Here is a 72,089-nt window from a genome sequence, read left to right on the forward strand (position 1 = left end):
ATTGTTAGTCTGTAGTTATCAAACGGTTGACCTCACCGTTAGTTGAACTCAGTATTGGGTTCTTGGTCAACGGCTAATTTGAGTCAGATAAATGGTCATCCAACCGTGATATGCTAGACTGACCACAAAATCAGATAATAATGATGAGATTCCACGTCGGATTGGAAGTTTGGAATATCAAATTACCATAGCTGAGGCAATTATATCAACGTGTTCTTCTGTTGTCTTATCGATTAGACCGCCGTGTTTATATTATGTACCTTTTTTTTATTTTATAATGTTGATATATGTTTTCCATTTGAAAATTGTATGTATTATTTTAAATGATGAAATGATAGATTGAAGTTTATTACAACTATTTATTGATTATGTTTAGACATTTATCATATATTACATTATGAAAACCTGCATTATTTAACTGTAAAGATGCTTACTCGTGTATGTATAACTCATTGTTAGAACAACATTCATCCTGCTGAGTAACATTCCCCTGTTACTCACCATATCGTCCACCCTTTCAGATTATTCAACTTTGAGGAGCCATTTTTTGAAGAGTCATTTGAGGAGGTCCCTGAGGTGGATCAAGTCAATGCCTTGCCACCGCCATCGATTTGAGGATTGTTAGAGGATTTTGACAGTTATGTGATTATAGACAAGAAACATATTAGTTTAAGAATTTTGTAATCTAATGTATTATAACATTGAGTTGTTTTACATCTGTGTTTGATGACAGCTTCCGCATACTCTAGATATGTTTAAATGTTAGTTATTTTATTATTCTGCTGCATATATTTTCTTGTTATGTGTATTATTGTCTTTGATTGATCTATCAGGTTGTGTAGGTGTTTTTCTTATACCTCGAAATTCTAACTAATGAATCATCAGGATTTGTGTTGAGATTTCGGATCGTGACAAGTGTTGTGTCTACGACGTATATGTCATGACTTCCCATTATAAACAAAATTTTATGCTTAGGCGATACCTGCTTGGTAATGACAATGTACACAAATTATAGGCGTAGGTTTTTCTCATAATGAAATATCCTCTAAGAAATGACGAAACCATTCTACTTCTTCACTTACTTTATCTCAAAGAATAAATTCAAATTTCCTTATGGAATGTGCTACACACGTTTGTTTCGAGGATGTCCATGGAACGGCTACACCACCAAGTGTAAATACATAACCACTAGTGGATTTTGATCCTTCAGAGTTTGATATCCAATTGGCATCATTGTGTCCCTCAAGTATAGTCGGATATCTATTATAGTGCAACCCATATTCTAGGGTGTTCCTCAAATATCTTAAAATTCTAATTAATGCTTCCCAATGAGTAACTCTAGGATTACTCGTATATCTACTCAATTTTCCAACAGAGTAAGCAATTTCTGGTCTTGTGCAATTCATGATATACATTAGACTACTTATTATCTGAGAATATTCTAGTTGGGATATATATGTTAGGACCAATATTTTTCTTTAGCATATTACTAGGATCAAAAGGTGTTTTAGCAAGACTAATATCAAATTTATTGAATTTCTTCAATATATTCTCAATATAGTATGATTAAGACAAACTTAGTCCATCTGAAGTTCTTATACTTTTAATTCCAAGAACAGTACCTTCTATGCCCAAATCCTTCATATCGAAGTTATTGGTCAACATTCATTTAGTGGATCTAATGATATTTTTATTAGTCCTCATAATTGGCATATCATCCACATAAAGATAAAGAATGACAGATACATTATGATTCAATACGCAAACAATAGAAGGTGATAGGGAAGTTGAGTTGGAAAGAAGGAAAAAAGATATATGCCCATCATCCTCATGATCGAGATTTGAAGGTGGGGTATTTGTTGGTGTTGTGTTAAAGGAGGTGGAAGAGAAATAAGTAAAACGAGATGGTAAAACTACTGTGGAAGAGGACAACTCTATTGGTGGGAGGAAATAGAAAATGATATGATGTGCAACAAAATAGGTTCCAATAGCAACTCAAGAGCATGAGAATATCAATTCATTATGTGCCAACTATCAAATAGCTAAAGAAAGAAGAATGATAACATTATAGAGAAGGAAGGTGAGCAATTGGAAAGAAAAGAAAACGATAGCGAGATGAAATATCACATATAACAAAATTCAATTTCTTTATCTAATAAACAGAAACATAGACATATAGGAAGAGTTGCAACTCAAGCAAGAAACATGGTAGAAACACGAAAGAACACCAAATTTGCGAAACAAAAAGAAAATTATTAAAAAAGAAACAAATCAAAATTGGAAAACGTATTGAAACAAATCCAATAAACAATAATATAATGATTAGTATAAACCAGAACAATTCTGAAAATAAAAATAAACATAAAAGAACAAATTGAAGAAGAACAACTAAAAGAACACATTAAGAACATCTCAATCAAATCAAATCTAGATAAAAAAATATGAAAAAAATAGAGAAGATATCAGATCGAGAAATATATCGGAACACAAAATCAAATCTCAAAGAAAACACCATTTTTCCCCTCTTATAGCTCGAATCTCATAAACTCAAATTTTCGACTCTAATTTCATTCATTGATCATAATTGCTTGGGGTGTTTCTCAAATCCAAAATGAATGGAGAAATATTAATGAGTTCTTGGTCAGTCTCATCCCCACCGCATAAATAAGGTCAAGAACCCAACTTCACAATACGGCAAGGTGATCGACTCCAATTTACTATCTAAAATCTGATTTTTAGGTGTTCTTGATGGATCTAAATTGATTGAAGAAAAGAAATTAAATAGAAGAAAAATTAAAGAAACAAAAGACATTGAAAAAAGAACATGAAATTGGAGGAAGATTTGTAATTAAATTGGAAATTTCAATAGAGAGCAAAGAAATTTACACATTTTTTGAAGCTTCATTAATGGAGGCTCTTCTCTTCTTCATCTTCTCCATCTTCTAGATCTAAATCTACTTTCTCTCTCCTTTAAATCTTTTAAATCTACTTTCTCTCTCCTCTTTATTATTCTCTCTAAATCTTTTTATTTGTATCTAATTATTTCTACAAATAAATTATCTCCATAAATTATGCCTATTTTCTATGACCTCTTCTCTATTTATAGAAAAAGAATCTAGAAGTTATAACTAAATCCCTCACTTTCAATTTATAATTATTAAAAAGAACTCCCTCTCTTACTTACAACTTTCACTTATTACAGAGTACGACTTGTATTTCTTTCTCTACAATTATTACAAAATAGTCCCTCTCTCTTAATTATAATTATTTATGAAATAAATCCTTTCACTTGCAATTATAATTATACCATAAATAGAAGAAAAATTACACAATTGATCATTTTCATTTACAAATAATTCCCAAAATAATTAAAAATATATATAAAATCACCCTAATTACATATCAAATATGCATGTACCAATTTTACCCTATTGTATAAAGCCCCCTCGATGTTGGTCCCCAAAGTGAAACTCAAAGGTTAGCACCGAAGCAATCATTATCACATAATCATCCTTTTAACAAAATCCCACTGTAACATCCCCAACTTAGATCAACCTTCTCTGTGTCTTCTTAGACAGACTAACAAATGCTATTGAGTGTCATTTCAACCCTATAACAGGGAGGGACAATGTGCTAGCACCTTCCTTGTCCCTCAATCAAATCTCATTACCTAGCTTTTTAGGTTGACCTTTATCCTTACAATTTAAAGTAGGTCACTGCATGCCCAAAAAGAACTTTTCAAAATCATTTTAGTAGTGTTCATTCACACCGAAACTCTTTGAATGATGGCGACTCCAAAACCTTAAAAGTTTTGAACCTCACGTATCTACAACTACTACTTGAATAAAATCATCCTTAATAATTTCCCAAGTCTTGACATAAAAAATACCTGAGAAACCATTCGGACTTGCGGTTCCATGAACGTTCATTGAACTGATGGCCTCAAATATATCAGTTTTCTCTTGGGATGGCATATAAGCTTTGATTTTGATCTAAAGAAACTACTTGGGATAACTCGTCAAGGAAATTACTCGATATATTTACATAATCTGACGAATCAAGAGCTTGGAACTCCTCCACAACTGCTTATCCAATATCAACTTGATTTTCCAAGACCACGCCATTTGAAGACTTTATTTTGACAATCAAGTTTTTGGCAGACCAAAATCTAGTAGACATGTAAAAAAATCTTGTATTATTAACCCCATCTTTCAGCCAGGCTACCCTCATTTTTTATCTCCATAAGGACTCCTCAAATTTTGACTTAAGTACCATAATCATTTTTTTGCCTTCTCACCAAGTTCATAAACCTCTTCATTCCAATCCTCACAAGGAAGTTTTGTTTCACAATCCTGAATAAGAGACGATGTTTCTTTCAACTTTACCCCTATGTTACCCACCACATTTTTATTCCAATTTATCAAGACCCTTTTCAAATGTTTTAGTTTCTAGAAAAGTTGAGACAGAGGGTGTCTCAAAGTATGGATAGCCCACGAATCTCTAATAAAGGCTCAAAAGTCTTCACGCTCCGTCCAAAAATCCGGAAAATGAAATTGCCTCAGACCCAAAAAACTCTTAGGGTATGTTTGATTGCATGGAAAGTGACTTTCCATGGAATTTGAAATCTATGGAAAAATAATGGTGGAAAATAGGTAGGGTTGGAAAATCAAATTCCATTGTTTGATTTTACTTGGATAAAATCATAAAAAAAAATATGAGAAAAAAGAAGAATAAAAGATGAGGAGGAAGAGGAAGGGGGGAGGATGTGGCGGGGGTGACAGCGACGGAGATAGTGATGGTGGCGGCGGTGGCAACGACGACAACGATGGCGGCAATGGTGGTAGTGGAGGTAAGTGAGGAAGAAGAATGGAGAACGTGATGGTGGTAGCGGCAGAGGTAAGTGAGGAAGAAGATGATGAGGAAGATGGGGGGAAAACGTGGTGGTGGTGATGGCGGAGGAGGTGAGGGATGGAGAAGAAGAGAGAGAGAGAAAAAAGGTTGCTGAAGATGGTGATAATAGAGACGGCGACGGCGACAGTGATGACGATGACAACGAGGTTAGAATGGTGGTGGTGGTGGTGGTGGTGGTAGTGGTAGGAAAGAAGAAGATATGAGTGGGGAAGAATTAGGGATGGAAAATATGGGTGGATTTCACTTTCCCACCCATATGGGTGGGAAAGTGAAATCCATATTTTGGTGGACTTTTTGATTGGAGTAGAAAATGAATTTCCATTTCCATGTGCAATCAAACACTTGAAAAATGACATTTTCCATGGAAATTGATTTTCCACCCTATTTTCCATGTGCAATCAAACATACCCTTAGAGAAATTCAAAAGGAGCAGATAGTGATCTGACGCTAGTCTAGGAAGGTGCTTTATCGAAGTAATATCCAACTCCAAAACTAAAGAAGGGGATAATAGGGTTTTGTCTAGCTTACCCCAAATACACTCATCCTTGTTCTTATTATTACACCAAGTAAATAGATTTCTAGTGAAACCCACATCCACCAAACCCAAGCAATTTACGAAAGACCCAAACTCATCCATGAATTCTCCCTAAGGGTGACCAACCTCCCTATTAATATTTATCATTATTTTAATAAAATAAATATTTATTAGAATCAATAAAAAATAATAAGTTTATTTAATTTAAAGTTTTTGGGTTAAATTGATTATTTTGTATGTTGAAGGGTATTTTTATATTTTGTATTCTAGAGACAGTGTGGAACTTAGGATTTTATTTCCTAAAGTAGAATAGACCCAGATTAGAAAAATAAAATACTCTCCTTAAGGTTATATGAGATTTCTCAAATAACTAATTTAGTTATGTATTTTAGAGATTACACTTCGTTGCTAAGCGGTGGCTCGCCACAGTGTTTGCGCATGAGCACATGCGTCATGTAAAAGGACGATTGGGCGTTTACGGTGCATTAGAAGCGTACTTTGGGCGTACGCATTGTCGCGAGGAGCTTGAGGAGAATTTTCTATTTGTTAGATCAATCAAACACCTTGATTTGATCTCGGTCGTTGGATGATCATAATGGGTGTAGGACTTTGTTTGGTGAACCGGATGGGCTAAACCAACATCATGGGGGTTGGTCAAAAGGGTTTTACCACGAAAATGTCTATTGGATCATTGGTTGGAATTTGACCACGGGTCAAACAACTTGACAGTTAGTCAAACACTTTTGACCACGTTCCAATGGGTGTTTTCTTGGTTCATGAAAAGTCACCACTCTTCAAGAACTCAGAAAAGGATGTGTCTTTCCACCCTATGACCATTAGATCGGATCTAGAGAGATCCAAGCCATCCAATCATGACTCTTGAGACAAACACTCACGATGACTATTTGAAAAGTCACATTATTTTTATATAAAGATATATGTAGACACAGATCAAAACATACAAATTTTTAATCTTTCTCCAGAATACAGAATTCTTAATTCCTTATTCCTACTTTAGTTTTCTAGTATTTATTCGATTGATTTATCAAATCAATTCTCTGTCTTTGCAAGACGACGGATTGTGATCAAGAGATTGGGCTCTTTGTATCTTGGAAACAGCTCACTAGAAATCTTTTTGCAAACTTAAGTTTTACTTGAGTTGGGAACGAATAACGTTTTAAATAAAATGATCTCATGCCTCGAGTTCAACGTCTCTTGTTTTGTTTTATTTTACTGTTATTATCAGATTCAAGAACTTTCATTTAAGTAATTTTCCAATAATTTTAAAACGTTATTATCCTCCATTGAAATGGCCTCAAATATGAAAAACATGGGTCAAGACTTTATCAAATTGAAATGCTTCGATGGCAACAACTTTTGAAGATGGCAACAGAAAATGCACTTCCTCTTGACAACTCTTGGAGTTGCTTATGTTTTAAATTCTCCAAGGCTTGAAGAGACAGAAGATGATACACTTGCTAATGCTCGTTTTCATCAGAAATTGGAACAGTCTAACTACATCTGCAAAAACAACATTCTGAGCACATTAGTGGACTTGTTGTTCGATGTGTACCAAAACACACCTTTTGCAAAAGAACTCTAGGAGACTTTGGAAACCAAATTTCAGACTGAAGATGCAAGCACCAAAAATTTCTTAGTAAGTCATTTTTTTTTTTTAAAGTGACTGATAATAAAGCGATTCTCGATCAAGTTCACGTGTTTCAATATATTATCGATCAATTGATTCAAGAAGGTATAAAAATGGATACCATTTTTAATAACCATTCTATTATCCACAAGTTACCTCCTTCTTGGAATGACTATCGCAAAGACCTCAAACATAAAAGGGAAGAACTCACTTTCAAGGAATTGTACCACCATCTTCGAGTCGAAGAACAATTGCATCTTCGAGACAAGAAGGATGAGCATTCTGAATTAACTTCAAAGGTTTATATAGTAGAGGCAAGAACGCCTAAACCAAATGGAAAAAAGAAAAAGGGGTAAGGGAAATTTTAAGTTCGATAAGACTAAGTTCTCAAGAAAACAAGGCTAGAAAAATAAAGGTGATTCCTATTACTACGGCAAACCCGGTTACTATAAAAAAGATTGCAGAAAATTCAAGAAAGATAAAGAAAAAGGATCTCAAGTTAATGTGATCAAAGAAAAATTTATCACCATGATTTTTGAAATCAACTCTGTAGAGAGCAACAAAGATTGGTGGATCAATTTTGGTGCCACTAGGCATGTTTTGAATAACAAGTCAATGTTTTCTAACTACAAGGAGGTGACGGATGGCCAAGAGCTTTTCATGGGAATGCAGCCACTGCAAAAATCATAGAATTTAGGTCAATAAATTTGAAGCTTTCTTCTAATAAGATCTTAAACTTACATGATGTTTTGTACGTTCCAGAGATTTGAAAGAATCTGATTTCAGCCAGTTCATTAAATAAACATGGTTTCAAACTAGTCTTTGAATCAAACAAAATTGTATTGTAATAGGATGTTCAAAATTAATTTAATGAATGAAATGTCTTTTAGTATTTATATTATTGACTCTTTTTCTTTATGGCATGATAGGTTATGACATGTTAACATTGGTAGAATGAATTATATGGCTAAATTAGATTTAATCCCTAGACTTGAAAATAATGTTTTCGATAAATGTTGAATTTGTATACATGAAAAAATTACTAGAAAATCTTTTTAAAATGTTGAAAGAAATTCTAAGATTCTAGATCTTATACATTTTGATATTTGTGATATGAATAATATTTTAACTAGAGGTAGGAAAAGGTATTTTATAACTTTTATAGATGATTATTCAAAATACTCATGCAAATGATGTTAGACACCAAGCAACAAAACAACTATTCAGTTGGACTATACTACGACAATGAGAACGTAATTTGATTGGCAGAAAATCCAATGTTTCATGCTCGTACGAAACACATTGAAGTGCATCATCATTTCATTAGAAAGAATGTACTAAAAGGAGATATCACTCTTCTCTCAATTAATTCAAAAGAACAGATGATGGGTATTTTCACAAAGGGTGTGTCTTTTTCAAAATTCCCTAAATTTCGATAACAGCTTGGTGTCATGAATAAAGAGTCAACGTTGAGGTGGAGTGTTTAAAGTCATCACTGACTCAAATTATTTAGGATAAGTGGTTTAATCCTATTTAGATTAGGATTTTATCCCAAGTTAGAGACTAAGTTAGATTGGGATTTATTTAGTAATTTAGTTTTAGTTAAATTTATTTTACAACTTAGATTAGGATTCTATCCTTTTGTTTTAGAATATTGGTTTTATTAGGATTTTATTTATTTATTTATTTATAAATAGCACTCAACGTGAATCATTATTAGTAGACAAAGTTTAATAATATTGTATTATTTCAAAGCAAGAATGCTCTTTCTAATTTCCTTCTTTCCCTTTTGGCCATGTGTAGGATTGTATTCCCTTGTTCTTTTCTATTGTTGACACTAAGCATGTGTTCTTAATTAGAAGATCACAAGAGAATTGCGACTTACTTGACGCTGAAAGTTTAACACTAAGGGTATTACTTCTTGTATCACAATATTCTTGTTGAAAGCTTAGTTGAAACTTTTTAAATGCAAAGAAAAAAGAAAAAGAAGACCGAATAACATTCGCTATGGGATGGTGGGTGAAAGCAGTAAAACTAAAATTACTACTTCTACCCACATTTTAAGTTGGTGAAAGCATTAAAGTGGGTGCAAATTGCGCACCCCTTTATTTTCACTTTTATTTTTAATGGACCATGAAGGCATGAACTAAGCCATGGTAACATGCCTCAACTTATATAAAACAATCCCACAAAGAAATATTGCCTTGAATGTCTTAATTAAATGGAAGAAAGGGGTTGTTGAGAACATGATCGATAGGTTTGTGATCCTAATTGGGTATTTGGGCTTTTAAATTTTTAAGCCCAGTCTTAGAAAAAAAGGGGTTGGGAACTGAGGAAGGAATCTAATAGTGTATAGAGCCACTATCTTTCTTTCTTTCTTTCTTTTCTTCAAATTTTTTTTTTAAACAGGAATCTAATAGGTCAAGGGTATCACCACCAAAAGGCTTTATCAACTAGGTGGCACCTGACTCAAAGTCCAAACCAGTTGCATTCAAGATTAATTCCATTTCCAACTCTTCATTCCTAAACTGAACAACTCGCTCTAACCTCCATGTGTACCCATTCGAACTCTCTTGAATTTGAGATATCCGCAACTTGCCTACTTCATGGAAACACATGCACTGAGTTTTGGGTTGTTAATAATAAAATCTTTCTTTCTTAATGCCTCTCATCTAGGTAAGACAACAAACTCAAATCATCACGATTGATGATTCAAATCGTTGAGATCAGCCCTTGGCCTTGATGGTTGCAAATTGTTGACATTGTAACAAGGTCAATCTCAACAATTTGAATGTTGATCTTGATAATTCATGTGTAACTGTCAAAAAACAAATCAGCCCTTGGCCTTGATGATTGCAAAATGTTGATGATTGGGACAAAGGAAGATCTCAATGATTTAAATTGTCTATCTAAACAATTTGAATCATCTACCTTTTTCCTATTGAAAGGGAGTCGGGCCGGGGGGTCATTAACAAAGAAAAAGTTTATTTAATGGACTATGAAGTCACAGCAGAAAATTTAGTGGGGATTTAGAAAGAAGTTGCTCCCTCTTAAAAATACCATGTCTGAGTCTGACTGCAGGCAATAAGGTTTAGAAGTCTGGAGTCAAATGTATTAGTCAGGAGGAGAAAATCCAAGACTCTCAAGAAATATTGAAACAAGCCAAGACATACAATACTTAATTACGGCCAAGACCCTTTACTTGATTTCATCATTTGGTATAATAATAAAAGGTTAGTGTGGGGTATGCTCTCAAATTTCAAGGGAGGTTCAGCCATTCTTTCATGGCCAAAATGATCATAATGGTGCATTCTGAAAGAGAGATTCACAATATTTTTATTTTTATTTTTATATATATGCAGGAAGATGGGGACGCAATATATTACTGTTTTACACCTAAAAATGCAAAATAAAAACAAATTGGTGGTGGAATCCAACATGATACATGTTTGGCTGCTGGGACAAGGAAAGAATTTTCCTGGAGTGTCTCATCCTATAAACAAAGAAACCTCCCCCTTCTATCAGACACATTTGCAACTTGTCATTACATTATGCACCAAAAGAGCCCTTTTCCAAGAATAGTGTACCTCTTGAAGCCATGCAGAGAGCTAAGCACTAAATCCTATAGGATAAGGAACCATCAGCTAAACTAATCATATGCACTCTTAATTGAAAAAGAAAATTTAAAGGCATTGATACATATCTTTACCCACTATCTTCTGTCTCATTTGTCCAACTTTTTCCTTGGCAAGTGTCAGTTATTGGTATTAGCATTTCAGTATGATCAGCAAACCTCACCCTTGGCCTCTGCAAGCACTGATTGGAAACAAAATCGAGAATCAGCTATGTGAAGATTTTATTCTGAAAATGCTAAAAAAAAAAAAAATCCTACCGTGGTTCTGCAGTGAATATTTAGTTCTTGGTTCATTTGCTTTAGGCGGTTTTTTGCCAATTCTTCTGCTTTGGATGCTTTCCTGCAAGCTCCTTTCACCTGCAATTAGATAAACTCAAATTTTAGACATGGGTGGTTTTAGATCATTTATATTTTCTTTTGTTAGTAATTGATCCTACATTGCTTTTTTTTTTCTTTTTGGTGTGTATGTGTGTCTCTGAAAGATGAATTTCAGAAGAAAAAATTCTAATTCAGAGAGAAATTTTGCCTAGTTTTTTGGGAACTGGATTGCTAATTCAGATTAATTTCTTATATTGCTCTGAACTCAAGGCTTCAGGTTGCTTTGGCATTTTCAAATGCCTAGATGTGTAAAAAATAGAAGTCAACTTAGAATGCATCAATGTCTTTGATCAAGGATAGAACCAACATCATCTCTGTCAAAAGTCATTGACTGAACCCAAGTCTTTAACTAACAATCTGCAATCAAAACAGTGAAAATTATGCTAAACATCACCCATATAAGCGACACAAAGTTTATGTTGTTAACAACATCTCATTGTTCAAAACCTAATATGATCTTCCATTCAAGTCTAAGCAGCAAACACAACATCCAGAGTATGAGTTTTGGAAACTTTAACTATTATCTTCTTGTAGACTTTTGCCCTGCTTTAAACACTTACCTACTTCGAAAAAAAAAATTGTTCTATGGAACTGTTCGGTGATGAGAAATTTCCTTGACAGGTACTTCGACATCAAGCGGTTCCACGAGTTACTTGTTTCTCTTGTTTAGTCTGAATTGAAAAACTAAGCTTCAAGTTATGGCAGTGCAAGGAGAACCACCTAGTATTATGTCTTCCCACTATCATCTTGTTATTGTTCATTCTTTCATCACCATTTCCTAAAGGAGTGCAGATTTATATCTATTCACACTAGAGGAAAAGAAAATGAAAATTGAGCTTCACCATCATTAATATAAATAGGCAAAGGGTAAATTGTTGAAGTTTCACTATAGATCTACATTCATGAAAAGCCAAACCATAACAAATCTCAATTTTATGGTTCTAAAAGAATCTTATTTGTTTGGGGATCCTTTAAGCTTACATTATAAATAACTGCAAGGCATGAGAATTTGAAATTTACCTGGGTCATCTGTTGAACTGTTACTAGTACTCAACAGAAAAGAAATGATGACCCGGATGGAAAAGGTAAGTATGAAAGAAATCTAGCAGTGTTTGGCTATCCATATGCTTCCTAAATTTGGTGCTAGCTACTTAACAAAATATATCCAATCTATAGGGTGAAGGAGGCATTAGAGGACAAATAAAGATGGAGCTTCAAGATAATAGATGAGGCTTAGTAGGTAGTAAACTGCTCTATAATCATCAAACCAAATATTGGTGTTGAATGTGTATTTTCCTTCACTCTTGGGTGTGTAATATACCCGTTAATCCCCGTGACCCTCTCTTATATTCATAGTTCTCCATCCAACAGATCGGTCTTTTGGAATAGTTGGTCGGTTAACATGGTATGAGAGCACTAGGTCCATATAGGTCATGGGTTCGATTCTTTCCACCCTTAAAGGGTGAGGGTGAGGGGGAGTGTTGGGTGTATATTTTCCTCCACTCTCGGATGTGTAATACCCCTGTTAAGCCCCGTGTCCCCCCTATATTCATAGTTTTCCCCCCTCTCATACAGATCAGTCTTTTGGAGTAGGTTGGTTAACAATTGGAAAATCAACTATTTGACCAGAATGCCTAATGTCTGAGCATACTGAACATTGTACACAAACTGCAGCACATGGCCAATGCTGTCCCAATTTATGTGGTTTAGCTATATTCTTAAAAGAACTCAAATGATGATAAAAAGATCAGATTGGCAAAACATTTAATCCTTAAACAGAACAAGTCCTCTCTTTTCACACAGCTCTTCCTAACTTATTATGTAGCATGATAACCAATTGTTCTGCAATTACCGAGTACCATAACAAAAAAGAGAACAAATCCTAATATTACGGTTCACAAAATTTCCGAGGGCAGTCCAAAAATCTACCACACAAATGGAACTCTAATAAATCAAGTGCAACATATTCAGAGAATTCTATCGAGGACCCATACTATATTTTACCTGATTGGATGGAATTGCATGAGACTCGGCACCATCAACAGATTTCTCCAATAGATTCCGCAGGTACGACAATTCCTTCATCAGCCCCACAGTGACTTCTTCAGCATCTTGCATCTGACTTTTTGAGAACTCAAATGCCCTTTCAGCATGGAGAATAAATGAAGCACAATTAAGACAATTGCAAAGTCCTCTGCATCCTCGTGGATATCTCTTCAGAATCCCCTTTGTCGCACCACGAAATGGCTTTTCGAAAGAAGAAAGAGCATTAATGTAGGGTGAATCTTGATGCAAGTTCAGTTCTTCAAGGGGCTTTGCATCTGTCTCCAATTGTGGTACCAGTGTTGCACGATCTTCAGCTTCCGCAGACAAATGAGAATTTCCTTCCAAAGAACCCTCTTTTATAGACAATGCCTTGACTGGTAAATTTGTTTCATGAACAGTACCTTTCACATCATGATCAGGACCCAACTTGCTAGATTTTTCTAATGTATCCAGTTGAACTCGTGATTTACTTTCAGCATATGAATCAGGAGGCATCATGATCGTGGAATCATAGGATGGAGAAATAGAGGTTTCAGGATGATTTTGAATGGCAGATTCAGTAATGGGTAGTTCTGAAGTTGGGCAGTAAATATTAGATGGGACTATAAGTGGAGTCATTTCTATTGACTTTGGAGTTGGGGAAGCACCTGGATCCTCAAAAGGATGTCCAACGGGCAAAACTTCCATGTTAGCTCCATCTGTGGGAATGTGCTGAGCAGTTGAAGCGGGAAGCAATGAGCGAGTCCTATCCTCCACAATCTTCTCAACTTTTTGGCATGGACTAATTCCCAAAACATCTGTGAGGAATTCATTTTGTGAGATAACCAAGATTCTTTTAACTATAAAAACTGATAACATCTGCAAGGAATTTGTTGTCAAAACTGCCAAACAAAATCAAGAATATATACATATGGGTTGGGATACGTTGATTCCCAAGAATGACACATGATCCCAACCCTTTAAACACAAAATTGAATGGTTGAGATTTATGAGTATCTTGATAACACAAATCTCTTTTGCTTTTAAAGGGTTGGGATCATGTGTTTTTTTCATGAGTCATTCTTAGGAGTCCAGGGATCCTGAACCTATATATATATATATATAGGTGTCGTTCGGCAGCCAACGTTAGGGAGCCAATTTTGTCCTATATGGCTTAAAAGTTTATGATTGAGCTGATTTTTTGTGAGGATGATCTCTAGGGTGAGGAATCATCCTCACAAAAAAACAGCCTAATTTGAAACTTCTAAATCCATCAAAAGTGGTTTACAAATTATCGGTAAAAAATTGACGGTCCACAATTCTAATCACTTTGATGGGATTGGAAGGTTTAGATTGGGCTGATTTTTTGTGAGGATGTTCTCCTCGTCATAGAGATCATCCTCGCAAAAAACCAGCTCAATCTGAAACTTTTAATCCATTTAGAACAAATCATTGGTTCCCTAATGTTGGCTGCCGAATCTGACCCTATATGTATATATATGGACAGTGTACGGTAGCAAAAGTTGTAGACAATTTTGTCCTATATGGCTAAAAAGTTTCAGAATGGGCTGATTTTTTGTCAAAATGATCTCTAATGTGAGATCATCATCAAAAAAAAATTCAGCCCATTCCAAAACTTCTAACCCCATGAAAAGTGGTTTACAAACTAATAGTAAAAATAGACAGTCCACGATTCTTCAAGTTGTAAACTGGGGTTAGAAATTTCGAGATCATCTTCACAAAAAATCAGCCCATTCAGAAAATTTTAGATCATATACATATATATAATATAATGCTAATGTCCAAGACCTCATGGGGACGTGGACATTAGCATTGTCTACCAAATTCACTTTCCAATAATACCCCTCCCCATTTTTTTAGTAAAACAGACAAGGGTATGTTGGTCGTTTACATAATAAATGTTAAGGGCATATTAGTCTTTTGATTTAAATGTTCTTTTATAGTAAATGCTTAGGTAATCAATGCCAAGATAATAAATGCATTTATTAAGGGCATAATAAATGTATTTATTATGTAAAAGACTAATATACCCTTGTCTTTTTCACTAAAAGACAAAATGGAAAAGGGTATTATTGGAAAAAAAAATGTGGTGCACAATGCTAACGTCCCCATGAGGTCTTCGACATTAGCAATCCTCATATATATATGGGAAGCGTTCGGAGGCCCCAAAGACAACCAAACATTTTTCAAACTATGGTTAGAAGTTTCAGAATGGGCTGATTTTTTTGTGAGGATGGTGAAGAGATCATCCTAAAAAAATAAGCCCATTTTGAAACTTCTAACCGTAGTTTACAAGTTGAAGAAACTTGGACAGTCAATTATTTCCAAACCACTGTTGATGGGGATAGAAGTTGCAGAATGGGCTGGTTTTTTGTGAGGATGATCCCCTCACGATAGAGATTATCCTCACAGAAAATCAGCCCATTCCGAAAGTTCTAACCCATATTTTGAAAAAATGTTTGGCACAATGTTTGGTTCTCTTTAGGGCCTCTGAAGGATCCCCTATATATATGATGGATTAGAGAGGACAACTTTCAGATTTCAGTATGGTCTTTTCTTAATGCCTCCCACAATACTCTTATTTTGTAATCTTTCACTAATTCAAGTTTACAACTTCGACTATATGTACCAACTTAGCTAAGTTGGTAAAGGCTTGAGGAGTGTTGATCCAATGACCTAGGTTCAAATCCCACCTAGCAAAAAAAATAATGTTTACAACTTTGACTTGGGATTTAATAAGAAAAGTAGGGTTTGTATTTTTAAAAGTGAAAATTCAATAAGCATAAAATGTTAGAAGGTATAAGAAATTACTAGAATTATCCTTTTCTCTGGCCAAAAGAAATGGCAGCAATCTTCTGTAGCTGAAAGAACCCGGGGTTTTGAATAGCTTCATCCGTGAACAAGGAATATTCATTCCCTGCAAAATACCAGTGTTTAAGAAGAGATCAAAACAGAGATCTGAGGATGCAACTTCTAGATAAATATACGGCTGTATCTTAAGCAGATGTAATGAAGAACATTCAAACACAATGTCAGTTATCTGTGTTGCTCCACAAAAAATCTAGGCATAAGAAATGTCATGTAGGAGTAACTTATGTACTAAAAGAGTAGATATGAGTTTGCGATCAAATAAATGAGATTAACAAAGCATGCCTACCATTATTGATCAATAGAATCGCTATTGAAGAACTGAAAAGTAGTTATCGGCTTACCGATCTAGTCTTGGGGCTGGATTGATGATGTTTTTCACCTTCACTGACGCAGCTACCATTGCTGAAAACCCTTTCACTTGATATGTTTCCAAGAACAAGATCAGTTTTCGGTTTTGATTTACAAAAGATATCACTGTCTGGAGGTGTTGTCTGAAACCATTCACCACCACATGAATTCGAATTCTCAGTGTTTCCACTGGTTTTCTTATCCTCTAGACATGGCTCCACTTTGAGTTGTAGGTTCGTATCTTCAATCTCAGCTCCTCTAACATGAACAGAACCTATCACATCATGAGCTGGCTCCATCTTACTAGATTTATCTGAAATTTCTTGTTGAACTTGTGATGCACTTTCAGTGTATGAATTGGGTGTTTTTATGATAATGGAGTCATGGACTGGAGAGAAAGAAGTTTTAGGAGACTTTTGAATGGCAGGTTCACGAATGGGTTGTTCGGGAGATTCCAAATTCGGGCAGTAAAAATTAGATGAAACAATATGTGGAAATATTTCTGTCAACATGGAGGTTTGGCGAGCTTCCAAATCCCCTGAAAGGCATCCCACGGGTAAAAGTTTTGTATCAGCTCTATCTATGGGAATCTGTTGAGCAGGAGAAGTAGATAGCGATGGAAGAGGCTTTTCCTCTACGGATTTCTCAACTTTTTGGCATGGACTATTTCCCAAAACATCTGTGAAGAATTCATTTTATTAGATAATAATGAATATTATTATAGTCGATATAAAACTGAGAATCTATTTGATCATCTAAGTCAGATTCTTAATGTCTAGCAGGATCAATTATATATCGAATTCTACGATAGATAATTATTGCAGTGTTTGGTTTGAGAGGGAAATTATCAACAGTCCAAGCTCTTTTCTCAATGCCTCCCAAAATTTTACTTTTTGTTTTCTTTCACCAGTTCAACATATTTGAATGTCATAAATCAATAAACATGAAAGGTATAAGGCAAAAGAAGTTACTAGAAGTATCTTTCTCTATCTCCATAAGAAATGGTAGCAATCTTCTGTAGCTGAAAGAATTCGGGGCTTTGAATAGCTTCATGCGCGAACAAGGAAAAAGTACTCCCTGCAAAATACCACATTGATGAATGAAATTTCAAGCAGAAGAATTTTATACTTTCTGTTAAAAAGAGTTAAGAAAAAAACATTCAAAACATAAACAATGTCACTATGGTAAAGTCTATGGGCAATGATACCATAGACCTGGGTTCAATTCCCACCATAACCGAGTTACTGACCTCACTAAAACAAGCTTACCCGATGAATAAAGAATAAGGATTGTATACAGAAAGACTTGATGTAAATTACCTATCAAATAACTGAAATTAATTAAAGCAGAGGAATTTTATTTTATACTTCTAAAAGAACATTTGAAACCCATAAACAATGTCACTATTAGTGAATCAGTTTGTAATTCCACAAAAAAAAAAAAAAACAGAATAAGAAATGTCACAGTGGAATAAACTATATACATCAAATAATAGAAATTAACTAATAATGCCTATCAATGTTGATCAATAGAATTTCTGAGAGCTGAAGAAATGGTTATCGGGCTTACCGATCTAGTCGTGGTGTTGGATTGATTGTGCTTGTCACCTTCATCAACTCGGCTACCATTGCCAGAAACCCCTTCGCTGGACGTGTTCTCAAGAACAAGATCCGTTTTCTGCTGCAATTTACAAAAGACATCGTCGTCTGGAGGAGTTGTCTGAAGCAATTCAGCACCACATGAGATCGAATTCTCAGTGTTTCCACTGTTTTTCTGAACCTCGAGACACAACTCCACCTTGAATTGGAGGTTTGTATCTTGAATCTCAGCTCCTCCATCACGAGATGAACCTATCACTTCATGAGTTGGCTCCATCGCGCTAAATCTATCTGAAATATACTGTTGATCTTGTGATGCACTTTCAGTATATGAATCAGGTGGTTTCATGATCATGGGATCATAGAGTGGAGAGAAAGAGTTTTCAGGAGGCTTTTGAATGGCAGATTCAGTAATAGACTGTTCAGGAGATTCCGAATTCCGGCAATTAAGAAGATGAGTCAATTCACTTGTCCTGGAAGTCGGGAGAGATTCTGAACCCCAACAAAGGCGTCCAACGGGCAAAAGTTCTGTATTCTCTCCATCTATGGGAATGTGCCGAGCAGAGGCAGACAGTGATGGGAGAAGCCTTTCCTCCTCAGACTTCTCAACTTTTTGGCAAGGACTAATTCCCAAAACATCTGTGAAGAATTCATTTTGCGAGATAAATAATATTATTATTGTCTATGAAAACTGATATCATTTGTAAGGATTCTATTTGGTCAGATATGTCAGATTCTTACCATCTCTAAGTTTCAGAATCGATAATCTTTCGAATTCAACGATAGACAATTTTTTTTTTAGATAAGTCAAAGATCTGTATTGAACAAACACAGTTGAGATGACCATGAACGAGGTACAAAAAACTGGAAAAGAAAAAAAAAGCAGACCCAAATTACACCTCAATGCTACACACCCAACCCCATTTTGCTACAAAATCTTCAAAGAAGACCCCATTTGATTCTTGGAAGACCTTTCTCCAAAGAAAAATAAACCCCAAAATTGAGAACAAAATTCCTTGAAAAGAGGTCTCCTTCGCCTCGAAAATCCTAAGGTTTCTCTCTTTCCAAATCTCCCAACAGATCATGAAGGGCATAAAGCTCCGAAGTTTTCTCTTGAAGGCCGAGAAACCCACTCCAATGATTAACCACCCAACTACTAAATCACGAGAAGTCTTTGGAACACATCAAGCAACACCAAAAAGACCCAAGAAGTGCGACCAAATCTTTGAAGCCACCTTCCAATGAAGAAGGATATGGTCCACAGACTCGCCATTCTCCTTACATAAGCCACAAAAATTTACCCAATAATAGGTAATTAATATAGTGTTGGGTTTGAGAGGGAAATTCTCAAATTTCAGTGCAAAATTTTTCTCAATGCTTACCAAAATATTCATTTTTTTTCTCCTTTCACTAGTTCAACTTTGCAACTTCGACTTGGGATTTTAGAAGAAAATTAGTGCTATGTATATTGTTTTTTTTTTTTGATAGGTAGTGTTTTGTATATTTGAATGTCATAAATCAAAAAGCATGATATGTAGAAGGCATAAGAAGTTACCATAATTATCTTTTTCTATTTCCATAAGAAATGGCAGCAATCTTCTATAGCCGAGGGAATTCGGGGCTTTGAATAGCTTCTTCCGCAAACAAGGAATAAGTACTCCCTGCAAATTACCAATTTTAAGCAGCAGAATTTTATACTTTCCTCATAAAAGAATTACAAAGAACATTCAAAACACATAAAAAATGTCACTATCAGTCCTCGTCACAATATTCAATGATTGTTTTTTTCAAAAAATTATTAAAATTCATTGAGTAAAGGACCAGGCTATTAAATTGGCAGTGAATCAATGAATTAATCGGTGATTTATTGATTGGGCCACTATCCAGTGTCTCATAAAGAATGAGGCACAAAAAAAACACAGTATACATATAAATCTCAACCACTGGGTTTCGTGTTTACATAGTCAGGATCATGTATTCTCTCATGAGTCATTCTTCTATTGATTAGTAGGGTAATATTTTTACCTTACAACCTCAAAATTTTATTTTCTTCAACCTTCAAATTTCAAGAACAACAAAGGGGTTTTAAGGAGGTTATAGTTTTGGGAAGAAACCTAAAATATAAATCATTTGTATAATCCTGAAACTTTCTCTATTCTTTTTTTATGAAACTTTTTCGAACTTATCCAAATTAACTGAACTGAATTCCCGACCCCGAATCCAAACTTGGTTACTATGCTATTGCAGAATCAGTTTGTCATTCCACAAAAACCCAAGAATAAGAAATGTCAGAGGAATAAATTATACAAGAAAGACTAGAAATAAATTTACAATCAAATAGCTGGAACTGCTTAGAACTGAAAAATTGTTATCGAGCTTACCGATCTACCATTGCTGGAACCCCTTTCTCTGGAAGTGTTCTCAAGAGAAAGATTGGTTTTCTGCTTCGATTTACAAAACGCATCACCATCACCAACACCAACAATACATGAGATCGAATTCTCAGTAGTGTTTCCACTGTTTTTCTGATCTTCAGAACACAACTCCATATCGAATTGGAGTTTTGGGTCTTCAACCACAGATCCTCCTCCAACATTGCCCTTCTCATTGGAAAACGAAGCGGGAGAGAAAACTCTTCTTGCTCGAAGATCCTTCATGGATGTTCGAGAAATGGGTTCGCCATTGTTGAAAGCTTCCTCGATCAAGTTCTTAGGGTTTCTCAGAGACAAATCTGGATCGATGGATGAGGAGCTCTGTTTTCTCTTCTTTGTTCTCAACTCTGTTTCCATGACGTCTGCTGCTGCGTCTGTTAGAGAGAGAGAGAGAGAGAGGGCACTTTAGTGGGCTTTGGTGGCGGGAAATCTTGGAAGATGGAGGGAAGAGATTTTTGGCGGCAAAACGATAAATTTTAGGGTGATTTAGAGATACCCCCGTGAATTTTTGTTCATATCTTGGATACCCTTGGTTTAATATTCATTCTGCCATGAGATTCGAACTAAAATGACCTAAAAGCTCTCATTTGGCAAAAGTTGGATTTTTTACCCAAAAATCTGTCATCTTCAACCGTTGGGTATTGGTTTTTTTTATTTTCTTTCATTTGTTTTCTCCTCGGGATTCTATCTACTAGAACCTTGAAATCTCACCAATAGAATTTTCAAAAAAAGTTGAAGATTAGAGGATGAGTTGAAGATGACATGGAACATGTTCAATGGATCTCAATGAAACCCTCTCAAAAGCTCTTGCTTCAAGGTATTGTATCTTTGAATCCTTCATGGGTTCTTTGATCTTGATTCCATTATTATGGATTTTGGATTTTGATTTGTTTAGTTGCTCTTTTGTGGGGTTTGATCTATTTGGAGACATTCAGATTCGATTTTAAAATTGAGCTAGTTTTTTATGAGCGTTGATGGGTTTTCAGTGTTGATTGTAGCTACGTAACAATGGGTTATTTCTTGTTGGTTTATTCGAAATTCAAATACTCTATTGGGATACTGTAGAAATCAATAATCAAAGAAGCAGAAAATTTACCTTATTTTGTAGAATTCATCTGAGAGAATGAACTTTGAAAACGCTTTCTCCTATTCGTCCGCCCAATTTATGAAGAAAGCTCAATCTAATTTATGAAGAAATGTCAATTGACGTAAATATTTCTGTAGTTATTTGCTCCAGAAAAATTCACAGAGATTTTGTTGAGATTTTAACAAAATTTAATGATAGTTTACAGTGGGACCCATTTATTAAATAACAACCAAGCAAACAAATTATGCAAAGTTTGGAAAACATTTCTGTTTACGACTGTTTGCGGTGCAAACAAGTAGGGCCAATATCTCAAAAATACCCTCTTGTTAAATGACAATATGAGGTTTACCTCCTTGCAAAATGGAATATTAGATTTACTCCCTTCTCATAAGTCAAGGTCGAGTAGTCTTGATGATTAAACGGTGAAATACTTCAATTACTAAATCAAAATTTGGGAAAAAGAAAATCAATTTCACAGTTAAAGTTATGGGTGCAACTTGGTCCTGTTCAAACCAATTGGAGAGCTTTGGATTGTTTTGGTTTAGTTTATAATGAACTTCAGTTCGATTCTATGTTAACAAATTAGAAAATCGATCAATATGGTTTGGTTCTTGTATCAAGCCTTGTATAAAACCGAACCGAATCCTTACATTAATAGAATTGTAAATAAATATTATTTATTTAATAAACTATACCCATTTTTATGGATAAATTGATGACCTTTTTTTGGATATAATGATATTTTTTGGATGAATGGATTAATGTCTTTAATTAATAGAAAAATTAATGACTTTTTTGTTTCTATTGATGGATAGATTAACTTATTATGTGAAACGTCATATTTATTTAATTTTATTAAATATATGTTTCTTCAAACATGTTTTTAGGATATTGGCAACCCATAGAACTGAACCAAACCGGCCTTAACTTGGTTCGATTCTATGGCACTTTGGTTTGCCTCTAGTTTTCATTTAATGGAACTAACCATAGGTCGATTCAATTCCAATTTGACTCCAAACTAAACAAAGTTGCACCCATGGTTAAATCATCAAGAAAAAAACAACATTGACTTTGGGTTAAGTGGACAATTTTACAATGGTGTATTTCTAAAATACCTAGCAATTAAAGGACTTGAAGACAATGGAATTTTGCAGTGTTTAAAAATGAATAATGTTGAACTGACCTCAGTCTAGAACCTCATATCGCACTTCTTAATGTGAATGTGAATGGGAACCATAGATGCTTTTCATCGAGATGTGGTTCCTATCCACTTTCATGTCAAGAAGTGCGATATGAGGTTCCAGCTTGAGGTCACTCCAGCACAACTCTTTAAAATTTTGAGCCAACCTAATGGTCCAACCAGATTTTGTAATAAAATTGGTGTGGACACAGGATTTCGAGTATTCTTCAAACATCCCTCCACTTGGAGTGTTTTGGAGTCGCCACCATTCAAATTGGTAAAGGGGTGTGAATGGTCACCCGGATTGGTGTTTTTGAAAAATCATGTCATTTTGACATCCTTTTGATGACTCTCGTAGAATAAGGTGCATGGTCCAACCTTTGACTCAAAGGTAAGGGGGTCCATTTATGGAGTAGGGAAGGTGTTAGGCACCCTACTCCATCCGCGTAATGTGGTAACCTCGGATTCGGTTTTTTTGGAAATAAAAAGAAAATGAAAATGAAAAAGAAAGGAAATCGATGTGTGCCCTCAAACATGAGGGACTTTCAATGTTGGATTCAATCATTAAGGGCACCCTTATATAGAAGGGGCCCTATTGTGATTTAACCCATGGTGGTGTGTGCAAATGTGTGGGAAAGGGGAAAATAGAAGAGGGGATGTGGAGGGGGTGTTCCTTTTGTTGAACCCACCTTGTCCTCGAGTTGATCTTCAAATGTGCTTCCCTTGAGTTGACTTGGACTTGCTTGAAGTTGTGGAAGATTGAGTGGAGTTGAGAGTGAGGTGTTGAGAGTAGAGTGTTGAGATGAGATGAGAGAGGGTTGAGTGTAGTGAAGAGAGTAAAGTAGAAAGTTGTAGTGTTTTAAGGATTCTTTTTTTTTTAAATTCTCATTAGGTGTTGTATGGGGAGAATGGAAGGGTTTTTATAGAGGTTGAGAGGTTTCTTAAGGGTATAATGGGGTGAAGGATGAGAGTAGTGGTTAATGGCATGGGTTTGAGAGGAAAAGGGTATGAAATTTGAGATGAAAATGAGGGTATTTTTGTAATGATGGAAATGGGTTGTGTTTTAACCCAAATGGTTTGGATCTTGCCCAAATCCATTTGGGTAGAGTGTTTGGTGGGGTGAGATGAGTGATGGTTGATGGGAGGAGTGGTGGTGTAAGGGAGTTGTTTGGAGAATGAGTGTTGAGATGGTTGAAGAAGTATGGTGTTTGATTTGGAGAGATGAGTGGTGATTGGTTTGATTTTGAGAGGATTGAAGGGATGGTGACATGTGGCAAATGGAGAGATGGAGAGATTGGTTGATTGGTGATGGTGGTTAGATGATTAAAGAGAAGAGTATGGGAGGTATGGGTTGAGGTGATTTTATGGGAGTGTTTTAAGGGAAAGTGATGGATAGATATGGGTTGTGATGTGGGTGGTTGATAGTGTTAGAGAATGGGGAATAGGTTAGGGTATGTAGGGTATGGGTAGTGGTATTGGTGGTTGATGATGAGAGGATGGGGAATAGGTTAGGTTAGGGTAGGGTTATGGGTTGAGTTGATTAGATGAGGGAGGTGGAAGAAGATGATGGCATGTGTCATCTCTTGGTGATTGGTTTGATGTGATGATGATAGGTTGGATTGGATTTGGGTAGTGAAGTGGGCTTTGGGCTTTAGTGGTAGATTGGGTAGGGTTTTGGGCTTAGGTGATGGATTTGGGTTGGGTTGTAGAATAGTGTTGAGTTGGGTTTATGTTGGATTGGGCTTAAGTTGGATTGGGTTTAGGTTGAGTGGATTTTGGGATGGATTGGATTTATGAGGGATTGGGTTTTGGGATGGATAGTATTGGGTTGATTTTAAGGATGTAGGAGAGTGGTGAGGTGTGCGGGTCCATGGGCCACGTAAATTGCCTCGAACATTTATTAATGGAAAATGTGATGGGTTTTGTGTTTGGGCTTCAGGGCCCATTCCAATTTTCAATTTTTGGGGGCGTCTTACGTCGAGGGCCCGCTCAAATTCGGGTGTCTACAATTGATTTGGCAAATAAAACATTAATTTTTTAGAGTATCATTTTAAAAATATTAACAATGGTAATCTAGGATAAATGTATACTTATTTTTAAGAAAAATATAAATCGGCCCAATCAAAATGAACCAGGGTCCAATCGCGATCCAACCAGTATGTCAAATTCTCGGCTTGGTCATCGATTTGGTTTTTAAAACACTGGTTTTTGGAGAAATATTTAAGGGTTCTTTGGATAGGTGAAGACTGAGCATTTAGGTCATTTTCTCTAAGTGTGCACATGGTTCTGTTTAATTCGGGTTGGGGGCAAAATTGAAATCGAACCGAACATGATCAGTTCTACAAATTTGAAATCAAATCAATTATCCCATAGAACCAAACCAACCCAAACTGACCTTAGTTTGGCTGAATTCTCAATTCTCCTATTTATTAATTTCAATAGTAAAATAGCTAAGACTAAAGGGTTTTTCAATAGGTATTCAACCATGTACTTGTAGATAGAACTTGGTGTCTAGCTCTTGAAATTAAAGAAAGTGAAACCAAATTTTTTCATAGGGGAATCAAGAAATTAAAACCCGGATAAGGAAACAAAAAGGCAAATTTTTGTAGGTGATGATGAGAGAAAAAAGAGAGCATCAAAGGGGTTTCCTCTTAAGGGATTCAAGCTGATATTGTTATATTGATTGGGAGACAGACATGCACATGCATTTTAAAATTAAAAAGGTTTCCTCTCAAGGAAACCATGGCTACAAAAATGGCCAGTCAGAAACCCACTTATGTGTGTATGTATGTGTGAGAGAAAGAGAGGGGATACCTCTTCAAATTTTCAACAACGACGACAATCAAATCCTTGGTCTACAGCTAGGGTTTCACTTCACTAAAGGGTTTTGTTTTTCAAAGGATAGGAAAAGTGGGATCGAATGCGTTGGAAAGAAAGAAAAGAAATAAAGAAAAATTGTTCTATTTTATTTTATTTCTAAAATAAATTTATAAATATTATATATATATATATATATAAGGAGATAACCGTGCAATTATCTTTACTGTACACATGTCCAGACCGGTTGAGTGGTTCTATGCGTAAATTAGCATACAAGGTGCTACCCAGCAACAGGGCATGTCAAAATAGAGAGCACCTAATCTAGCTAGAAGGGCAGCACAACACTGAATAAGACCTAGTCTGCTAAGTAGGGCAAACCTAGTCAAAGATTACCAATAATTCTGATATGCGTATGTCAAGCCTAGAAATCTCAGAGGAGATCTCTTTAATATAGTATATCCAATCAAGAAGATCCACATTCCGTTTAGGGTCCAAAGAATCAGGGGATTCCCCAAGATCAGCCCCCGTGAGAAGGGAAAACCTTAACATTGAGGGAAAGATCTTTTGGCAGATTGGAGGTCTAACTAGTTTACTAGATTGTTCATCTGCTTCTATAACTTGAGCATTGGAGAGTTTTTGGAAGGTACATTGTTGGTACTAGCGATGGAGGTGACATGAGTGACTTCAGATCCATGAGGCAAAGTCCATCAGCACAATCAACCAGAATTTGACCCCATAAATCTGGCATTTTCTGTGGGAATCCAATAGCATATTGATTTCAATCGAAACAATAGGAAGATCCACTATAACCACCGAAGTCAATGCACCCCCACTCGTGGTACCAGTCGTAGATGCTCAACTCTTGGCAATATTAGAAGTCATGAGAAATCAACAGGAAGATATGCAAACGAAGATGGATGACTTGGCCAAACAGAATTGGAACCTGAGTCAACGTGTTGAGAACCAACAACTAGCAAGACAAGATCTCCCACCGAGAGATCATTAGCCTCCTGTGTGGGGACAATTGCACTTCAAATGCAGAAGGAAGTTCTCAACCATTGATCCCAACAAGAGAGTGATAGATAGAAGTTACCACTACAACTATTCGAGCAGAGCCCGCCATGGGTTTGACTTGAGAGGAGATTAGAGAGATGATCCAAAAGAAGAAAAAGATGTTGAAGAGTGTAAATATTGGCACAATAACAGTGTAAGCTGTCAGGGGAATTCAAAAGTTTCCCTTTACAATGGAGATCTTGGCGGGAGAAATTCCAAAGAAGTATATGCTACCACATTTCACCCCTTATTTAGGGATGAAAGACCCGGTGGAGCATCTATTCCACTTCTAACAGATGCTTGCTCTGTGGGAAAAGAATAAGGGTTTGATGGGTAGGCTGTTCCCTTCTAGTCTGTAGGAAAACTTATTAAATTGGTTCCACAAGTCGCCATGTGGATCAGTAGCTTCTTTTGAGGAGCTTTGTACTGTCTTTGTAACATGGTACATTGGTAACAGAAAGAATGACGAAGACGTGGATGATCTACTTAGCATGAAAATGCAGTTTGAGGAAAGTCTCAAAGAGTTTATAAGGAGATTTAAAGAAGAGGTGATGTCTTTGGAAAGTTATGATGAGATAACGATAGTAGTGGTGTTTAAGAACTCTTTGTCATTTGGCCCAGGGTTGTAAAAATTTCTTGTGAAGAAGAGACGAGAAACGTTAAGTGAGCTGTTCGAAAGAGCAAAACAATACATTAGATAGGAAGATGATCCCTAGAATTCAGTCGAGAAGAGCAAAGTAATACACACTGTGGTGAAGTCTAACAAGCAACTTCAACCACATCAGCAGAGTAGGAAGAGACCACTCGAGCAGGATAGGGAGCTGAGAAAAGAGGGGACATATTTCTCTATGCCCCCTAGTAAAATCTTACCACTCATCGTGAACGAGTCTTACTTTGAGTGGCCAGTACCACTTCTTCTAGATCAGATAAATCAAGATGAGCGATACTGTGAGTATCACAAGATATGAGCACACACCACTAACAGGTGCCAGGCCTTAAGAAGGTTTTTACAGAGGTTAGCAGAGTATGGTAAACTAAGAGACCTGCCTAAAAGATAGAGGGAGAATCCACCTTGAGATAGGAATCAGAAGCCTGATCAACCACCTGTTGAAGGGCAGGATGGAAGGGCAACAGTTATACATGTTATCCTTAAGCAAGAGAGTAGAAGGTTAAGCTTGAGTAGGATTGACGAAAGAATCAAGAGTCGGTAAGTAGAGCACTCAGCTCACGTCTACACAACAAGAAGTGGACCTACAAAGTAGACAGAGCTCTGCGGAGAGAAGACTATGGCTTTCATCGATAAGAATCTAGAAGGGGTAGTGAGGCCCCATTACGATACACTAATGGTAACCCTCCAGGTAAGAACCTTCACTCACAAGAAGGTATTGATCGACAAGGGCAGTTCAGTCAATATTTCGTACGTTTCGACCTTTCTGAAGATGGGTCTTAATAAAAATGTACTCAACCAAACAGGGGTCCTAGTAATTGGGTTTGATGGGAGAACAAACCAATCGTGGGGAGAGTAGTATTGCCCGTGCAGGCAGGACCAACAACCTTAATGACTAGGTTTATGGTCATCGAAGCGAGTTCCCCCTACAATGCCATCCTAGACAGGTGGTGGACCCATGAGATTAGGGTCGTTCCTTCAACATACTACTAGGTTCTGAGATTCCCAACGTTGCAAGAGATGTGAGATATATAAGGAGATTAGGTGGCCGTCTAGGTATGTACACTGGATAATGAGGAGCTCTCTAAAGAAAACATTCAGTAATAGTAGTTATAGTAGGGGAAACCAAGCTTGGAGAACCCCCATGCCTAGAGAATATCTCGATGGTGGATGTTGGAGAGGTAGGTAGATCGAAGAAGGAGAAGAATTGGCGTTAGAAGAGTTGAAAAAGCTAACAAACTGCTTGAGGAGGAAGGGGTGATGTCTTTGCCTAGTCCTTAGAAGAAATGTTGGGGACCAACCCTGAAGTGATTTGCCACAATTTGAACATGGAATCAACTATTAGGCCAGTGAAACAGAAGCCAAAAGGTTAACTCATCAATTTAGAAAAGTTGTAAACGAAAAGGTGAGGAAGTTGAACAGAACAGGATTTATCAAGGAAGTGCAGTACCCTGATTGGATAACAAATATTGTGGCAGTGCCAAAGAAGAATGGTAAAATTAGAGTTTTTATTAACTTTACAAATCTAAATAAAGCCTACCCTAATGATAGCTTTCTTATGTTGAAGATAAACCAGTTAGTAGATGCAATTTTAGGGCACGAGACTATCCTTCATGGATGGCTATTTATGCTACAATCAGATACAACTTAACCCGATAGATCAAGAGAAGACAACCTTCATCACTGAGCAAGGGCTTTACTGCTGCAAAGTTATACCCTTCAGGTTGAAGAACGCAAGAGCGACTCATCAGAGGTTGGTAACAGAGCTCTTCAAATATCTGTTGGGGAAGACCGCAAAAGTTTACATCGATGACTTGCTGGAGAAGAGCAAAAGAAGGAAAATCATATTGTTGATCTGGAAGAGATTTTTTCATGAATAAAGAAGGTTGGGATGAAGCTCAACCCGAAGAAGTACACTTTTGCATTAACATAAGGGAAATTATTGAGCAGCCTATTTACGAAGAGGGGTATAGAAGCCAACTCATACCAAATCAGAGTGCTACTAGAAATGCCCTCCCCAAAAACATAAAAATAAGTCTAGAAGTTGGTAGGAAGGGTAGTAGTCCTTAACAGATTCATATCTAGGTCTTCGAATAAATGTAGGCCTCTGTACCAACCATTGTAGAAAAACACCAAGTTCGAGTAGACAAAGGAATGTGAACGAGCTTTCACAAAATTGAAGAAGTACCTGGGCTAGCCACCTATATACTCTTCAAACCTGAACTTGAAAAGGAACTTGGACTGTACTTAGCGATTTCTGAGTGTGCACTCAATTCAGTCCTGATCAAGGTTGGCATAATAGCAGAGCAACCCATTTACTTCTTGAGCAAGACCTCATTTATGCAAAAACACACTACTCCAGAATTGAGAAGATGGGATTAGCTTTGATTACATAGCTTTACGTTTGAGACCGTATTTCTAGGAGCATCGAGTATAGGTTATCATAGAGTACCCTTTGAAGTTTGTCTTAGGAAAGATGGAGGGATCGGGGAGAATGACAAAATGGGTGGTACAACTAGCAAAGTTTGGACTTGAATATAAGGCTAAAGTTTCGTTAAAAGGCCAAGTAGTGGCAGATTTTCCAGTGGAAGAAAATACATATCTGTTGGTAGAAGAGTTGGAACATATTGAAGAAGAAAAAGAAGCGAACAACCATCCAAGAAGGAAAATCTATGTAGATGGATCTTCAAACCTGGAAGGATCAAGAATAGGAGTAGTACTAATCACTCCTGACAGTTCTAGGATAGAGAAAATAATCAGATTGGGATTCAAAGCATCGAACAATGAAGTGAAATATGAGGCAATGTTACTCGATCTCAATTCATTGACGAGGCTGGGGGTAACTAAGGCTATGGTCTATAGTGACTCATAACTAGTTGTTAACAATATCAATAAGAAATTTGAAGCACGAGATCCTAGGATGCTGTTTTATTTGAACAAAATCAGATCTACCATACTTCGAGCTGGTGAAATCAAGATAGAGCACATACCAATAACAGACAACATACACGCAGATGCCTAGCCTTCATAGCCTCAATGGTGGCATAACAAGATAAGAGAGAACTGCCATTAGCCTACTAAGAAATACCTACGATAGATGAGTCGAAATTGGTCAGTATGATAGCTATAGTAAGATATCAGGGATAGATGAACCCGATTTTTGCTTACCTAAAATTAGGAGTGTTGTCCGACTATCCAAATGAAACAAGACGCGTGAAGAGTATGATGGGTGTGGACACGTGATTTATTCATTTTTGAATATATCATCCACTTTGGGGGATTTTGGAGTCGCCGCCATTCATATTTGAATTGGGTGTGAATAATTACCCGGATTGTATTTTTTGAAAAATCATATTTTTTTTTACATTTAATGACTCTCGTACGGATAAAGTACATTTGGTCCAACCTTTGATTCTAGGTAAGGGGGTCCATTTTATAGAGTAGGGAAGGTGTTAGGCACCCTACTCCATCTACTGTTGGTGGCAACCTCAGATTCGATCAACTTTTGAAAATAAAAATAGAATGAGAGGAATCGAAAAATCTGATATGTGCCCTCAAGTATGAAGGACTTTAATATTGATTCAAACCATTGAGGGCATCTTTATTGAAAAATGGACCCTTTGATGGTTCAAGTCATTGGTGATTTGTATGTAGGTGTAGAGAGGGGGAGAAGTAAAAGAGGAAAGTGGGGAGGAGAGAAGGGGGTGATCCTTGTCCAAACCCACTTTGAACTTGATTTGATATTCTTTATCCTCCCAAAATATGAATCTTCTTTTCTTGATTTTGATATGATAAGGAGTTAGACTTTTGATGGTTGAGGGTTGAGTTGATAAGTTGGGAGAATTGAGGGTTGAGTATGATAGTGAGAGAGAGTGATTTTTCTTATGAGACTTGGGATTGATTTTTTTAGGAGATGAGGGGGGTATTTGTAGGGGTTTAAAGGATATTTTAGGGATATAATGGGGTAAAATGTTAGGAAAGTAGAGAATGACATGAGTTTCGAAGATGGAGGGGTATGAAATTTAGAGTTAAGCTGATGGTGGTTGTGTAATGAACATAAATAGGTGATTTTTGACCCAAATGGTTTGGATCCTACCCAACCCATTTGGGTGAAGTGTTTGGTGAGGGAGATGATGGGTGTTTAAGAAGGTGATTGTGATTGAGTGATATTTGATTTAAGAGAATGAAGGGTGTAAGAGGATGGTTGAGAGGGTGAGGGAGATGGTGACATATGGCAAGATGTGTGGAGATTAGGGATTTAGATTAATTGATGGAAAAGAATGAATGTTTGATTTGAGAGGAGGGTGTAGGTTTAAGTTGTCGAGATGGGTTTGTAGGTAATGATAATTGTAGATTAGGGGAAGGTGATGGTTAGTTAGTAGTGAGTAATGATAGTAGGGAGTAATGATAGTAGGTTAGGAGGAGGTGTAGGTTGATGTGATTTTTTAGAGAAAAAGTAATAGGGCAGTTAATTTTTTTAGAGAAAGGTGATGGGAGTTAGTAGTTTGATGAGGAAAGTGAGATGGGGTGATGACATGTGTCATTTTTAATGAAAAAGTGATAATTGATTTGATGTGGGTAGTTGTTTGTGAGTTAGGGTTATGGGTTGGATATGCATTGGTTATAGGTTTGGGCTTCGTAGTGTTGGGCTTGGGTTTTAGGAGGGTTTTTGGGTTTTAGGAATTGGTTGGGGTCATTTTGGATTGGATTTTTAATGGTGGGTAGGTTTTAGGGTTTAGGTAAAATGGGGTTGAACTTAGGTCAAGGGAGGGGAGATGAGAGATTGATTTAGGAGAGTTGAAGGTTCTAGGCCTCAGGTGAGCTTAGGGTATTTTTAATTCGGGAGCGGAACGATAAAGGTTATGCGAGGTGGTGGGTATCCCAAGTCTCGTTTTTTTAATTTTATTCATTTTTTTGAGGTTTTTTGAAATCATTTATTGATCAAAATGTCACGTGTTGGCAAATCGAGTTTTTAAACCTGTTGGTGAATTTTATTTAAAATAGGGTGTTTTTTGTTTCGAGAGCGGAGCTGTGAAGGTAGGGGTAGGTTAAGTCATTTTTTATGGGTCCACTAGTCCCTTAGGGGCCTTTGGTTCGATTAAAGCGTCACATTTCGATGAATTTAGCTTTTTAGGCCCGTCGACTAATTTTTATTGAAAATCTGGTATTTTTGGGCCCTTTCGAGTGGGGGCCTGTTCAAATGGGGGTGTCTGCAACAGGAAAATGCACTATCTTGGATGGGAAATTGTACGAGAAGTCAATAGGAGGGCTACTCTTACGATGCATATTGCCATGAGAGGTTGGAGACGGAACTCATCGATCTCATTGAGCTGTAAAATATGTTTTTCACCTACAACTTTTAAATCAAAATTCAAGTTCTTTATTGCCCAAAATGTTTTGTGCTCCAGTTCGACCAGGATATGACACATCTTGTCAAAAACCAATCGATAAGGTGACATTTCAATTGGTGTTTTGTAGGTAGTCCGATAGGCCCATAATGCGTCGTCTAATCGCTTGGACCAATCCTTGCGAGATGGGTTCACAGTCTTCTCTAGAATCCGCTTAATTTTCCTATTAGAATTCTCTACTTGACCACTAATTTGCGAATGGTAGGCCGTAGTGATCTTATGAGTTATCCCATATTTAGTTAGACGAGCTTCAAAATATTTATTGTAGATATGAGTACCTTTATCACTAATTATTGCCCAAGGAGTGCCAAAATGGGTAAAGATGTTCTTTCTCAAAAAGTTCAACACCACCTTAACATCATTGGTGGGCAATGCAGCCGCTTCCACCTATTTTGACACATAATCGACTGCCATCAGAATGTAGAGATTATTATAAGAAGAGATGAAGAGACCCATGAAGTCAATTCCCCACACATCAAATATCCCCACCTCCAGAATGTTGTTGAGTGGCATCTCGTGTCTCATTGAAATATTACCAACCTTCTGGTATCGATCACACCTTAAGACAAAGAAATGTGCATCTTTAAACAATGTAGGCCAGTAGAAACCTAATTGTAGCACCTTGGCTGCTATTCTCTCCCTCTAAAATGGCCTCCTTATTTAGAAGAATGACAATATCGAAGTATGTCTTCAATTTCTTCTTTAAAAACACCTCCTTATAATTTGATCCGCACATTTCTTGAACAAGAAAGGCTCATCCCAAATATAATAATTGACATCATACAAGAATTTTTTCTTCTGTTGGGAGCTTAACTCAAGAGGGGGCACTTTGTTGACAATGAAGTTCACATAATCTGCATACCAAGGCAAGTTCTTATGATCACAAGCAAATAATTGTTCATTTATAAATGACTCATTGATCACAATTTCATCATTAACTTCCCCCCCCCCATTTTCTAAACTTGAGAGATGATCCGCCACTTAGTTTTCGGTCCCTTTTTTGTCCCAAATCTCTAAGTCAAACTCTTGTAACAAGAAAACCCACCTAATAAGTTGAGGCTTTGCATCTTTCTTGGCAATTAAATACTTGATTGCAGCATGATTAGTAAAAACAATTACCTTTATCCCGATGAGATATACGGAACTTATCAAATGCAAACACAGCTACTATCAACTCCTTCTTAGTGGTGGTATAATTCAACTATGCATCATTTAATGTATTGCTAGCATAATATATAGTATGAAAAATCCAATTTTTCTATTGGCTAAGAATCGTTTCTATAGCAAAATTGCTAGTGTCACACATAAGCTTGAATGGGAGACTTCAATCTAGGGCAACAATGATGGGCACTGACACTAACCTGGATTTCAAGATCTAAACACCTCAAGACATTTTTCATCAAATTTGAAAATCACTTCTTTTTCTAACAAACTATAAAGTGGTTTAGAGATCTTCGAGAAGTCTTGAATAAAACATTAGTAGAACTGGCATGGCCCAAAAAGCTTCGAACTCCCTTTATGGAAGATGGTGGTGGTAGTTTCTCAATATTCTCAATCTTTGCTCTATCCACCTCAATTCCCTTAATTGATACTCGATGGCCGAGGACAATTCCTTCTTGCACTATGAAATGACATTTTTTCCAATTCAATACAAGATTCGTTTCTTCACATCTTTTGAGAACTAATGCCAAATTATCCAAGTAAATATCGAAAGAATCACCAAATATCGAGAAGTCATCCATGAATACCTCAATAAAGTGTTCCACTATGTTAGAAAAAATTTCCATCATACACTTTTGAAATGTCGTCGGTGTATACAAAGTCCGAAAGGCATCCTACGAAATGCAAAAGTTTCGTAGGGACAAGTGAACGTTGTATTTTCCTAATCTTCAGGTGCTATAGCAATCTGATTGTATCCTGAATACCTATCTGAAAGCGCCCTCGATCTGCGGGGTGCGCGGATCTGCTTTTGACCCTTGAGGTTTGGGAGTCGCCACCTAGTTATTGTGGTCTAAGAACCAAACTGACTCTAAAATGGATAAAAACTAATCTACTACAGAAAATCTGAATCCGGGGATCATGTTACGGGGTTGGAAGGTGTTAGGCACCAACCCCGCCCGGCCATTGCCGGTCTCTACTTATCCCAAATAAAACTACATCGCTAATGACAAACCTAGATTAAAAAAATAAAAATAAAAAACTTACCTTCGATCTGCAAAAGTGTTATTCCCTCAGATCTGGTGAGAATGGTTCATTATACCGTATTCCTTACTTAGTTCTATCTCCGGATCTGATTTCTGATCTCCGAGATAAGGTATCTCCTTCTTGGATCTGGGTGCTTCGAATTTGTTGTGAATTTCTGGGATATTTTTGAGAGGTTTTTGGGTGTTTTTTTTGACTAAAATCAGAGCAGGGGTGTTAGGTGAGGAGTTGGGGCTCCAAAATTAGGGTTTTGGAGAGGTTGTGGAGGCTTCTTCACCTACTTTTCCTAAGGTTTTTTCTTTGATACGAAAATAGGGTGTGGAAGCTCCTATTTATAAAGTTTTTTAGGAGAATTAGGGTTTCATTAGGGTTTCTTTTAGGGTTTTAATTAGGGTTTAGACTTTGGTATCATGAAATGGACTTAGTCTTTAGGGTTTTAATTTAGAGTTTTGACTTTTAGTCTTATGAAATTGACTTGATTAGTTTAGATTAGGATTTTGATTTAGGGTTTTGACTTTTAGTCTTATGAGATTGACTTGATTAGTGTTTTGATTTAGGGTTTTGACTTTAGTCTTATGATATTGACTTTAATACTTTGACTTTAGTTTTTTTGGTTGACTTTAATGTTTTGACTTTAGCCTTACTTGACTTTAGTCTTACTTGACTTTAGTCTTACTTGATTGACTTTAATGTTTCTTTTTATATTTTTTAATGATTTATTAATTTCAAAATTTTTAATTATTAAAGTTGTAAAATTACCGTTTTGCCCTCGGAGAGGATTTTTTACGTTTTAAGTCGTTTTTCAATGTTCCAGGATGTTTTGAAATCCGTTTCTCGTAAGGAATTCAATGGAAAAGTTGATTTTTGTCATTTATGGAATTTTTTGTGTGAAATGATCGTGAATTTTATGAGGGGTATTTTTGTAATTTTGTCAAATTTTGTGAAAATTGGTGAAATGATTTATTTGATTTCGATTTTTTGTTTTATGTGTTTGAATGGGTTTTCCTAAGCGTAATGTAGGCTCTAGGGTTGTTTTGATATTAGGGGTATTTTGGTAATTTGGTCATTTTTAGTGATTTTTATTGTGAAGCTTCTTTTTGGTTTGCAAGATGATAATTTCTATGTTTCTGGGGTCGTATTTACCTAGCGTAGCGTGGTTTCTAAGTTTTGTCAATTCGAGATACCTCATTCGAATTTCTGAAACATATCTGGTAACAAAATGAAGCATTGGAATAAACATCCATCATTGGGAACCTTTGCGATCGGGTTGACGAGTTGATTAATCAGGCGAGTGCAAAAATGGGGTGTGTACACTATCCAAGAAACAATAATAAGAATGCTCTGTTAGTCTATCAAGTATCTGATCAATGAATGACAAAGGAAAATGATATTTCTGAGTGGTTTTATTTAACTTCCGATAATCCATACAAACATGCCACCCAGTCACTGTCCTTGTCGGGATAACTATATTATTATGATTCGTCGCAATAGTCATTCCTTTCTTATTTGGTACACATTGCACTAGACTAACCCATAAGCTATCAGAAATATGATAAATTATGCCTGCATCAAGCCACTTTAGAATCTCATTTTTCACCACCTCCTTCTTAATTGGGTTAAGCCGACGTTGGTGCTCAATAGAGGGCTTATGATCATCCTCCATAAGGATTTTGTGCATACAAATAGAAGGACTAATACCCTTAATAACTTGTCTTCCTGTTCAATCTCAGGAGAGGTAGAAATAATAACCGGCAAAACGGACGATTCACCAAATAAAAAAAGCTCAAATGACAAGGAAGAGGCTTGAGTTCTAGTGATGGCGGTTTTTGAATTGAAGGTTTCAAATGAGAACCAAATGATGGCACTTCTAACAATTGAAACTCCGACTTAGAACGAGTGAATTTTGGTGTAGCCTCCAAGTAGTTCACCAACTCCAAACACTCCAAATCATCTTCATTGTATGCATGAAGGATTGCTAATTCAAGTTGGTTAGATGGGAGTGTTTCTTCATGATTATATCGAACACATGTGTCTATTACATCAATTCTATAGCAATTTTTAGGCTCTTTATTGGGGAACTTAATAGCTTTGAAAACATTATACTTTATCTCTTGATCTTGAACTCTCATAGTAAGCTCCCCCTTTTGCATATCAATAAGAATTCTACTTATGACTAAGAATGGTCTGCCAAGAATGAGTAGAACCTCCCTATCCTCCTCCATATCAAGAACAATAAAATTCTTAGGGAATATAAATTTGTCAATCTTAACAAGCACATCTTCAATAACCCCCCTTAGATACTTCAATGATTTATCCACTAACTGGAGTATCATAGTAGTAGGCCTGGTTTCTCCCAATCCCAATTTTTGAAATATAGACAGTGGCATTAGATTAATACTAGCCCCCAAATCACACAAAGTTCTACCAGAGAATTGATTACCTATGGTGTACAATATAGTAAAGCTCCCTAGATCCTTGAGCTTTACTGGAAGTTTCCTTTGAATGATAGCACTACATTTTTCAGTCAAACCCACTGTTTCGAATTCACTCAATCACATCTTTTTAGTTAAGATATCTTTCATAAACTTGACATAACTTGGCATTTACTCTAAAGTTTCAACGAATGGGATATTAATATACAACTTTTTGAAGACATTCTGAAACCTTGCAAACTACTCAAGTTTTTGCTTCCTGAGACGCTAAGGAAATGATGGGGTGGGTTGTAAGGAATAATGTTTTCCAAGCCCGGCTTTTTGTACTTCTGCATTGTAGCTTCCTTTTCTTGTTCACCTTACTCTTCAGAAATTGTTTCTTCTACCACTGAAACATCCGGATCCTTTGGTTACTTGATAACATCATTAAGCTCTTTTCCACTCTTCAATGTGATAGCCTTGCAGTGCTCTTTGCCATCTCTATTCGAATTAGTCTCTATATTGCTAGGCAAGGTTTCTTGAGGGCTTTTGTTAATCATTAAAGCAAGCTAACCCAACTGGATTTCTATATTTGGGATAAAAGTTGCTTGGCTCTGAAGTTGATTTCAAGTTTTCGTCATGAACTAATTAGTGTTAGTTCCCATTTGGTGCACTAGATCTTCCAAAGAAGGTTTTTTTTCCGCTAAGAGGATCTTAAGGATGATAACCCAATGAAAACATGGGCTTTGCAGATGAAGAGATTGCAGCTTGATTGTTGTTACTCCAAAAGAAGTTTGGATGATTTTTCCAGCCCAGATTGTAGTAGTTAGAGTGTGGATTATTCTGCCTGTTACCAATAAAATAGAGAGACTCTGGATTATTAGGGCATACATCTCCTGAATGATTGTCTCCACAAATCTCGTATGTAACAATAGGGGTTTGAATGACATGAACTCCAAATTAATCAAACTTTTTAGATAAGGAGGCCACTTAAGCAGTCAAAGCAGTAAGAGCATCTAATTCATGCACTCCTATTGTTCTTATTGGATTCATCCTCTCTGTATGGTACTGGAAGTTGTTAGAAGCCATCTTCTCCAATAAATTATACCCAACCTCAAATGACTTTGTCATAACAGATCCACCTGCTGCAGCATCAATACTTGTTCTGATAGATCCAACCAACCCATTGTAGAAAGTTTGGATGATCAACCAGTATGGTAAAACATGATGAGGACATCTCTGAAGTAGATATTTATACCTCTCCCAGGCTTCATAGAGAGACTCACTGTCCAACTACATGAAAATAACGATATCATTATTCAACTTTGTAGTTTTTGAAGGTGAAAAGTATTTAACAACTTTTTTGTCAAGTCATCCCAAGTGGTGATAGACTCCCTTGGCAATGAGTTCAGCCAATTTTTAGTTGTCCCTCAATGAGAATGAAAATAACTGCAACCGAAAGGCATCATCATCGATACTGTTATACTTGAAAGTGGAATATATTTCCAAAAAATTAGCTAAATGCACATTGGGGTCTTCCACATGTAAACCCTTAAATTGGTATGTTTGTACCATTTGAATAGTAGCTGGTTTGAGCTCAAAGTTAATGGCTTGCATTACTGGACGACGAATACTAGTGTGAATCCCATCCACCAATGGAACAACATAGTCCGGCATAGATTTAGGACCTTCATTACCATTATTTTGATTGGGCATTGTACGATGTTAAGAAGCTTCTCGCTTATTTTTTCTATTTCTTCAACAAGTTTTCTTGATCTCAAGATCAAAAGAAACAAGCTCCTGAAAGCGCCCTCGATCCGCGAGGTGCGCGGATCCGCTTTTGACCCTTGAGGTTTGGGAGTCGCCACCTAGTTATTATGGTCTAGGAACCAAACTGACTCTAAAATGGATAAAAAAAACTAATCTACTACAGAAAATCTGAATCCGGGGATCATGTTACGGGGTTGGAAGGTGTTAGGCACCAACCCCACCCGGCCAATGCCGGTCTCTACTTATCCCAAGTAAGACTACATTGCTAATGACCAAAATCTAGATAAAAAAATAGAAAAATGTTACCTTCGATACGCAAATGTTCTATTCCCTCAGATCTGGTGAAACTGCTCCTTGTACCGTACTCCTTGCTTTGTTCTATCTCCGGATCTGATTTCTGATCTCCGAGGTAAGGTATCTCCTTCTTGGATCTGGATGCTTTGAATTTATTATAGATTTTTCAGGGGTTTTTGAAAGGTTTTTAGGTGTTTTTTTAGGTTAAAATCAAAGTAGGGGTGTTAGGTAAGGAGTTGAGACTCCAAAATTAGGGTTTTGGGGAGGTTGTGGAGGCTTCTTCACCTACTTTTTCTAGGGTTTTTTCTTTGATACGAAAATAGGGTGTGGAGGCTCCTATTTATAAAGTTTTTTAGGAGAATTAGAGTTTGATTAGGGTTTCTTTTAGGGTTTCAATTAGGGTTTAGACTTTGGTCTCATGAGATGGACTTAATCTTTAGGGTTTTAATTTAGGATTTTGACTTTTAGTCTTATGAGATTGACTTGATTAGTTTAGATTAGATTTTTGACTTTAGTCTCACGAGATTGAATTGATTAGTTTAGATTAGGGTTTTGATTTAGGGTTTTGACTTTAGTCTTATGAGATTGACTTTAATATTTTGACTTTAGTCTTTCTTGGTTGGCTTTTAATATCTTGACTTTAGTCTTTCTTGGTTGACTTTTAATATCTTGACTTTAGTCTTACTTGATTGACTTTAATGTTTCAATTTACGTTATATAATGATTTATTTATTAATTTCAATTTTTTTATTAAAGTTGTAAAATTACCGTTTTGCCCTCGGAGAGGATTTTTTATGTTTTAAGTTGTTTTTCAATGGTCCAGGATGTTTTGGAATCATTTTTCATGTTGGTTTTTATCATTTATGAATTTTTTTGTGTGAAATGATCGTGAATTTTATGAGGGGTATTTTCATAATTTTGTCAAATTCTGTGAAAATTAGCGAAATGATTTATTTGGTTTAGATTTGTTGTTTTATGTGTTTGAATGGGTTTTCCTAAGCGTAATGTAGGCTCTAGGGTTGTTTTGATGTTAGGGGTATTTTGGTAATTTGATCATTTTTAGTGATTTTTATCGTGAAGCTTCTTTTTGGTCTGCAAAATGATGATTTCTATGTTCCTAGGGTCGTATTTTCCTAGCGTATCGTGGTTTCTAAATTTTGTCAGTTCGAGATACCTCATCCGGATTTCTGAAACATATCTGGTAACAAAATAAAGCATTGGAATAAACATCCATCATTGGGAACTATTGCGATCAGGTTGACGAGTTGATTAATCAGGCGAGTGCAAAAATGGGGTGTTTACAGATGCCCCTCTTTGGCAGAGGGTTGAAGCAAACTAGATAGCAAATCTATTTCGGTAGATAGTGCGATATCCGAATGCCAAAGCTAGTGACAATTCATTTTTGTAGCCTGATTTGGTGGTTCGTCAGGGCGTCCAGATCCTTGAAGATAAGTTCTCCCTGGACTAAAAATGTCAAATCCTCAAATTTTAAAAAATTCTCCTTGACTTATGCTAACATGCACGTGTGTGCAATGGTGTGATGCTCACGAAATAATCTATCGGATCATTGAGATTAATCCCTCCTCGATAACAACAAATGTCAAGTCCTGGAGATCTTCTCTCGCCAACAATGATGATTCAAACTGGAATGTATATATGCAATGAAATCAATCATACGATATTTGAATTATGAAAAGTTTGAAAAAATGAGATAATCATAACACAATCAGAATCAGGTGATGTAGGAACTTCATTAAATCCTATCAAAATTCTTTTTTTTTTTTAGAGTAAGAAAAAGTTTGAGTCTCGTTTATCGGACTCGCGTTAAGGTTGATAGGAACTTACAAATCCTGTTAAAAAGTGGAGTCTCGTTTCTCGGACTCGAACTGAGGTTTATAGGAACTTAAACAATCCTATTTCAAATGGTTGGAGTCTCGTTTTTCGGACTCGAACTGAGGTTTACAAGAACTTAAACAATCCCGTTAATTCATTCTATGATTCAAACAAAGCTGGGGTCTCGTTTCTCGGACTCTAGCTAAGGTTTATAGGAACTTAAAAAATCCTATTAATTCACAGTTGGAGTCTCGCTTGTCGGACTCGAACTTGCTGGAGCCACGTTTCTCGGGCTAAGGTTTGCAGGAACTTAAACAATCTTGTTAACTCATTTTATGATTCAAAAACGGTTAGAGTCTCGTTTCTCGGACTCGAACTTGCTGGAGCCACGTTTCTCGGGCTTGGGTTCGCAGGAATTTAAACAATCCTATTAACTCATTTTATGATTCAAAGGAGCTGGAGTCTTGTTTCTCGGACTCGAACTCAATGGAGCCACGCTTCTCGGGCTTGGATCAATTAAAGATTCAGTATTATCGAACTCAACGATTAAGAAATTGACCTTTTATTGGCTTATCATGCATCTGGATTCATAATTATGATTGGGCTTCGCCGGACTTTTAAGCTTTTGAATAAGATTTTTCCTTTTGATCATGGGATCAAGAATGCAAATTTCATAATCGAAGTTAGTCTCAAAAATGCCCCTAGTTTCAAGGTTGACTTACATCTGAAACTTGACTGTGAAACTGATGGGCTGGATTACATTTGAAAAGTATGGAAAAGGGACTACGGACTCCAATAAATGAAAGACAAAAGAATTGACATTCCTTTAAATTCAAGACTCTTGAGATTATCATATGTGCAATAAGGAAATGATCATTCTCTTTCGAATTTCTTTTTGAAAAATGCTTGAGCTGGGCTTTGATAAATATTGAAATATAAGATCTTCCTCTTTAAAGTGGTCAATGAACCTACATTTCCCATTAGCAGACGCTACTAAAGATCTTGCAATGTTCAAAAGAAAGGATTCTGAGTTTCTTCAACTTCAACATTGTCTTGAACAATTTTCTACATTCTCCAACTTCTGTGTAAGCTTTTATTCTGAATTTTCTTTCTTGGTGGGATCTTTCCTCCGATTTGATGATGCCCTAATTTTTTCCTAGATCGCCTCTTTAGGTTTTCAATCTAGCGGGCTTTGTTTTTTTTTTGTGTTATGCCTTAACTTTTGCCTAAGTCGTCCTTTCGGATTTTCAACTTAGCGGGCTTCTTTGTTTTTGATGATCTTGGATACTTAACTTGACAACCTTTGGTTCTCTGGACCTTAACCAAATCAATTAACATTCAGGAGGACTTAGTAGGTGGGCTTAGGACATGGTTTAGAAAGAAAATGTATAAGGCTCAACTTCCCAAAATGCCCGTAGTATGACATTCTCTTTTTTAGACAACTCTCTTAAGTCTCTTTCTTTCTAATGCCCCTAGTTAGGCATTTTTGTCTTCATTTTTTTATTCTTTTTTTTTTCAATGCCCCTAGTTTGGGTTTCTTTTCTTTTCCTTCAATTCTTTTGATTCTCTTCTTCTAATACCCCTTTTTTGGTATTATTTTCTTTTGCACATTTCAACAAGATGTTTTCCCTTTCGATGACACTTTCCTTAAGAGAATGTATATTTTGTTTTTTGTTGTGACCGGGCCTGAAGTAACTTCTCAGGTTGCCTACGTACCCGAAATCATTTTTTTTTCTTTTTGGGATCAGGTCAAAACGTAGTTCATACAAGATTTCCCTCCCAAGGTTAGTTGGTATGGTTTAGAAAGAGAAAGACTATTGAATTTTTTTAGAGGCTGCAAGGGGCTAAAGAGGGTCATTTTTCTTTCTTGGCAAGATAAGAGAATAGTTTGGCCAAAGAAGGCCTCCTTTAGTGAAAGTTATTTGATCTGGTCAAGGTTCTGGGAACTCAATGTCTTGATTACTTTGTCGAGCGAGATCTTCTTTTGAGAATAAACCGCTTTCAATCTTCTTTTGAGAATGAACTGCTTTCAATCTTCTTTTGTAAAATATGATTAAGTTTTCCGCATTCGACTGTTCACTTCTTCTATAACTCCGAGAAAATCCTTTATCCTTTATGAGAGATTCCTTCTTACAAATCTTGGCATCTTTGTCGACGGTTTCAATTACATCATTCTTGATGATCTTTGGCTTTGATGTTCACTCTTGACAATAAGTTCTGATCCATTTTGATGCAATCCGAAAGGTAAAATAGTGTTCGGATTTACCATATCCTCATGAGATCATGCGAAAACACTACTGAATTTCTTAAATAAATTCATCATTTTCTCATATTCTTTTGAGGATAATGTAGTACCAATATGCACTTCTTGAGTGTACTCTCCTATTCCAATATTTATCAAGTTCAATTAGTGAGCTCTGAGTCATTCTTCATGTTAGATTTTATGTTCACATTATTATTGCACGCATGATAATCAAAAGCTTATTTACTTTATTGGAATAAAAAGACATAGACCTACCAACTTGACTAAAAAATAAATCTTAATATAATGGAACTGACCGACTGAATTTAGAGACTGACGCAACTGACACTTAAGGAAAAAAAATTGAAAATAGGGATATGATTCTGAATGGAAGGACACAGCGCTAGGGTCTATGCCACTTTGGATATCTTCATGAGGGATGATTCAGGCTCGTTCGCTTTTGCCATACCTTCATGTTCTGATTCAAGCTTGTTTGACGCTGAATAACTCATTACTTTCATATTGTCCTTGTTTTTCAGTTCTGTCATTGTCTTAGGGCAGATGAGCCCATTCTGGCATGATAAAGATGCACTATCAAGACCAATCAAGCGGATAAAAGAAGCTGGGTCAACTGATTCAGGTCTGGACATGGATATTAGATTCAGAGTAGGAGGGGGTTGATTTTGAAAAGTAGGCAAAGGGTTAGTTTTGACATTAGGCGCGGTAGGAGCAGGTATGGTAACTTTCCTTTGTTCGATAAGGTCTTGGATAGCATGGCGGAGGGTAATGCACCTATCCAGAACATGGCCGGGCATTTGATGGAATTCACATAATTGCCCATTGTCCAAGTTTGGAGGGAGAGGGTTAGGCAACAGCTTGGGTTGTAACGGTGTCAACAGTCCCCTTTTCATTAGTTTTTGTTAGACAACACTAAGGGACATCCCGAGATTGGAGAATTGTCTCCTAGGCTTGGCTTGTGAGGATTGAGTGGCTTGAGGAGCTAGGGCAAAAGAGGTGTGGGCCACTTGCAAGGAATTTGTACTGGGTTTGAAGTGTTTGGGTTTTGACTCAGACGAGTTGCCAAAAAGTCCCGAAGAGTAGGCATCCTCGACTTGGTTTCCGGCTTCAAGAAGAGATTGAAATGTAGGCAAGTATTGAGGCATCAAGTACTTGGCATAATTGGGAGTAAGATTCCTAAGGATGATCTTAACTTGCTCTTTTTCTTGAGGTCGGTCCCATAACTGAGCGAGTTTAGCTCTCCATCGAGCAATGAATTCTGTGAAGGTTTCCCCGGGCTTCTGCTTAGTTGTTTCTAGATCTCTTCTTGTGAGTTCAATGTCCGTGTTAAAGGAGTATCGACCAATGAACTCTTTCATCAATTCATGCCATGTTCTTACTCGAGATGAGTTTAGTGACATTAACCAGCGTAAGGCAGGACCTGTAAGGGTTCTCTGAAAAAGTTGGGCCATCTGTTCTTCACTCAGACCCTGAGACTGCATGATGCCGACATATATTTTCAAGTGAGTCCTAGGGCATCCAGTCCCATCAAATTTATCCACATCTGGCATTGTGAACTTTTCTGACAGACGGACTGTAGGAAATAATGTCATTGCCCCTAATCCAAGGGCGAGATCGTCAGGATCCTTGATATTCTTCAATGCAGTTTCTACCTGAGTTATTCGATGAGCTAATACATGGTCAAAGGACACTTGATCATCTTCAAAATCTTCAACCAGATCAAACACGGCCTGAGGTTCTACAACTTTATCTTTTTTTTTTCAGTCTTCAAGGTCTCAATTTGTGTCTGGACAGAAGCAATAATCTGCGCTTGAAAGGAGTCCAAAATCTGACGGAGTGTTGCTTCATCCATTGTACTTGTTTCTTCTTGTGGAGAGTGTTGACTACTTGGGCTTGACAAAGGTACTCTGGTGAGACGACTCTTTTCACGGATCCAAAGTGGTATGGTTGGTTTAGAACGCCGAGAAGCAATTATTACCTAATTGGAAGTAAATCAGGATCAACTATTGACTCGGAAGGTTGGATTCTTAACGACATGATAAAAAGAAATTTGACATGATTTAGCCTAAGTCCGGTTGTAAACATTAAGTCCAAATGCATTATAAGTCTATAAAGACCACAAGGGTGAAAGAAGTTAATTACGGGTCTACCCTTGGTTGGGGTTGAACCTTGGGTCAGACTAATTAGTTTGACCTCCTGATTGCATCTTTTCGGTATGAGCTAGGTTGAATCTTTGAACCTAAAAACCAATTGGTCTAACCGATTTGATGTTGTTCAGTTAGATCCATTTGTCAATTGGGGCAACTGGTTTAATTAGTTCAAATTGATTGGTGCATTTTACCAATTGGGTCGGACCGATATTACGGGTTTAATTTGAACGGTGTAGATCGGTCCGCCCACTTACTTTTTGGTTAGATTAAATGGAGCAACCCGGAAACACCCACGATAAGTTCGAGTCGTGGCCTACAGGGAAGGTTTCTAGACTCTAAGTTTACTACGTGCAATGCATTTTTATCTGGCCACCCCTGCCCAAATACACCTATATACCTCTCGATATGTGGTGACTTGGTTTGATATACCGTATAGGTGATAATCTAAAACCTCAACTCACTTCTCTGAAGCAAAAAATAGCCAGTTTGATCTCCGATTGAGAGGTGGCGCACAATGCTGAGCAAGGGCCCACTTAAATACCTCTCGTTTAGAATAGACGTAGTCTATCCCCCTCGTACAGTAGGGTACAGCGGGGCAAGATCTCGCTTAGGCACCGGTTTTGACCAAGAAGTGCAATTGATATACTTAGATTATTTTTCATACCTACGGGTACGAGTCAAGAGTTGTAGCTTTCATAAATGGTTTGGCATCCCACGAGGGGACCGACCACGTACTAGTATTACGTTGGTAATCGGAACATGTGACTGTGTGGCTTACAATAGGTCAAAGGCTCAGGTCGCTCCAGCCTGGGTGCATCAATATATCTCTCAGAATCACCTGATCAGACGGTATTGATGCCCCAGTTTGATATACCCTAAGGTACGTGACTGGAGTTGTGGTTTTCATGAATGACGTCGCATCTCCGAAGATTCCGGGCCACGCACTAGTGCCACGTTGGCTATATGGGACGTGTAAGTGGGTAAAACAGTAAACGTGCATGTGGTGTGCGCAAAGCAGGGTGGGGTGTGCCCGGGGCCTTTTCAAATAAATAGGTCCATAGGCCTAATCAAACCATCACAACATAAATATCATATGAATATTACCCACATAATTCATCACATCAAGATTAAGATCAAAGCATGCATATCAAAAAATATCTATCAAGATCATGGCAAATCAATTAATGAGTATGACATATAATAATTAATCAAACAAACATTGCAATAGGCATAATTTTTATAATTTTTAAGGTCCAATCAATGATCACTTTTGGGTGATCCAAAATAAATCGAGATTCCAATAGATGTTACATTGATGATAGAATGACAATGGTCTACGTTTTGTTAAGAGGTTCCCAGACTTAATTCTCACTAAAATATTCTGTAAAAACGTTTTCATATTGCTGTCCCAACCTTCATTCAGCAATAATTTCAGATTTACAGATTGAACTTGCATCGATGATATCTAAGGCTTCCGATAACGAAATCGAGTGAACTCAAATTCTAAATTAATCTACTCGATGAGATCTACGTTTTATTAACAGGTTCCCAGACTTAATTCTCACTAAAATTTTTTGTTTAAACGTTTTAACATTACTGTCCCAACCTTCATCATTCCATCATTTTCATATGTCAATTTGAATCTTTCATTATTTAAGGGTTATCAAAAAAGTGATCCCTAATTGGAAAAAAATGCAATACCCAAAATCATCTACAATCAAGTCACAAAAATAAATAAACAGAAAAAATAAATAAAATAAATCGAAATGAATAATAAATAAAAAAAAAACTAGGTCATCTTGGCAATGCTCCCATACTTGGGATTTTTCAAGTTTGATCCTCAATAGTCCCCAGTGGAGTCGCCACTAAAAGCGCCCTCGATCCGCGGGGTACGCGGATCCGCTTTTGACCCTTGAGGTTTGGGAGTCGCCACCTAGTTATTATGGTCTAGGAACCAAACTGACTCTAAAATGGATAAAAAAATTAATCTAATACAGAAAATCTGAATCCGGGGATCATGTTACGGGGTTGGAAGGTGTTAGGCACCAACCCCGCCCGGCCAATGCCGGTCTCTACTTATCCCAAGTAAGACTACATTGATAATGACCAAAATCTGGATAAAAAAATAGAAAAATGTTACCTTCGATACGCAAAGGTTCTATTCCCTCAGATCTGGTGAAACTGCTCCTTATACCGTACTCCTTGCTTTGTTCTATCTCCGGATCTGATTTCTGATCTCCGAGGCAAGGTATCTCTTTCTTGGATCTGGATACTTTGAATTTATTATAGATTTTTCGGGTGTTTTTTAAAGGTTTCTAGGTGTTTTTTTAGGTTAAAATCAAAGTAGGGGTGTTAGGTAAGGAGTTGAGACTCCAAAATTAGGGTTTTGGGGAGGTTGTGGAGGCTTCTTCACCTACTTTTTCTAGGGTTTTTTCTTTGATACGAAAATAGGGTGTGGAGGTTCCTATTTATAAAGTTTTTTAGGAGAATTAGACTTTGATTAGGGTTTCTTTTAGGGTTTCAATTAGGGTTTAGACTTTGGTCTCATGAGATGGACTTAATCTTTAGGGTTTTAATTTAGGATTTTGACTTTTAGTCTTATGAGATTGACTTGATTAGTTTAGATTAGGGTTTTGACTTTAGTCTCATGAGATTGAATTGATTAGTTTAAATTAGGGTTTTGATTTAGGGTTTTGACTTTAGTCTTTCTTGGTTGGCTTTTAATATCTTGACTTTAGTCTTTCTTGGTTGACTTTTAATATTTTGACTTTAGTCTTAGTTGATTGACTTTAATGTTTCAATTTACGTTATATAATGATTTATTTATTAATTTCAATTTTTTTATTAAAGTTGTAAATTTACCGTTTTACCCTCGGAGAGGATTTTTTATGTTTTAAGTTGTTTTTCAATGGTCCAGGATGTTTTGGAATCAATTTTTCATGTTGGTTTTTATCATTTATGAAATTTTTTGTGTGAAATGATCGTGAATTTTATGAGGGGTATTTTCATAATTTTGTCAAATTCTGTGAAAATTAGCGAAATGATTTATTTGGTTTAGATTTGTTGTTTTATGTGTTTGAATGGGTTTTCCTAAGCGTAATGTAGGCTCTAGGGTTGTTTTGATGTTAGGGGTATTTTGGTAATTTGATCATTTTTAGTGATTTTTATCGTGAAGCTTCTTTTTGGTCTGTAAAATGATGATTTCTATGTTCCTGGGGTCGTATTTTCCTAGCGTATCGTGGTTTCTAAGTTTTGTCAGTTCGAGATACCTCATCCGAATTTCTGAAACATATCTGGTAACAAAATAAAGCATTGGAATAAACATCCATCATTGGGAACCATTGCGATCGGGTTAACGAGTTGATTAATCAGGCGAGTGCAAAAATGGGGTGTCTACAGCTCCGAAGTTCCCGTACTACACATACACTAGCCAAGCACTTGCAAAACAAAGAAAGTTTAGTCTAAAATCAGATATGATTTAATTAGGTGCTGATTGATTCAGCTTCTTAAAACTGCTGTCAGCTTCTGCTGTCAGAATCTGCTGTCTGAATCTGCTGTCAGAATCTGAAAAGCTGAAAAACTTGTTTGATAGAGCTTTTTAAAACTGCTGTGCTGTTGACTAGAATCTGGTAATTACTGTTTGATATAGCTTCTAAAATCTGCTGTAGTAGGGTAAAATGACCAGAATGCCCTTAAGGTTGATAATGCAACTAGAACGCATAAAAATTATCAGAATACCCCTATACATATATAATTACACTAAATATATATAAATATAATAAAATTTTATAAAAAATTAAAAAAATAATTATTTTAATTTTAAAATGTTTATAATTCTAAAAAAAATTATAGAAAAATTTATAATTTTTAGAAATTTCGGCAGCATCTCCTCTTAAAAATAGACATATAAAATTTTCCTGATAAAAAAAATACCTGCATAATACACAATCCAATATAATGTACGCAGAATGCATCAAAAATTACTAAAATACCCTTATAAATATATAATTACACTAAATATAGATAATTGTTGTATGTGTGTTGTGTGTGTGTGTGTGTTCTCAGTCTTACGGTAGTCATTGACCTAGGACTGCTCATTTCAATTACTATTGAACTAACAATTTTTCAAAGTTTTTTGGATCCCAACTTTTCAAAAGGTAATTATTGCAACTCTTCAATATGGTACACAACATTTGAAACAAAAAATGTCACTTTCAAATATTATTATACATCTTACAATCCCCCACTAGATTGTGATATTAGAAACATCCTTGCCGAAGAATACATATTTTAATGCATCAAAGAAGGCACTTTCTACGTGACAGTGAAAAACAAGTTTATGGTAGGGATCCAAAATAAGACAAAGTGATCATAGAATGTGGATGATCATTAGCAACAATGGGGCCTTATTGTCCCTTTCAAATTGCAATGTTGTAGTAGATGGCAACATTCTTCTATATTCTTCAAATTGCAATTCCAAACCAATAAAATCAAATTGACCCAACCCATATCATTAGTCAAATCCAAATCCAAATTCAAAACAAAACCAACAAAAATGCCCTCTCTTTTTTTATCAAAAAAGAAAAAAAAAGAATGAATTACAGATTAAATAAGATCTGAATGAATTAATGAAATGAGTCTTTAAAAAATAGGAAATTAAGATATGGTAGGTTCGAATTATAGCGTACTTAGCGAAGAACACTTATCGACCCTAACAGAAAAAAAATTCTGTTAATCCAACAAATTCCCAACAATTTCATCAAGAATCATTCACAATTGTTCAAGTTCTATAGAAATTTCTTCTATGATTTTATTTAAATAAAAATATACCAAGAAATTACAATCAACCCTAACAGAATAAAATTTCTGTTAATCCAACAGAAATATGCAATTTCTGTTAATCCAACAAATTCCCAGCAATTTCGTCAAGAATAATGCACAAAAATTGAAATCAATGGGAGAGAGAAAGAGAGAGAGCTCACAGAGATGGGAAAAATGCGTCGATCGAAAAAGGGGTCAAACGAAGTTTCTGATTTCAATCGGACTTCAAATCGTCGTCTTCAATGTCGTCGATCGCAAACGGGGTCGTCAATGGCGGCGATCTTCGTCGATGTCTTGATCGGGGTTAAATTCAACGATGAAAGGTGTCGATCGATGGGTTTTTGCATTTCAAATGGGTTTACCGCGCGTCGCCGTCGATGAGTTTTGCTTGAATGAAGTTAGCGTCGTCGTCGTCGATAGGTTAGATCGGTGCTGTGGTGGTGGTCGTCGTCGATGAGTTCAGTCGGCTGGTGCTGTCGAAATCGATGGTTGAGGAAACCCATTCGGTGAACGAAGTTATTATCGCGGACAGACGATGGAAATTTTAATAATGTCGAAGGGTATAATAGTCATTTCACTTAATTGCGTTTAAACGCTGTTGCGCGAAGCGTCTCTCGTCCACTTTTCAAAACAGCGGTGAAAATTGGTAAATTGCGTTAAAACGCACGAAACGCAAATTTTAAAAGCTCTATCAAACACACAAAAAATTGCAAACCGCCGTTTTTTGACGCAAACGCAGATAAATCTGCGTTTAGAAGCGCAATCAATCGCCCCCTTAATATTAACAAAAAAGATTAATAAATTAATCCCCAACAGTAGCGCCAAAAACTTGTTTTCAATTTTACGTACGCAAGTATACGTATCAAAACAAGTGATAATTTATTAAAAATAAACTCTCATAAAGGATGCATATACAACTTGAATATATGTCTATCTCAAATTAACATATGTTATTCTATCAATGCCATCGACGCAAAACAACTATGTTGATATTATTAAGGTTCACTAATTAAATTTAATCATGAAAGAAAAAAAGAAAATTAATCAAGCATCATGAATGGGTTCCATTATAATCCTAGAATGAAAATTAGTTCATCATTGAAAATAAAACGTAATCACACAAGTATTCAATCATTCTTGGAGATTACAAGGATCAAGCGAAGAGATAAAGTTTAGGAAAATAAAAAATCTAGAGTTGATCTCCAATTCTCGTCCTCCTTCTCAACCTTGTGCCTCTAAGAAAATCCAAAATTTTTGAATCTTTTAAAAGTCTTAATTTTTCCTATTTATAAGTATGGAGTCATTATGGTTAATTGTCCCAAAATTCACTTTTAATTCAGCCCCAAAAATCAATGATTAATGCTAAAACGTTACCGGGTTACGACTTTAAAACATGCTATGCCGCGGTCCTTCGTATTTTATCTCCGTGCTGTGTAATTCTTGAACTCACGCTATGGCTTCACTTGCTATTAAGTTGCGGCTTGATGACTTTTTAGCTTGTATGCATATTCTTGTTCTTTCGAGAGTGAATCAATTTGGAGCCAGACTTTCTTCTAAGTGTTGGCAATTATCCCAATGTTTCATAATGTTCCTAAGTTACAAAATGAACATAAAAACCAAATAAAAATATAAAATCACACAAAAATATAAAACAAACTAAACTTAAATAAAAACAACTAAAAGACTTTAAAATTAACAAAATATTATACCTAAAAGTGGTTAATTCGCAGGTATAAAACCCACTCATCAGTCATCATAGAGTACCCTTTGAAGTTTGTCTTAGGAAAGACAGAGGAATCAGACAGAATGGCAAAATGGGCGGTACAATTAGCAAAGTTAACCTTGAATATAAGCCTAAAATTTTGCTAAAAGGCCAAGCAGTGTCAAATTTGTTAGCAGACTTTCTAGTGCAGGAAATGACATATTTGTTGGTAAAAGAGCTAGAACATATTGAACAATGGCAAAAAGTAAATAACCATCCAGGATGGAGAATCTACGTAGATGGGTCTTCAAACCTGAAAGGATCAAGAATAGGAGTGGCATTGATCACTCCTGACGGTTTTAGGATAGAGAAAATAGTTAGATTGAGATTCATAGCATCGAGTAATGAAGTGAAATATGAGGCAATGCTACTCAGTCTTAATTCTATTTGAGCAAAATCAGATCTACCATACTTGAGCTGGAGAAGTTAAGATAGATCACATACCAAGGATAGGCAACAAATACACATACACCTAGCCTTCATAGCCACAATGTTGGTAGAACAAGACAAGATAGAACTACTATTAAGCTACAAAGAAATACCTACGATAAATGAGTCGAAATTGGTCAGTGTGATAGCTATAGTAGGAGATAAAGGGTAGATGGGCCCAATTTTTTCCTTCCTGCAATTGGGAGTGTTGTCTAAAAATCCAAATGAGGCAAAACACGTGAAGAACATGGCAGAGAGACTATTTTGGATGGGAAACTATACGTGAAGTCAATAAGAGGGCCACTCCTACGATGCTTATCGCCATGAGAGGCAAAGGACTTGCTGAGAGATCTACAAAGGAGATAGAGGAAATCATTCAAGAGCAAGGTTTTTGGCCTACAAAGTACTTTCTTAAGGAAACTTCTGGCCATATTTGCATAATGACACAACTCTACACATCAACCATTGTGATAATTGCCAAAGGCATGGAAGAATAATCCAATAGTCAACAGTGCAACTCAATTCCCTCATCAACCCTTGACTATTTGTACAATGGGAGATTGATCTAGTTGGCCCATTGGCCAAGGCATCAGATAACCTAATCTTCTTGTTGGTGGCGATAAATTACTTTACTAAGTGGGTGAAAGCATTCCCTCTAACAAGAATTCACTAGTAGGAGGTCTAGAAGTTCGTATAGGAGAATATAATCTATCGATTCAGTCTATCACGCACTATTATCTCAAATAATGGGAAATAATTTGTAGGAAAGTAGATCAAAAATTTTTGTAAAGAGCATGGGATAATGTTGTTATTCTCTATTCCATAGTATCTGCAGGGCAACAGACAGGCTGAAACAACAAACAAAGTATTAATAGACATGCTAAAGAAGAGACTAGGAGAAGCGGAGGGAAGATGGACAACGGTCTTGTATGGTGTGTTGTTGGCCAACAAGACAACTATTAGAACCTCCACAATGACGTCTCCATTCGCCATGGCTTATGGAATGGAAGTAGTAATACCAATAAAAAGTAGCTTCCCCACAACAAGGTCAAAAGTAGTACAGACTGTCCAAACCAACCAACAGATAATTGCAGAATTATATTTGTTAGAAGAAAAATGAGAAGTATCACTGATAGGACTATAAAATTATCATAAAAAGCTGTAAAATTACTTCAATAAGAGAGTCTACCACAAGTAGTTGAAAGCGCCCTCGATCCGCGGGGTGCGCGGATCCACTTTTGACCCTTGAGGTTTGGGAGTCGCCACCTAGTTATTGTGGTCTAGGAACCAAACTAACTCTAACATGGATAAGAAGAACTAATCTACCATAAAAAATTTGAATTCGGGGATTATGTTACGGGGCTGGAAGGTGTTAGGCACCAACCCCGCCCGGCCAAAGCCGGTCTCTACTAACTTTCCAAATATATCACATTGCTAAAAACCTAGATAAAAATAAAAAAATTACATACCTTTCCGATAGCAAGGATTTTGTTCCCTCAGATCTGACAAAAAGAGCTCCTTGTACTGTACTCCCTTGCTTCGTTCTGTCTCCGGATTTGACTTCGGATCTCCTAGATCAAGGTATCTCCTTATTTTTGGATCTGAACTCTTCAAGTTTTTTGCGAATTTGGGGGTGTTTTTGGAGGGATTTTAGGTGTTTTCTAGACTAAAATTGAAGGAGGGATGTTAGGTAAGGAGTTGGGACTCCAAAACTAGGGTTTATGGGAGGCTAGGGGAGCTTCTAGACCTACTTCTCCTAGGGTTTATCATTTGATACGAAAATAGGGTGTGAGCACCTCTATTTATAGATGTTTTTTTTTTAGGGTTGATTTGGATAGAGTTAGTGTTTAATTAGAGATCTTTTAATTAGAGTTGTGTTTTAGTTAAAATTGTTTTAGGTAGAATTGTGTTTTAATTAGAATTGTTTTAGGTAGAATTGTTTTTAAGTTAGAACTCTATTAGATAGAGTTATTATTTAATTAGAGTTCTATTATGACTTTTGGTCTTATTTGATTGACTTTTAATGTTTTGACTTTAGTCTTAATTGATTGACTTTTAATATCTTGACTTTAGTCTTGCTTAATTGACTTTAATTTTGACTTCAGTCTCACTTAATTGACTTTAATACCTTGACTTCATTCTTGCTTGATTTACTTTTAATTTTTGGAGAACCCCCCTTCATTATTTCTTTAATTCTTTGGACCCCCAAATGGAGGAGTCCTTAAAGAAATATCTCACGAACCCTCAACAATTTTGCCTGAGAGTCCGATTAATCGATTTTTTAGGTTCAAAATTTTAAATTAATTTCATTAATGTTTCACTTTAATTATTTAATGTTTTATTTATTAATTTCGAATTTTTTAATTAGGAAAATTGTGAAATTACCGTTTTGCCCCCGGAGAGGACTTTTCACGTTTTAAGTCGGTTTTTAATGTTGTAGGATGTTTTAGAATCGATTTTTCGTAAGGAATTCAATGGAAATATTATTTTGTGTTATTTATGAAATTTTTTGTGTGAAATGGTCGTGAACTTTATGAGGGGCATTTTCGTAATTTTGTCGAATTCTGTGAAAATTGGCTAAATGATTTATTTGGTTTCGATTTGTTGTTTTATGTGTTTGAATGAGTTTTCCTAAGCGTAACGTAGGCTCTAGGGTTGTTTTGAGGTTAGGGGTATTTTGATAATTTGATAGTTTTTAGTGATTTTTATCGTGAAGCTTCTTTTTGGTTTGCAAGATGATGATTTCTATGTTTCTAGGGTCGTATTTACCTAGCGTAGCGTGGTTTCTAAGTTTTGTCAGTTCGAGATACCTCATCCGGATTTCTGAAACATATCTGGTAACAAAATAAAGCAATGGAATACACATCCATCATTGGGAATCATTGCAATCGGGTTGACGAGTTGATTAATCAGGCGGATGCAAAAATGGGGTGTCTACAGTAGTTCAAAGAAAGAGACCTAATGCTGTGAAGAGTATTCCAGAATACAAAAAATCAAAAGAGTGGAAAGCAGGGTCCCAATTGGGAAGGGCCATACAAAGTAGCAAGAGTAGGCCAGAAATGAGTGTTTGACTTAGTTACAATGACTAGATAAGAGCTGCCTAGATCGTGGAATACATGTAACCTAAAAATATATTATCAATAAAGAAATCTCTTCTGATCGCTAATAGCCTGTGCTCGGATATAGCACTAAAGTTGGATTCCACTTGGATCCGGGCTTGCGTGGGTTTTCTTTGCCTTAATTGGCAGAGTAAAAAACTAATCGAGACCTTACTCTGACGAGAGTAATATAATACTAAAGTTAAATCCCACCTGGATCCGAGCCTACATGGGTCTTCTCTGCCTTAATTGGTAGAGTAAGAAGTTGGTTGGGGCCCTATTCTGACGAGAGTACTATAGCACTAAAATTGGATCCCACATGGATCTGGGTCTACATAGGTCTTCTCTGCCTTAATTGGTAGAGTAAGAAGTTGGTCAGGATCCTACTCTGCCATGAGTACAATAGTACTGAAGTTGGATCCCACTTGGATTCAGGCCTACGTAGGTCTTTTCTGCCGTAATTGGAAGTAAGAAGCTGGTTAGGGCCCTACTCTGGAACGAGTAATATAGCACTGAGTTGGACTCTTTTAAGAGTCTGATCCTCGTAGCTATCTTCTACCTTAACAAGTAGAATAAAGAGTTGGACGACTATGCTTTGTCCTGAGCGATAAAACACAGAGATTTGTTTAGCTGAATAATAGATCTTCGAATCCCTCTTTTACCTATAGTAAAGATAAGCGTACTGAACGACTGTAGTTTTCCTTAGAATAATAAAAGCACTAGAGAATATCCCTTTTGAGAACATATACAAGCATTATACAATTATGTCTTGAAGGTATTAAGCTATACGCTACGTAACACTGAGTTAGAGCCTTCTTAAAGGATAGTAACTCGAGAGTACCTCCCCAAGTACATAAGGTTGTACCACACAAATTTACTATGTGGTAATTTATGAAAATGTTCCACCTAAATAGAAGTTACTAAAGGTAGAACCTGAGTAGAAGAAGTAGGAAGACATAAAGCATGTGCAGCACAAATAGTGCAAAAAAATTACATGTTAGTATTAAAGTTCAAGAATAGTAGTTGAATACACAACACAGAAGCACAAGTAAAATATAAAAAATAGACTAGAGATTGTGTATACAACGTAAATAGTATGAAGAAGTAAAATTTATATTAAAAATAGAATAACAATTGATGTGAAAATAAAATTTTCTCATTAATAGTAAGAGGAAGTACAAGAAAAAACCCAATAGAGGGAGAGTACAGAAAATGATGGCAAAAATAAAACAGTAGCAGGACATAACAAAAAATCAAAAGGCATGTCTTCACTTCACAGAAGATGGCTGATTGGCAGGAGATGAAACTTCAATAGGATTTGGAGGATTGACCACCTCATCCAGATCGATGTTGATAATGGGGACAAAAGGCAGGTCACTAACATAAGCAGGCAAACTAGATGCTCTGGCTTGATCCAAATTTATGGTTTACTTAGCCTCTATTAGTTCACCAGGAACTCGATCTAAGATGGCAACTAGGTTCCCCTTCTCATCCAATTGGAAGGATGAGACTTACCCATGGTTACTGGAACAGTTGAGAATCTCATTGATAGGAGGACCAGTAGGACCTTCATCCTCTTCATACTAAAGCGAAGCAGCCTCAAAGCCTTCATGATAAGCCTTAGAAGAAGTTTTCTTTGCCGACCGAGAGTATTGGGCCTATAGTTGCCCCAACAGTCTGTTGGTCTCATCCTTATCTTCCTTGGCCTGAGTTGTCCTAGTTGTTTCAAAACTAGCTTTAAGAGAGTCTAGGTCAAGTTTTTGCTATTATAGCATCTCTATTCATCCTATGCGCAGGAAGTTATATAAAAGGTCTTATGATGGGATTCATTTATCGTGTGTTGATGAAGATCAGGCTGAACAGATAATGGTTGAATTACATTCAGGGGAATGTAGCCCCCACATGAGTGGAAAAATGTTAGCTAAGAAAATTATGAGACAAGGGTACTAGTGGCCCACGATGGAAACAGATTGTCACCACATTGTCAAGACCTGTCACAAATGCCAAATACATACAAACCTTATACATGTGCCACCCTCTCAATTAGTTGGTTTGACTTCACTGTGGCCATTCTCAGTTTGGGGAATTAACATTATTGGTAAAATATCGCCTAAAGCATCAAACGGGCATGAATACATTTTAGTTGCTATCGATTATTTTACTAAGTGGGTCGAAGCTGCCTTTTATGCTGTTCTCACTGCATCTCGAGTTGCAAAGTTTATCCAAACGAACATCATCAGTCGATACAGAGTACCTTCAGAACTGATTTCTGATAACGGGTCACATTTCAAAGTTGAGATTATTACATTGTGTTCAAAGTTCAAAATCTCACACCACAATCATCCCCTTACCGTCCTCAGACCAATGGGGCAGTCGAAGCAGCTAATAAGAATCTTAAGACTATAATCAGGAAAATGTGTCAATCATATTGAGATTGGTCAGAAAAATTACCATTTGCACTATGGGCATATCGAATTTCAATTCGATCCTCTGCTGGAGTTACTCCCTACTCCTTAGTATATGGCATGGAAGCAGTCTTGCCAGTTAAAATAAAAATTCCATCTCTTAGGGTCTTGTTAGAAAGTCAGTTGTCAAAAGCAGATTGGGTTCGTCAACATTATGAAGAATTAAATTTGATTGAAGAAAAATGATTAAGAACTTTGTACTACGTGCAAGCTTATCAAAGAAGAGTCGCCCGTGCGTTTGACAAAAAGATCAAGGCCTGGCACTTACAAGTCGGGGATTTAGTACTCAAAGAGAATTGGGCACCTATCTTTGACCCTAGAGGGAAGTTCAAACCAAATTGGGGAGGTCCGTTCATCATCAAGGAAATATTACCAGGAAAAGCTGTCAAGCTTTAAGATCATTATGGAATCGAATTACCGGAACCAACCAACCTTGACTAAATCAAACGGTACTACATTTAAGGAGGCTATCTTTGACTGAATCAATTATCCTATTACCCAGTTCAATATATCCTTTCTCACCCCTTTGCAGTCATTTCAAAAAATAAATTATGCCTTTTATTTCTCAGCCTGATTACCTAACCTAAGGGAGGGAATAATTCGAACTACGTTTTGGTCTGATCCAAAAATTCTGGGGTATGTAGGCAACCTGAGAAGTTACTTCAGGCCTGACCACATCAAAATAAAAAAAATAGATTCCTCGACAAAGAAAAAATCTAAAAAAAAAGATTCAAAAGAAAAAGAAATATCTTCAAAATGGGGAAGAAAATTCAAGGTAAAATAAAAGAAATGCCACACAAGGGGCATTCGGATTTTTGAGCCTCAAAATTCTTTTCTTTTTATACCCAGTCCTAAGCTTACCTATAAAAGTCCTCCTATGTGCCGTACGAAAAGTCAAGGAAGATAACAAAGCATGATCAGACAGTCATTCCATAAGGAAGAAAAGAAAAAAGCCTGTTAGGTTGAAAACCCCAAAAGGGCGACTTAGGCAAAAATTAAGATAAGCTCGCAAGGTTGAAAATCTGAAAAGACAACTTTGGCAACAATTAGAGTAAAGAAAGAAAAACTCGTCAGATTGAAAAACTAAAAAGGCGATCTAGGAAAAAATTAGAGCAAGCTCACTAGATTGAAAACCTGAGAAGGAGATCTAGGTAAAAGTTAGAGCAACAAAACAAAACAGAAGAAAAACTAAGAGCGGTCTGAGCTGAAACATCAGAAGTCCGAATAATCAAGTTCAATACTTAGCTTAAACTAGACACAGACTCAGAAGCCACAAGTATCTTGTCTACGATCGATCTGAAAATTTTTACATCCCCAAGTGAACCAAGGGAGAGAAGGGTGAATTCTATGATGAGTCTCAAAAGGAAAATATTTTGTTTTCTTGCGCCTGACTCAAAATCTTTTATAAAATTAATCATAATTGAATCTTTATTGCGCTTCTGGTAATCAAATATTTAAAACCTTCATACAAGGGGCATTTTCTTTTTTCCTCTAAATATGTAGTTTCCCCCTTATACTAGGGGCATTTTTTTTTGTGATGTATTCAATTATCTCTAATGCCATATTTGTTATCAAACCAGAGGCATTTTGTTTTTGAGCAATGTTAATCCTAAAAGATAATGGGAACACCAAACTTAAGGTTACCTTCTTGATAACAGTTTTTCGAAAAACCCTTGAGGTTCAAAAGGAATAAAAAACTCAGGTTTTAAATTCATAAAACTTTTAGATAAAACCTTGAGGTTCAAACAAAAGTATTTTGGATCTCACATTTGGTTGTGCCTAGAGATTAACTCATAACCCTTTCACTTAGAATAGGAGATAGGGCATTCATTCTTTCATTCAATCACTCTTTTCCAAATTCATTTTCAATCGTTCTTTCCCAGATTTATTCCTTCATTCTTAGTTTTACTCAGTCAGTTACTGCCGAGGGTTTTCTCGGAATTATGCTTAGATGCCGTCGAGGGTTTCTCGAAACTATGGTCAGATGCCGCCGAGGATTTCTCGGAATTATGCTCAGTTACCACCGAGGGTTTTCTCAGAATTATGCTTAGATGCTGCCGAGGGTTTTCTCAGAATTATGCTCAATTACCACCAAGATTTTTCTCAAAATTTTGCTCAGTTACCGCCGAGGGTTTTCTCGGAATTATGCTCAGATGCCACCGAGGGTTTTCTCAGAACTATACTCAGATGCAGTCGAGGGCTTTCTCGGAATTATGCTCAAATGCCACCGAGGATTTTCTAAAAATTATGCTCAGTTACCGTCGAGGGTTTTCTCAGAATTATGCTCAGATGCCGCCGAGGGTTTTCTCGGAACTATGCTCAGATGTCGCCGAGGGTTTCTCGGAATAATGCTTAGTTACCGTCGAGGGTTTTCTTGAAATTATGCTCAGTTTATGCTCATATTATGCTCAGTTATGCTCAGTTTATGCTTAGTCTATGCTCAGATTATGCTCAGTTTATGCCCAGATTATGCTCAAATTATGCTCAGTTTATGCTCAATTTATATTTACTTTGTGCTCAGATATTACTCAATTCCAACTTAAGCTCTTTGAAATTTATCTTAGATTTTAAGTACACACACTTGCACAATTGTTACATTAGTCAAGGAGAATTTTCTAAAATTCAAGGATCTGACACTATCAGTGAGAGTTGTCGCTGATGACCTGACAACCTTTTAGTTTGGGGAGAGTTTTACACTCAAGGATCCAAACACCCTGACGAATTGTTAAATCAGGCTGCAAAATAAACTGTCACTAGCTTTGACATTCGGATATCGTACTATCTACCAAAATAGATTTGCTATCCAATTTGCTTCAACCCTCTACCAAAGAGAGGCATCTGTAGACACCCCATTTTTGCATTCGCCTGATTAATCAACTCGTCAACCCGATCGCGACGGTTCCCAATAATGGATGATTATTTCAATGCTTTATTTTGTTACCAGATATGTTTCAGAAATCTGGATTATGCATTTCGAACAGACAAAACTGTAGAAACCACGCTACGCTAGAAAAATATGACCCCAAAAACATAGAAATCATCATTTCATAGACAAAAAAAGTTTCACGATAAAAAATGACCAAATTACCAAAATACCCCTAATCTTAAAAAAATCATAAAACCCATATTACGTTTAGGAAAACCCTTTCAAATACATAAAATAACAAATTGAAACCAAATAAATCATTTCGCCAATTTTCACAAAATTTGATAAAATTACGAATATACCCCCTCATAAAGTTCACGACCATTTCGCACAAAAAATTTCATAAATAAAAAACCAATATTTTCATTGAATTCCTTATGAAAAAATCGATTCTAAAACATCAAGATATTAAAGTCAACCAAGTAAGACTAAAGTCAAAATCTTAAAGTCAACCAAATGATGCTAAAAGTCAAAATCCTAATAGAGTTCTAATTAAATAATAATTCTATTTAAAATAATCTTAATTAAATAATAACTCTATTTAATAGAATTCTAACTAAATAATAACTCTACTTAAAATAATTCTAAATAAACAATAACTATCTCTAAAAGAATTATAATTAAACATTAACTCTATCTAAAAGGTACTTAAAAAAATCTATAAATAGGGGTCCCTACACCCTATTTTCGTATCAAATAATAAATCCTAAGAGAAGTAGGTCAAAAAACTTTCCTAGTCTCCTACAAACCCTAATTTTGAAGTCCTAACTCCTTACCTAACACTTATACTTCGATTTTAGCTCGAAAAACACCTAGAAGCCATTCAAAAACACCTAGAAATCCATAAACAAATCCGAAAAATTAGATCTAAGAAAAAGATACCTCGTCTCAGAAATCAGATCCGGAGACAAAACGAAGCGAGGAATACTGTACAAGAAGTTACTCTATCAGATATGAGAGAACGAGAACGTTGTCTTTAGAAAGGTATCTATTTCTTTTTTTTTATTACTTAGGTCTTTTAGCAATGTAGTTAATTTGAGAATTAATAGAGATCGACGTTTACTGGGCGGGGTTGGTGCCTAACACCTTCCAACCCCGTAACGTGATCCCTGGACCCGTTTTTTATTTTATTTCATAGATTAGTAATATTTACCTTTCTAGAGTCAGTTCGATTCCTAGACCATAATAACTAGGTGGCGACTCCCAAATCTCAAAGGTCAAAAGTGTAGACACCCCATTATTGCATCTACCTAATTCGACAATTTGTCACTGGATTTTGGTGGATTCCTAATGATGAATATAAAAGAACTCGAAGGCTTGTGAGTACTGCTTGATTCGTTCCGTTTCTAGTCTTTTCATCCCCCCTACTCGTCACTACTTGACGTAGAAATTTACGCACGCTTAGGATCGCTACATCTTACACCTGACTTAGCAAGCACGTACGCATAGGTTCGTTACACAATTCGATAATTTAGAGACCTCGCTACGCTAGAAAAATATAACTTTAGAACTTAAAAATACTCACACAGTGACTGAAAGAAAACTCCCGCTGAAATTCTTAAAAATCTGTAAAAATCACAAAAATGATGAAAATACCCTTCATAAATTTCTGATATCCGAAAAGTCTCAAAAGTACCCCCATTGCACTCAGAACGTGATTTCGAGTCTAACGGGACCCAAATCGATGAAAACAGAGAAATTGGTAAAAATTTGTAAAAAGTCATCAAATGACGAAAATACTCCTCATAAATTTCGGATGTCCGAAACGTCTCAAAAGTACATCCATTGCACTCAGAATATGATTTCGAGTCTAACGGGACTCAAATCGATAAAAACAGAGAAATTCAAGAAAAATCGTCAAAAATCGTAAAAATGGCCAAAACGCCCCTTAACATCTAACTCTAACATAGAGACCTTGATCCCTAGGAAAATAAAATTCAAATAAAAAAATTAAATCAAAATAAAATTCAAATTTTAAAATTAATTTAAAATCGCAAAATCAAATTAAATTTTAATACAAAATAAAAATTAAATTTTTTAGAAACCGATTAAAATACAAAATCAAAATCAAAATCAAATTGAAAATCAAGTTAAAAATCACTCAACCAATTAAAATGCAAAATTGAATTAAAATTTTAAATCAATTAACCAAATCGACCAACCAAAAATGTAATTAACAAATTAAAATCCATTCGATCACATTTAAATCGAAATCCAATCAATCGACCAATTAAAAATTGAAATCAATTTAAATTTCAAATTAAAACGCAAATTAATCAACCCGTTCAAAATTTAAATTAAAAATTAAATTAAAATTAAAAAATTAAAACTCAAATTAAAAACGAATCACCCAACCAATTGAAATGTAAAAATAAAATTGAACGATCAATCAATCAAAAATCAAAATCAAATCAACCAACAACCAAATTTAATATCAAAATTCAAATTAAATTCTAATTGAAATTCAAAATTTAAAATCAATACAAATTCAAATGTAATATAAAATATCAAATTAAATTTCAAATCAAAATATCGATTAAAATAAAAAAAAATTTCGAAATCAACTAATTAGAAACAAAATCAATTCATTAACTTAACCAATCACGACTCATTGGCGGAGATTTACTGTAGTACGAGTAGCGTAGGATCCCCCTCTCTCATTCTTTTAAAAAATAAAAAAAATAAAAAAAATAAAAAATTTCAAAAGTCCCCATGTATTCCACTCCTTCTTCTCCAACTTCTCTATTCACCCACACAACACTCACGTCCTCACCCCTCTCTCCCTCTTTCTCTCCACTCTCTCCCTCTCTCCCTCTCCCACCTTTTGATGAGGAATACCATTATAAAAGAGAGGGGAAGCAACAAATTAAAGAGAGACATTTTTAGCTTGGCTGCCATTGAAGAAAAAGAAAAACCTGCAACCTTTTTTTTCTCTTCATTTTAAAAATCTGTTGTGGTCTCCCTCATCTCCACATTTTCTTCTCTAACATTCCTTCTTCTCTCTACCTTGCACCTTTACCCTTCCCTATCTTCTTCCTCTCCATAAATTTAAAAAAAAAAAAAAACATTTTTTGGGCTGCTTCCATTAAAAAACAGCACCCATTCATGTCCAAAAAAAAAAATAGCAAATTTTCTCCTCCATTAGCAGCCCCATTTTCAGCATCATCAACATCACCATTAGCAGCCCCATTTACCATCACTAACACCTCCATTAGCAGCCCTATTTTCAGCATCATCAACATCACCATTTCCAACCACATTTTTCAGTTCTCTTACCCTTCACAACATCACGATACATCTATGTGCTGCCTAGCCACCATCCTGGTCATTTCATCAGATTAACACCCTCATCACGTCAGCTACATCTTCCTCATTTCATTGGAGTAGTCGTCATCTCCATCACCTCATCACATTAAAAATCTTATCGTAGCAACCATATCATCTTCTCTATCACGTGTTCCCACAAATTACCATCGAATTCACTGTGAAGAATCTATACTACGACATTCAATCCATTATATTCATCAACCGTAGTAGTTGACACAACAAGTACTCACATTATTTCAAATTCTTTGTTGAAGGAATCCACGCATCAAAAATCATCCGGCAAAGGTAATTATTTTTTATGTTCATTTTATTTTATTTTATTTATTCATTTATTTATTTTTATTATTTTTCTTCATTTTATTTTTTATTGTTTCTTGATTTCGTATGCATCCGAATAGATACACCGATTTTTGGGGTAGGCGTGGCGCCATGGCAATTTTTACGATTTCGAATTATTAGTGGATCGATTCGCAAATTTTGTTGATAAATTGATTGGTTAACTTGTTAACATCAAGATAGTGAACCGGCTCATTGTTGATATTTATCTGGTCGATTTGTCGATTTATGATGTTATTGGGCCAACCCGCTAACATTGATATTAATCAACTCACTAATATGTGGATTAATTCATGAATTTTGGTACACGTGGAGGGTAAAGAAATCGATTTTTTTTATCAAGATTGGTGAGTTGACTCGCTAATTTTGGGCCATTGAGAATGCGAATCGAATTTTTTAAAAATTAGACACGTGGGTTAAATCACCGATTTAATACACGTGATGATTCCAAAAAAAATTATGATTCTTATGATATAAAAATTGCGAGTCGACTCGCTGATTTTAGGGCCATTGAGAATGCGAATCGAATTTTTTTAAAAATTAGACACGTGGGTTAAATCACCGATTTAATACACGTGACGATTCCAAGAAAAATTAGGATTCTTATGACATACAAATTACGAGTCGACTCGTTGATTTTGGGGCCATTGAGAATGTGAATCGAATTTTTTTAAAAATTAGGCACGTGGATTAAATCACCAATTTAATACACGTGATGATTCCAAAAAAAATTAGGATTCTTATGATATAAAAATTGCGAGTCGACTCGCTGATTTTGGGGTCATTGAGAATGCGAATCAAATTTTTTTAAAAATTAGACATGTGGGTAAAATCACCGATTTAATACACGTGACGATTCCAAAAAAAATTATGATTCTTATGATATAAAAATTGCGAGTCGACTCGCTGATTTTGGGGCCATTGAGAATGCGAATCAAATTTTTTTAAAAATTAGGCACGTGGATTAAATCACCAATTTAATACATGTGGCGATTCAAAAAAAAATTAGGATTCTTTTGATTAACAAATTGCGAGTCGACTCGCTGATTTTGGGGACATTGAAAATTTGAATCGATTTTATTTTAAAATTAGGCACGTGGTTAACTCACCGATTTAATACACGTGGCAAATCAAAATTTGTGAGTTAACCCACTGAATTTAATGCACGTAATGGTTCAAAAATCGAATCTCTTTGATAAAATATCGTCAATGAGCCAATTCACTAATCTTATATACGCGGCATTGAAAATCGATTTTGTATTGTTCAAAATATGATCGAATTGATTCATTAAATTTTTGTGTCATGTATGCTTCATTAAATCATGTAATTATTTTAACCGTAGGATTTTTTTAGTAAATCCGATGTAATTTGATGATGATTGGACCCTAGTTTGACTTTTATTCTTTTAATGTTGACCGTAGGATATTTTTGGATCGTAGTAGAGACTGATCATCTTAATCAGGCGGGTTCGGTGCCTAACACCTTCCGAAATCCGTAACCTTACCCCTTACCCATCTCTCTGATCCACGGACCGACCCATATCCATTTGGAGTTAATTTTGGTTCCTAGACCTAAACTAGGTGGCGACTCCCTATCTTTTTAAAAATCCCCGAGATACGTAGATCGAACCCCTAATCTGCTATTTAGCGGACGGTCGCGGGGGTCGAGGCGATTTCAAAAAGAGGATCCGCGCACCCCGTGGATAGAGGACACTTTCAGAATCGACACCATTATTTTTTATAAAGGGTATGAATGGTCACTTCGAAGGTATTTTTTAGAAAATTGACATTTTGGCATTGTAGTGACTCTTGTATGAAATTAGACATTGATCTACCTAAGATCTAGGCAAGGGTTTAGTTAGAAAGACGCGAAGGTGTTAGGTACTATTCTCTCCACCTTAGGTGGTAACCTTTAATATATGACCATTTTAGGAAAGAAAATAAATAAGAAAAAGTCGAGTAAATGACAATTTGTATCCTTAAATGTAAGGGATTTAATATGGCTTAGATAGTAAGGATCATCTCATTGAAAGAGATGATCCTTGCACGAGTCTCTCCTTGGGGACATTATTTCGACAAGTATTGGCTTATGGCTTTGGGCCCAACCATTGATAGCCTTAAAACAAGTTGAATGGTGTGTGTAAATTGTGTTTGAGGGTTTAAAATAACTTTTTTCAAAAATGGTTACAATACGTACACTTTCGACCGAATTGAAGTCCGGTCTACTAGAGGTAGGGGAAGGTAAACATTACATCTTAAAGGTTTTCTAAAATCGAAATTAAATAAGTGAGGGATAGGGAGATAGAAAAGGGAGATGAAGAAAGAAGAGATGGGGGTACAATATTTTTATCTCTACTTTGAGACCTTGTTTCCTTATTTCTTCTTTTTAAGTCTTTAATGGAGTTGTATGAGTCCCTTTTTTAAAGAAGAGAAAGTTAGTGAGAGAGAGGGTTGAGTAGAGTGAGACTATGATGAGGAATTGAGAGAGGTGAGACTTGAGATAGCTTGAGAGCTTGGAATTTTTATGGAAGATGAGGTTTTTATAGGTTTTTTGGATTGATTCTAGAGTTAAGAATGTCAATTTTATAAAGTTAAGGGAAATGGCATGAGATTTAGGCATGGGGTATTTGTTATTTTGATGTTGGAGAGGGGTACCATGGTAAAAGGTGGTGGATGGGTTGCTTTTCACTCAAACCCATGGATAAAATCTAATTGGGTTGGTTAAGAAACCCATACTTAGGTTGAGTGTGGGTTAAGTTGAAAGGTGTCGGTGCTGGTTGAAAGAATGGCTTATGTAAGGGATTAGGTAGTTAGGTTTTGGTAAGGGTGAGTTTGATGGTGACATGTCCCATGGTAGTGACATGTGTAGCTTTATGGTGGGTTGGGTGAGGAGATTAAGGAGAAGGCGTATGGTTGGGTTGCTTTTGATGAATTTTTGGATAAGAAGATGAGTGTAGGTTATGACATGTGGTGTGGGTTGGTTGGCTTTTGAAGGTAATGATGAGGTTGAGTAGTTGGATTTGGGAGGTGAGTTGTGATGGTGATAAGTGTCTTCCTTGATAATTAATGGTTGTATAGATCTTGATTAGTTATGATCATGTACATAAGCATGGGTTTGGGCTAGAATAAGGGTTTTAAATAGAATGGGCCTTTATGTGTTGGGCTTGGGATTAGGTTGTGACTTTGGTTAGAAACTTCATCGAAATTGGTTTGGGTCTAAAGTGGGATTAGGGTTAGGTATGCTTTAAAGTGTGGCTTAAATGGGAATTAGGATGATTAGGGATCAGTGGGCTCTATGTGGGCTTAAAAATGGGTTCGAGACTTGATTGTGGACCCACAATCAAGTCTCCTTAGGCCTATTACCCTATTGTGGGTTTGAGAAGATGGTGGGCTTGGAAGCCTTATTGTGGGTTCCTGAGACCTTTAGAGGTCCTAGGATCCTTTGATTTGAACAAATTACCGAATTTTGAAGACTTGGTCCCTTAGGTCCATTAATAGATTTTTAATAGAAAAATGATTTTTTTTTTGTCCTTTCAAATGGGGGCCCAATCAAATGGGGGGGGGGGGTTGTGAGTGAGGGGTGATCTTGGGGGTGTTTTAGACTGAGGATATGTGACGGAGATGGGATTATTTTGGGACTGTCTTAGGGGGGATTTGGGGACTATTTTCAGTGAGAAGATGAGATGATTTTGGGACTGTCTTAAGGGGGATTTATGGACTATTTTGGTTGAGGGGTATTTGGAATTGTTTTGGTTGAGGGGATGAGATAATTTTGGAACTATTTTGAGGGGGATTTGGGAACTATTTTGGTTGATGAGATGATTTTGAGATTGTTTTAGGGGGATCTGGGATTGTTTTGGTTGAGGGGTTGAGGTGATTTTGGGACCATTTTTAATGGGGATTTGGGAACTATTTTGGTTGTGGGGATGAAATACTTTTTGGATGGCCTTGGGGGGATTTGGGGCTATTGTGGTTGAGGGGATGAGATGATTTTGGGATTATCTTGGGGGATTTGGGGATATCTTAGCGGGATTTGGGGCTGTTTTGAGCGAGGAAGGGGGTGTTGATTGGCTTTTGGGTGAGAGGTGGTTGATGGGGTTTGTATTTTGACATGTTTATAGTTAAGGATAACATGGGTTCTGGATTAGCTGGTGAGGGAAATTGGTTTGTAGGACGAGGAAAATGGTCTTGGTGACATGGGTAAGGTGTCTTTGAGATTTGCTTGTCAATCATCTTTACTGTTACGGGTGTGAATTTCCTTGTTTAAGCATGATTTTGATTGTTGCCATGTTTTTGCCATGATTTTATCTTATTTCTGAATAATTCAAAAGTTTTTTCTCCCTGTTCCTTGACTTGTGTATGTTTTTATTATGGACTTTTATGGTATAGGTTGGCTAAACATTTGGGTGTGGTAGGTTTGTGGATCCTTGGTAGGTTTATGAAAGACTTTGGGTTGTGCACGAGTTTGGGTTATGATTGTGGTGCTGAATTTTGATGGATCAGGCAACAGGTATGACAAAACATAAGTCTGGGATGACGCGTTTTACTTTAGGGTTTGATTTAACTATTGAGGCGATAAGACCGGCCTAACCTTTGTGAAGGCCTGATTCATCTTCTATGGCGTGTTCATCTTTTAGGAGCTAGGCCAATGATGTTAGTACTTCGCAGAGTAGGCTTATTGAATACTAGGCTGGTGGAAGAGTAGGTAGATGATGAGGTGGTAGAGCTACTAACGGTAGAGGCCAGGCTGATAGTGTTGCCAGTAGTAGTCGAGATGCTTCCAAGGTCGAAATCCCTACAGAGGAGAGTGAAAGGGTCCTTGATACCTCACTCTTACATGGAATAGGAAAACATTTGTTGATGTTGGTACGGTTGGACATCCTTACTCTATACCTGTCAGCCAACTTTCGAGGTTGATGGAGTATATTTTTGTCTATGATTACTCTGTTCTCCATGACATTCGGACTCAGTTTGTGAAAGTTAGTTTTGGAGCATTCATGTAGATTCTTACTCTAAGAGCTAATGGTCTACTCTTTTTGGCCATGCTTAAGAGGTGGTTATCTCATTCTCTTCATATGTCAGAGGTAGAGATAGGCATTCAGCCTTCCATTTTGTTGTGATTACGGGCATTACAAAGGACGAAAAGCTTCTACCCTTGTCCCTTTTGACTGTTCAAGAGGTAAGTGATTTGCTAAACATCGAGATAGTCCCTGCCTTCATGGTAGGAAGGGGTGAGGCCTCCCACACACACTGAGAGAGAGAGTAGCTTGCTTCAGCGATGATGGCTTAGACGTCATTTTATGTATCTGTTTCCTACACTTAGTTGGCAATTCCTTCTTCCTTGAGGACGACTCATCGGTCTCCACCATTTTCCTTTCTGTGATGCAAGACATTGATCGCATATGAGATTTTGACTAGGGGAGTATGATATATGGCACCATTCTGGTGGTCCTAGATCGAGTAAGTAAGGGGATTACTGCTAGGGGTGGCAATCTCAACAAGACCCATGAACATGACTCGAAAAGGACACGAAGTTAGTGGGTTTGGGTTGGGTCATAATAGTGTCAACTCATTTAACATGATTATTAAATGGGTTGGGTTTGGGTTATGGGTGTCAACCCGCCTAACCCGTTTAGTTATTCTGTCATTAACGTGTAATTTTAAATATATTAATTATTACATAAGAATTTTTTAAATTACTCATTTTTTCTAGAATTTCCTAGAATTTTTTCATAAATTTTTGTCAAATTCTATAAAATATAAATGGTGTTTTAAGATATTTTTAAATTAATAAATGGTTAAGCTATAGTTTAGGAAAGAAAAAACATTTTTCTTAACAAATTACATATTTATATTTATTATTTTTTAATATATTTTTTCATTCAAATCTAGATGTATATAGTGTTTGATTCCTAATGTTAGCCAAATGTATTAGGCAAAATGACCTCTAGTAAGATTTAAGATCATACCACGTGAGACTAGTATGTCTAATGTGATAATAAAATACACTTTGCTTAGACAATAGTAATAATAATGATAATATTGAAAAACACTTTCCTTACATTTTCTGATGACATCCCCTTATGGCATCCAAAAACATGAGTTGATACCACATGGTTGTGAAGGAAAATATTCTACAAACTTTGAAAAAAAAAATTCAAAAGAAAGTTATCTTTCACCATTGAACTTAGTTTACGGTTGTGTGACTTTATTTTTAGTAATGATATTTTATTTTTGGTGGTGGAAATGGAACTTATTTTTTCCAATAAAGATTAGAATTTTATTAAATAAGTTACATATGGGTTGGGTTAGGTATACCTATTTATAAATGGGTTGGGTTTGAGTTTAAGTTTTTGACATGATTATTAAGTGAGTTGGGTTTGGGTTTGGTAAATTTTCATAATACCCTTACCTCAACACAACACGAACATAAATCTACTCGACCCATTTCCACCCTTAATTACTGCATCTCGCGGAGTTGGGATCGCAACCTGCTACTTCTGGCAGTTTATTGAGGTAAGATTGTTCATTTTATCCCTTTCCAGCTTAATTTGTCCTCTTTATCCTTCTTCTGATGTCTGTCGCATTCTTCTAGATATTTGTACATGTATACTTTCCCTTTTACCTGTTGACACGGCATAATCCCAATGAGGGTTATCCCTTAGGTGCTTTATGGGCTACCTGGGATGCTAGGTAATCCGGAGCAGCCCTCAGAGTGCTCGTGCCCATATTGATCGATGTCGTATTCGAGACGTGAGTATCCCAACCATTATCTTCGTTGTTTCGATTTGAGCTTTTCCCTGCTTGCGGCCTGATTCTTTTCTTTTTGTAGATATTCTCTGTCACCCTACAAGACCTCCCCTATACAGTGAGCGGAAGGCAGGAGGTGAGGAATGCTTATTGGCGTAACATTAGAAAATAATGCAGCCCTTATTTCATCACACATTCTACTTAGGGGAACAAATGTTTTTACAGCATGATAGGAGCTTTCACATCCTTGTCACGCCACTTGAGCCCATCTTTGGGGTTATCACAGTAGATGAGTATCTGGCCTAGGAGAGGGATGTGAATATTGCTAGCCTGGTGCAGGATGATGACTTTAGGGCTTGGTTTCGAGAGGCATCTACTGGGTACATTATGGCTACTGTCACTGTCAGAGCTGGGGTCACTGAGATTGGAGGTGTCTTGTCTCATTTCTTTGCAAGTTTATATATGTAACTATCCTCACTAATTTTCTATTTTTCATCTTAGGGTAATGATCTTTATCACCTTCGGGAGGGCTATGATATAATTGAGGTGTAGGTTACCTGATCTGTGGAGATGGAGAACCGGTGTAAGGTATTCTGGGTCGATGTGGAGTCTCAGGCTACTCAGATTGAGGAGCAGGCA

The 72,089-nt window shown here is 36.3% G+C and overlaps 1 protein-coding gene across 2 annotated transcripts; it reads right to left on the reverse strand.

The window, feature by feature from the left end:
• Nucleotides 1-10,463: 10,463 nt before the first annotated feature.
• On the reverse strand, nt 10,464-20,828 carry LOC147382610 (uncharacterized). 2 transcript variants are annotated; one of them, XM_086428894.1, is made up of 10 exons: nt 20,351-20,828; nt 19,525-19,630; nt 17,941-18,608; nt 17,343-17,448; nt 16,365-17,050; nt 15,964-16,069; nt 13,800-13,949; nt 13,111-13,724; nt 10,987-11,085; nt 10,464-10,910 (listed from the first exon to the last, which is right to left on the reverse strand). In XM_086428894.1, the coding sequence occupies exons 1-10, from the start codon at nt 20,756-20,758 to the stop codon at nt 10,800-10,802; spliced, it is 3,054 nt and encodes a 1,017-aa protein (XP_086285020.1). In that variant the 5' UTR covers nt 20,759-20,828; the 3' UTR covers nt 10,464-10,799. The 2 variants fall into 2 exon arrangements, with proteins under 2 accessions (XP_086285020.1, XP_086285019.1); XM_086428893.1 differs by having other exon boundaries at nt 13,111-13,949; nt 20,351-20,824.
• Between the last annotated feature and the right edge of the window lie 51,261 nt (nt 20,829-72,089).

This window comes from Akebia trifoliata, chromosome 16 (genome assembly GCF_017979445.1).
Source record: "Akebia trifoliata isolate Shusen 1 chromosome 16, ASM1797944v1, whole genome shotgun sequence".
Taxonomy (NCBI): domain Eukaryota; kingdom Viridiplantae; phylum Streptophyta; class Magnoliopsida; order Ranunculales; family Lardizabalaceae; genus Akebia; species Akebia trifoliata.

What these genes read in the sequence shown, in the direction of transcription:
- LOC147382610 (XM_086428893.1), bottom strand. Translation starts at nt 20,758, where the DNA reads ATGGAAACAGAGTTGAGAACAAAGAAGAGAAAACAGAGCTCCTCATCC. An exon ending in CCAACACCACGACTAGATCG is followed by an intron (nt 17,449 to 17,940) that starts GTAAGCCCGATA and finishes GGTATTTTGCAG; the next exon opens with GGAGTACTTTTTCCTTGTTC. An exon ending in GATAGAGAAAGATACTTCTA is followed by an intron (nt 17,051 to 17,342) that starts GTAACTTCTTTT and finishes AATTCTTCACAG; the next exon opens with ATGTTTTGGGAAATAGTCCA.